The 71178-nt window shown below is 51.5% G+C and overlaps 2 non-coding genes across 2 annotated transcripts; both read right to left on the bottom strand.

Annotated features, from left to right (window-relative positions):
- Positions 1–18701: 18701 nt before the first annotated feature.
- TRNAC-ACA lies at positions 18702–18773 on the bottom strand. Its single transcript has one exon. It is a non-coding gene; the product is annotated as a tRNA-Cys (tRNA).
- A 35121-nt stretch (positions 18774–53894) lies between these two features.
- On the bottom strand, positions 53895–53966 carry TRNAC-GCA. The gene has a single exon. It is a non-coding gene; the product is annotated as a tRNA-Cys (tRNA).
- Between the last annotated feature and the right edge of the window lie 17212 nt (positions 53967–71178).

The raw sequence follows: 71178 nt of genomic DNA, 5'->3' as shown, positions 1-71178 counted from the left end.
TCCTAGAGGCCTGTCCCTGCTGTTGTAGGAACAGCAGTGATTTCTATGCTCAAAATGTCTGTTATACTTCCTCTCCCTCTCTGAATGCCTGTGAAGTGGCTTTCCCCCTCCTCCTCCCGCTCTCTCCTGCAATGCTTGGGGGATGAATGGGCTGGTTGAAGATCAGAAGAGCTTCCAGGTAGATAAGGTGTCTGGGACTCTCATTAGGCAGCACTCGCACACCCAGAGCAGGAACCCTGCATGGACACTGGCTGAGGTGGAGTGTGACCCACCAGATGCAGCCAAGTCATCTCTAGTCGCAGGCCATGAGGTTCAGGTCCTTAAAAGGGGAAGGGGCCCTGTGCTCAGCTGTGCTTTCACAATGCTGCCTAATGAGAGCCCCAGACACCTTGTCTATCTAGGAGCTCTTCTGATCTTCCAGTTGTTCAACCAGCCCCTTCATCCCACAAGCATTGCAGGAGGGAGGGAGGAAAGCCACTTCACAGGCATTCAGAGAGGGAGAGGAGATGGGGCGGGGCGGCGGGGGGAGTGTAACCGACCTTTTGGGCATACAGGTTATATGCAGCACACAGATCACTGCTGCTCCTACAACAGGGTAAGTTCTCAAGCAGCATGTTTCTTACTTTGCCCATCTGCCAATTTTGATGATTATCGATGGAAATATTTTGCCATTGGGTTGTGTGTTTACACAGAAGTTGACATTTACCAACAAATATGTAATTCTTCCAGTCCTGCCTAGTCTGCAGTTGATGGGTTTAGAGGGACACATTCACTCTTCCAGGTCCCCAGGCCAGGCCTGTGCTCTCAACTTCCCACACTGCTGGGATCCTTCCCTGGTCTCCCCTCAGACCTCTGCCCCCGACCCCACTTCTGGGATCCCCTCCCCACACTGTCTAACTCCCCTGCTGGCAGGATCCCTTCCTGTTCCTTTCATTTCCTGTCTCCACTCTGGGCAAAAGCTCTGCACGGTTCCCACACCAGAAGTTGAACCCAGGCCCCATGGATGAAAACCAGGAATCCTGACCACTAGCCCATATGGGACTATTGGTGCATCTGATGAAGTGGGGATTCACCCACGAAAGCTCCTGCTCCAATACGTCTGTTAGTCTATAAGGTGCCACAGGACTCTTTGCTGCTGTTATTACTACAACTCTCTAAGCCAACCCCTCATCAGAGCAGTAGGGACTAGCGTGACCAGATGTCCCGATATTTGGGCCTTTTTCTTATATAGGTTCCTATTACCCCCACTCCCTGTCCCGATTGTTCACATTTGCTGTCTGGTCACCCTAGCAGGGGCTGCACACAGGGCTGCATTAACCCTTCAGGTGCTGAGGTTTCCCTCACTCCATCCCCAGTGCCTGTGATCAGGAAACAGACATTAGGGCTCCCAGGTGCTGCACAGACCATGATTGAGATCGGGACTCCATATTGCGCTAGGTGCTGTACAATCCCTGGCCAACACTGGGACACCCAGGGGGTTCCCCTCAATTTATCTGAGCCTCTGCTGCCCAACTTCTTCTGACTCCATCTGGATCACCCAGGAGCGGTGACAGGGTTTCCTTTCCACCTTTCCAAACAGTCCTTCTTTCCATGCCCCCTAATTCTGCTTTCACACCCTGGGCTCATCTCCTCCCTTCGTTCCCTCTACCCCCGCCCCAGGTGATTAGAGATGGAGGCAATTTCAGCCACTGGAGACAGCCCCAGCGAGCGCTGCAGCCCGCCCCGGGTGCGGGGGGGGCGTGTTTGCAGACACAGGAAGGGAGCAGCTGGGAGCAGTGGGTGCTGGGAAGAAGGAGGCGGGAGAACAAATCCCAGCGGTGGGGGGCAGCTCCTGGGGGCGGGGCTCTGGCACAACCCAGGGGCGGGGCAGCTCCTGGGGGCGGGGCTCTGGCACAGGCCGGGGTGGGGCAGCTGCTGGGGCGGGGCTCTGGCACAGGCCAGGGGTGGGGCAGCTCCTGGGGGCAGGGCTCTGGCACAGGCCAGGGGTGGGGCAGCTCCTGGGGGCGGGGCTCTGGCACAGGCCGGGGGTGGGGCAGCTCCTGGGGGCGGGGCTCTGGCACAGCCCGGGGCGGGGCAGCTCCTGGGGCGGGGCTCTGGCACAGCCAGGGGCAGGGCAGCTCCTGGGGCGGGGCTCTGGCACATTGTGACGCAGGAGCCCGGGCCCAGCAGCTGCTCCCTGGTGGCCACGTGCTGCCAGCAGCGCTGGAGCCGCCCGGGCCGGAGAGCCGCTGTTCTCAGCTGCAGCAGGAGCTGCCCCCGGCCCGCTGGGCTCCAGGTGGGGACAGAGCCTGGGGCCCGGGGCTCCCTGGGTGCGGCTGGCGGGGCGGGAGGGGAGAGGCCGGAGCTGCAGGCGGGGAAGGGCGGGGGGGGCAGGCGGCGGGTTGATCGGTCTCTGGGCACCAGGGGAGCCCCGGGGCAGAGTGTGTGTGTGAGTGTCCCGGGCCCAGGCGTGCGCAGGGGGGGAGCCCCGGCACCCCAATGCCCTGAGCCCCGGCTGGGGAGGCTGCTCCCCCCCTCTCGTGGGGGCTCCGGGGGGGGAGGAGGCTGCGGCGGCTGCAGGCGGGTGCTCGGCCCCCCGGGACTGACCCGCTGCCGGCAGCTTGTGGCGCCGCCTCCGCGGAGCTTTTCCCCGGGGGCGGCCTGGGCGCGGCTGCGATCAGCTCTTTGCTGGGCAGGCTCCGCTCCGCTGCTTCCCCCCCCCCCGCTCCTGGGGGGCTGAGTGAGCCCCCCAAACAGCCCCAGGGGTCGGTGGGGGGGCGGGGCCAGCAGCAGCAGAGCCCCCCCGGTCCCCTGGGGCTGCCCCGCCCCGCTCGGGCTGGGGGCTCTGCCAGGGCCCCCACGTGAATCGCTGCTCCCTGCCCGCCAGGCTCGGCTCCGGCCACAGCAGCGGCGGGTGCCCCGGGGAGCCCAGCTGGGCTGGGGCGGGGGCAGGAGGAGGTTGGGGGGAGGAGAAGCTCCAGATACCGGTAGGGGTGGGAAGGAGCCGAGCTGGGGCAGGGAGGAGAAGCACCAAGCTGGGTTGGGAGGTGGGGGAGAGGAAGCCCAGACCCCAGCAGGAGCTGCAGTGGGGGGGAGGAGGGGGAGAGGAGCCGCCCTGGGGCAGGGAGGAGAACCCCGGACCCTGGCAGAAGATGTGGGGCTGAAGTCCCGGGCTCCCACCAGCCACCTTAGTGGCAGAAGTTGAAAGGCTGAATCCCTGACCCCCACTCTGTGTGGAGCTGGCCTAAGCCCCTCTCGCTCCCATCCCCCCTGTGGAGCTGGCTCCCGCTCTCCGGCTGTGGAGAAATTCAGCCCAAATCTCCCCATGTTGGTATCTCTATTCCCCCCCCCCCCATCACCCAGCCATGGATGGATTTAGCCCAGGAGGCAGGGTCAGTGTTGGCCCCATTGGGCAGGTGGGATCTAGGGCAGAAAGAGGTGAAGTGAGTTTCCCAAGGCTAAACAGGGAGTCTGTGGCAGAGCAGAGACTCAAACCCAGAACACCTGAGCCTGAGTCCTGTGCCTTAACCACTAGGCAACCTTCCCACCGAAGGAGAGGGAGCCTCCTCCGCCACTTTGAGTGTGTGGGTGGGAGCAGGCACTAGACAGAGCTGCCAGGAGGTGGGGAGGGGGGTTGGATAGTTGGGGGTGATTAGAGGGTGGGGGTCTCTGGAGGGCGGTTAGGACAAGGAGCGGGGTTGCATGGTTTGAGGGTTTGGGGGGTGCCTGTTGCGGGGTGGAGCGGGCTCAGGGCAGGCAGGGAGCAGAGGGAGCTGGATGGGTCGGGAGTTCTGGGGGTCCTGTCAGGGGGCGGTGTTACCAGATTTGCCCATTACTTGGGGGTATGCTCATTTATTTGGGTTACTTTTCTGGGGAGGGGATTCTGTGATTCTATCAATGTGCTGTTTGTCTCACGTGTGTTTTCATACGGAGCTCTGCTCCTCCCTTCTGCACGTCCCCTCCCAATGGAGCTCTGCTCCTCCCTTCTGCACGTCCCCTCCCAATGGAGCTCTCCTGCAGGACCTCGGTTCCCTAGGGCTGGGTTTTTCCAGCCCCAAAACCGGATCAGCCCCCACCCACCCACCCACCCCTACAGTAACAGAGCAAGTCTGAGCGGACCGGGTCAATCAGCACTGCCACGCTGACCCCGTATCTGCCCCTGGACTCACTGGGCTGGATGAAGCAGCACTTTCAAGCTGTTACCCATATGTGTCCCAGATTCAGCACGGCCCTGTCCCCACTCTCACATCACAATTGTACTGGCAGGAACCTCCTTGATGAGCAAACCCACAGGATTCTGGGCGCTGCAGGATCTTTAGCTTAGGTAAGAGACGTGTTGCTGCAGAGTGACTGGGGAAGCTAAAACACAAAGAGTGAGGTTCAGCAAGAGAGAGAGAAGCAGCCAGCTGAACCATGCAGGTTATGTATTGAATACTGGTGATCACTGCACAAGGAGCCTAAACCAACCTAACATCCACTATTAAAGGTTAATAGCTACGGTAGAAAGGAAAACAGAGCAAGAGAGAGAAAGTGGGGGGGTCTCAGCCACTCCATGAGGCTTGAACTGGTCAGGGTTCCCAGGTGATGCTGGTAGCTCAGGGTCCTGAGGGCTGGAGACAGGCAGAGCCCCCAGCACGATCAGTCAGGAGAAGATGGAGTCCCAGTGGAACTGATGCCTAGTTTGAATCTAAGCATCAGCACCCTGACTGGAGGGTGAGTGGGGATTTTTGTAGAGAAAATACAATGGTTCAAGGGAAAAGAATGCATTTGTTTATAGGTAAGGCTGATAACTCAAGGGTTTTCTGTAGACTAGACAATAGGAGCTGATCACTCTTGGCTATGGGTGGTATTTTCTTCCAGGGAGCTCACAATGCAACTAGGCAGCTTCACTATTTGGACATCAATTAAGGATCCATTGCTACAATTGGTCTGATAATTGCTGAGCTGGGTGTGGGCAGGCGTAGGTTCATTAGCATCTGGAGCAGAGATTCCCATGATGCAGTGCTTCCCTGCTTTTTCTGGTCCCAGAATTCAGTGTGGTTCTCTGCTCTCCATTCTGTATGTAAATTGAGATGGCTTCCTGTCCCATCTCTCATGCAGATGAGGCTAGGGGAGTTGTCTCCGCTCTCCATTCTGTATGCTAATGGAGATGTCTTAATCTTGTCACCCTTGTCAGGAGGGGTCTAGGTGTGTCTCCCAACGCCCTTCACTGCTCTCTGCAAGTGTTTTTCTCTGATGGGTTTTGGTTTAAGCAGAGGATGGGGGGTGTGTTTCATGAGTCAGGCTGGATACTGCACCCTGCTTCCCCAAGAACACAGAGGTGTCTGGGATCAGCGGGGAGCGGTTGGATGGGGCGTGGGAGTCCCCAGGGTCTGTCTGGGGGCGGGGGTGGATAAGGGTCAGGGGACAGGTAGGGGTTGGGTCCTAGGGAGGCAGTTACAGTGGGGTCTCAGGAGGGGGCAGTCAGGGGACATGGAGCAGGGGGGGTTGGGGGTTCTGAGGGGGGCAGCCAGGGGGCAGGAAGTGGGAGGCAGTGGATGGGGTGGGGCTAGGGCGGGGGCTCCCTGGGTGCACACCCTAATGAAATGTGCTGCACATGCCTATGGTCACGGGGGTGAGCCACTCGCATCCTTTTCCTGTTTGTGCCGTTTCTTTCCGTCTCAAAACCTGAGAACAATTCTCTCTAGTTCTTCCCCTTCTCTCTCCCCTCCCCACATGTGGCTAGAAAATCCAAGGAGATTACCTCGTTTTCCCTAAAATTATTGACTGTCTAGTCTCTCATTTTACCCTATTTTCTCTGTAATTCTTCAGTTCTCCTCAGCTTTGGGATGTGAACCCAGCCCGTTTATCTGCAGCAATTTGTCCTTGGGTAGGTGGAATTTGCTGTCCTGTGTTACTCCCCCAGCGTGGGTGGGGGTTAGTGGGTGCTGGCTGGGGGAACCCGCAGACACGGCTGCCTCTGGGGGAGGATGGGGGGGCCGATCTCTGCCAGCGACAGGACATGGCCGCACAGGAGGGGAAGGGAGGAGCCAGTGTCCCTATGGAGCCTGCCCAGCCCCTTTGGTTCTGCTCCTTTCCAGCATTTTGTTCAGAGACTTTATTACTGGGGAGGCTGAAAAATCTCCCTGTGGGCTTAGCCTGGCAGGAGGGGCCAGGTCTCCCCTGCAATAAAGAGATGGAGCATGTTCCCAGCATGGCAGAGCCTAGGCTGTGTCTCTGCAGGGAAAGATCCTGGGGGAATCGTGATGTGACATGAATTAAAGCCTGTTCTGAAACCTCCGCAACTGCCCTTCTCACCCTGCCAGGCTGCAGGATGTCGTCCATGTTTCGCTCCAGCTCATCCCATCCTCCCATGGGACAGGGAAGGGAAATGGCTGCAGAGGAGCCAGCTCAGGTAGGGGTTATGGGGGGGTTGTTGGTGGGTTCCTGCTGGAGGGAAGGGACAGCAAATGCACCGGAGGAGGGAGGCTTGGGCAGTCTGGTTTGGAGGTTGGAATAAGCCGAAAACTTCCCAGGGTGGAGAATGGGAGGAGGCCAGGGTGTAGCAAACCTGTTGGGACTTGTTCAAAATGTGGCTTCCATTCTAGGAACAGACCCACGGGGTTGGAAGGTGGAAATGCTCTAATTTGTGGGACAGGAAACAACCCCCCCTAGGTGGGGCTAGGAAAACGGACCAGACTCCCAGGGCTGGAGCCCGACCTGATTAACCAGCGGCTGCTGTGAGATGTGAGGGGGAACCCACCAGGGAGGCTGGGGGTGGTTCTTAACCTTTTTCTTTCTAAGGCCCCCAACGTGCTATAAAAACTCCACGGCCCTGCATGTGCCTGGTTCTCTGCATATCACTATCATGTATGTGACTCACTAAGATTTGACTCCATCATTGCTATTAGTATCATACTTGGAGCTGCGTTTATTTTCATAGAAATTTTAAGTTACTTTACAGACAGATTTAAAAATACAGTTTGAAGATAAATGATCTTCATCTGCACAGTGTCTAAAGTTTTGAGTTTAGCTATTTTTTTTTCAAACGAGCCCTGCGAAGGTAAGTACAAGCAAAATGTACAGTCTGTTATTTGATTGTAAATATTGTAAATAGCAAATGACAAAGCACAATACGGCAATAACAGTAATAATGATAATTACTCCAGCCAGGCCAGGTGAGGCATTTTAGAACTTGTTACTCAAAGAACTGAATTTAAGCATAAGACAGAAATAAAATGATGAAATTCAGAGATCAGTTAAAAAGCTAAACTACCAGCACTGTCATCCTGACCGAATGTGAAAGAATAAAATTACAGAGACTATATGTACTTTGTGCATTTTGACAGGAGGTAAAAGGAAGTAACAACAGTAACTGAAGTGTGTGTGGTGGGGGAGTGTGAGACACACCCGCTGTCACTCCCAGCCCAGCGGCACTCACTAGTCCGAAGGCTCGTTCACACGGCAGCAGGGGCCAGCAGCTCCCACTCCTGACCCAGAGGCAGCAGCACAGAATCTTGTCCCCCCACCTCAGCTCAGCAGAGACTGGGCACAGAGGCAGGAGGGTGGGGCCACCCCGACATCAGCAACCCCCGCCCCTGCACAGCACAGGAGGCTCCTGGGAGCAGCTTGGTCGGGGCAGCTCCAAGTGGGGGGGGGCAGGGCTGCAGGAAGAGCTGCAGGGGCAGACAGCTGAAGAGAAGTGGGGGGAGGAGAGACAGGACACCCCTGCTGGAGGAACCCCCTCAGCAAGGCCCCCCTGGACCGTCATGTCGTCTGCCCCCCACTGAGTCTGGCCCCGTCCAGCTCTTCACAATGAGAACAGCGCTGGGCTCCCTGCCAGCGAGCTCTCCCTGCACCTGCCAGGGCCTCCATCTCCTGTGTCCGTTTGTGGCTAGTGGGGGGGGATGGATCTGCTGGGAGAGGCAAGGGGCTCTCGCTTCGTCCCCTCCCCTTGGCGTTTCCTGGCTGCTCTGAGCGGGGTGGGGTGGGACTCTGTTGACTATCATCCACCAGAGCTTCCATTTGATTGAAAGTGTGAGTGATGCAGTAGGTCCTGAGTGCTGGACTCTTGCTCTTTCAGGGGCCGGTGACCTTTGAGGAGGTGGCTGTGTATTTCACCAGGGAAGAGGGGGCTCTGCTGGACCCCACTCAGAGAGTCCTCTACAGGGATGTCATGCAGGAGAACTGTGAGACGGTGACCTCGCTGGGTAAGGAGTCCTGTCCCCTGGGGTATTAGAAGCTGTGGGGTCTCTGAAGAACCTGAGTAGTAATAACTTTATACCTTTATTCGTCATACAAGTTTTGACAAGTTTCCTTGCCCCCCCCCCCCACTTTTTGCCTGGTCTCCCACCCACTAGAATAATTTTTAGACATTTGTCATCAGTCATTTTGAAATTGCATTTAATGTGTCCTTATTGGCTACATTAGTAACTACATTAATAAATGTTTTTTTTAAATTAATTAATAAAATTATAAAAAAATAAAAAAATAAAATATTTTAAAAATTATTAAAAAATAAATAATTTAATTAATAAAAATAGGTGTGTGACTGATGCATGGCTTGTGTGACAGTCAGATGAGCTCATCTTTTGATAGAAGTGAGTATAATGTTTCTATTCAGGAGCCCACGGGTGAAGGGAGACCAGAGCTGTGGGAGGAGAAGGGGGGAGTAGCTAATTCTGGGGTGCCAGGACATGGGGTGTGTGTGTGCAGGGTTAGAGCTAAGAATCAGCAGAGAGGGAGGAGGTTGTGAGAGACGAGGAGGGAACACAAGAAGCTCCCAAGGCGCCGGGAGGTGGTGCCGGCTGAGAGTAATGGGAAGAAGGGGAGGGGAGTGTGCAGGAAGGGCACCCAGGAAGTGGGCTGGGTGGGTCAGTGGGAGGGAGGAGAGGTTTGGGGATCTAGAGCTGTGGGGGATCCCAGACCTTTAACCCTGAATCCCTGCCCAAGCCTTGTTGTTCTAGAGCCTACACTCCAGTTTCCTTTCTGTTCTGTTTCACTTCATTATACATTTCCTCCCCCAAATATTATTATTTTAACTCTTGACCTCCCTCTCTCACTCATTACCCCCCTCCCCATATAACCTCCCCATCTCTGTGCACAGCGACCCCGGCCACCAATCCTGAGTCCTTGCTGCATCCTCCCTCCCGTAGCAGGGCCCCTACCCAGGCACAAATGGGCACTTTGTTGATGATGTCACAGGGTTGTAGTGTAGCCTGTACAGTTTTTACACCTATAAGATTACGTGTTGGGGGTACAGCTTGCCCTTGTACATGGCTACTCACAGTTAATTGAGAAGATGGAATTTGGTGAAACACACAGAAACTTGATTAAATACAGACAGTTATAACTGAAATCACAGGCAAGGATCAATCCACGTAACAGTTAGACTAAGATCAGTATAGTAAAGAGGGGCTTGCACGGTGCGGACGTACAAGTTATGACACCAATGGAAACAAAGATCGAGGGGCAAGGGAGCCCGTCAGAAGGGAGGCCCTGCTTCAGTTTACACTGTCTCGGGGACCTGACAAAATGAAAAAATGGTCACTAGGAGAGGTAATTTATCCACTTCCTTATGGTAATAGGATGGCGATATACCACATCTGCTGCTTTGCTCTGATTACAATAATGTCAATAGCTGCCCCAAACCATACCTGGCCTTTGGGAAGTCCATAATTTAGCATCAAGCCTTAATACTCATGATTTACATCACTTAGTTATTAATAATCCCAATATATAAATGTGTCCAACTGCTGAGATCCTGCATAGCAACCTAATTGCTAAAGCCCACCCCAAACTTCCTCCTTTCAGAATCCTGTGGTGTATTCCACCTGTTTGTAGTTACTCCTTAGTCTGTCAAAATGAGGGTGCAAAATATATGACCTGGGATTCTCTCCTTAGGCCTGGTCAGGTAAATCCCAGACTTCAGCAGAACTTCTCCCACAAATCCTCCACCTAATATAAGGCCCTTAACTGTAGCAAGCTGAATAACCCATTTATCTATGTTCACCTCCTTGCCCCTCCACTCATGGTCCAAGCTAATAAGCAATACTCTGATCATGACATCTTACCTCTAGCGAGTATGAAATTGCCCACAAGACGTGAGACTGGGTCATAGATCGTAAAATCAGGTCGGGGTCAAGAAGAGTGAGAGTTTGGAGAGAGTCTTGTCCCCCCTCTCCCCATCTGCAGCAGCCACAAGCTGTCTTCCCTCCCGGCTCCTTGGATCTCTGAGCCTGGCCCTCCTGAGGCTGCGTGGCCCAGTTCTTGTTTCTGACCTTCTCCTTTTCCGGAAGAATTAGAGGCTGTTGCTCCTGAATGTTAGTGTATAATTCCCCAGCCTTCTCCTCCCACTGGGGGAGTTTAATTCTCCCTCCCATTACCCCTGAGTCACTAGATTTCCTAATTCCCCAAAATGTGCTTTTGCGATGTCACAGTTCTGGGGTAGCGAAGCCTTTGACCTGCCTCCATGGTCTGCTCACGGAATGGCCCCTCAGGTATCAGGCCTCCAGCCAGCCCCTCTCTATGGGTAGGGACCCACCTGCCTCTCCTTTTTGACCAGGGTGTGAGGATTGCAGCTTGTCCTCCACTGTGCTTGCTGGACTAACGGCCAGTTCCTGTGCTTTGCTTTCTCTCCGGGGGCTGTGAGCAGTGTGTGTGTGTGTGAGAGAGGTGGGACTTTTGGTGATACTTGTATGAAGCCAATACACACCTCGGTTTCCCGCTGTGATTGGTATTGCTATGATTATAAATAGCAGGAGACGTGAGGTGTTTTCTCACGTAGCTGTCATGGGGTGATATGAATGGGTCATTAAGGATTGGCTGGGGCCAACTTAGATCAATGGAATACCCGACAGAGACAAGGGAATAATTGTCACCTGTCCATGGGAGGATCTCAGCTTGGCTGAGTGAAGCACACATGGACTCGTTATGTTTTTGGGAGCAGGAAGAACTGGGCTCGCAGACACAGGGAGCTTTGCCGGAGTGAAGACAAATGGACAGAGACAGTGAAAAGAAACCAACTGTTTTCTACAGCAGCCTGGCTCAAGGGCATTGGCCAGTGTGGACTATATTGTCTTCATTGCTTCTCTGTGCTAATGAAAAGACTTTCCAGTGCTGCGTTTCGGTTGACTAATAAACCCTGCTATGTTTTAAAAGTCTGCCCAGCGTCACAGCAAAAACTTGCTGAGGTGCATTGAAGCATGACTGAGGAACAGTCTCTGAACAGGAGTGTTGTTCAGCTGGACCTGCTGGCAGAGCTCACAGGTTGAAGTAGGAGTGTTGAAGCCAGAGGCTCAGTCTCAGGTGTTGAAGCTACATGTGGAAGAGTGGGAGCCCTTAGGGGTCTAGTGCACTCAAGGGGCACCTCCCAAGGACGGTTTAAAAGCCAGGGCATTGCACAGATCCTATGGATCCATGACAGTGCCAGAGGTTCAGCCTTATGGGGAAAAGATACACAACAAGAAAAGGATCTAAATGCGTGTTTACCATCAGCCCCTCATCAGTCCTCATGGGAATCCCTGATCTGTTCCAAAGTGAATTAAAACCTTCCTCTAAGGCACACCTCTTGGTTATCAGGTCATGTCCGTTTTGTTAGAGGTTTTCCCTTCACCCTCCCGCTTCCCTGGTCCTTGTGACGCAGACAGGAAGCAGCAAAAGACCAGAAGTCCAAAGCGCAGACAATGCCATGTTTATTGGGGTTAGTTTCCAAGGAAGCATATTCTGAAGCCCTTCACACCAGTCGGGCTTATCTCGATAGACTGATACAGTCTGTTCCCCAGTGTTCCCTCCCCAGCTCTGATGCTGCAGAGCATTTATCCCGTGTCTCCCTTCCCAGCTCTGATGCAGCTGAGCCTTGCCTGTGTTCCCGTTTCCCCCCCACACCTTAACAAACATGACTCCAATTTCCCTTCCCCCTCCTGTTTGACCCTGTTTATATAGTAATATTCTCAGCTATACCTTAACCAATCATTTTACTGAAATGTAACGAACCAATTCTAACATATTGTAACATAATTATCTAACCAATTATATCCCACCACCCTAATTAACTTACACCTAGCAAAATTAATTATACAGCATAATGTGTGTTTACCATCAGCCCCTCATCAGTCCTCATGAGAATCCCTGATCCATTCCAAAGTGTATTAAAACCTTCCTTAAAGGCTCACCTCTTGGTTATCAGGTCATGTCCATTTGTTAGAGGTTTTCCTTCACCCTCCCACTTCCTGGTTCTTGTCACGCAGACAGCAAGCAGCGAAAGACCAGAAGTCCAAAGCACAGATAATGCGATGTTTATTGGGGTTATTTCCAAGCAAGCATATTCCACTGCCCTAATGAACTTACACCTAGAAAAATTAATTATGCAGCAGACAGAAACAATTAGAGAACCAGACTGATTAACAAGGTAAAAGTGGTGGCCATAAAGATAGAACAATACAGAAATGAGGGTTTCACAACCACAAGCATTGATAAGGGATTTCTTGCCAGACAGGCTGCTGTCAAACTAAGTTTTCTTTAACCATCTTAAGATCTGTTTCTTTATCTGGTGGAGATGGGCACTATCAGGACAGGATCGTCTTCCTAACAGCCCAATAGCACCTTATTTCAGTGTGACTGGTTTGGGGTGTGAGGATGTGACCCTGCGCTTCCCAGCTTATGGCTGCCCCTGCTGCTTAGCCAAAGGCCTTATTTAGACTGTAAATTCTTCAGGGCATGGGCCATCTACTGTTCTGGGTTTGTACTTGTCCTAGCACAATGGGGACCCACTGTTAGTTGCTCCTTAGGCACTAAGGTAATGAATATGATTTATAATCATAATAACTCTCCTGCCACTTTGAGCCAAGGAAGTTGGTCTTGGGATGTTACTGCTTAAAAATGAGCTGGGGCTAAAACCATAGACTATTCCTTGTGACAAGTATCCCACAAATTCCACTGACCTCCCTTGTTTTCTTTGCCTTGAGTAGGGTTTCCAGTTTCCAAACCTGGTGTGATCTCGCAGCTGGAACTAGGGTAGAGCCGTGGGTCCCAGACCTCCAGGGCTCTGAGAAAGAAGTGCTTCCAAGAGCTGCCTGCACAGGTGAGTACTTGGTTAATCCAACTCAACAAGTGTGTGGGAATGCAGGAAACATTCGGGATGCCCTACAAAGACCCTGTGAGCTCTCAAGTTCAGGATTGTTCCTGCAGATGTGGAATCATTATGGCAGATGTCAGTCAGAATAGCAGGGAAGCCATGAGTGACAACTGGCAGCAGTCGCTCCCCGATCTCTCTTTCCCCTGAGTGTTCTCGTGAGATGCAGACCAAAACTGATCCCTTCCTCTCTCCTCTGGGGAAGGTTTTGGGGAAAATCAGCTCCTGATAGGTTTGATCTCTCCCACACATATTTTGGATTGTTCATCCCTTTTTCCATTTCTCTCTCTGAGATTTTCTTTCTTTCCGGTGCAGGTAGTGATCTATGTCTGGATTCTCTCTGTCTCCCATCAGGTGATGGGCTGGTGAGTGAGAATGAGGAGGAGAAACCCCAGCAGGAAGATGCTGAGCAAGGAGAACCACATGGAACTTTATCAGGAAGATCCAAAGGGAATGTTTCCGGGAGTTATGCACTCCCAGAAAAAACAAAAGCCTGTGAGACTCGGGAGGCCAGAGGGAAACTTTAGTAGCCTCTCAGACCTTATAACAAGTGACAGAATCAACTTGGAAGAGACACGCTACACATGCCATGAATGTGGGAAAAGCTTCAATCGGAGCTCTGCCCTTATCACACATCAGACAATCCACACTGGAGAGAAACCTTATGAATGCTCTGAGTGTGGGAAATGCTTCATCGATAGTTCAGCCCTCATCTCACATCAGCGAATCCACACAGGAGAAGCGCCCCACACATGCTCTGAGTGCGGGAAAAGCTTCAGTAGGAGCTCAAACCTTATCAAACATAGGAAAATCCACACAGGTGAGAAACCTTATGGATGCTCTGAGTGTGGGAAATGTTTCCTTAATCGTTCAGGCCTCATCTTACATCAGAGAATCCACACAAGGGAGACGCCTTACACGGGCACTGAGTGTGGGAAAAGCTTTAGTCAGATCTCAGACCTTATCAGACATCGTAGAGTCCACACAGGAGAGAAGCCCTACACATGCCATGAATGTGGGAAAAGCTTCAGTCGGAGCTCTGCCCTTATCACACATCAGACAATCCACACAGGTGAGAAACCTTATGAATGCTCTGAGTGTGGGAAATGCTTCATCGATAGTTCAGCCCTCATCTCACATCAGCGAATCCACACAGGAGAAGCGCCCCACACATGCGCTGAGTGCGGGAAAATCTTCAATCAGCGCTCACACCTTATCGTACATCAGAGAATCCACACAGGAGAGATGGCCTACGTGTGCTCTGAGTGTGGGAAAAGCTTTAGTCAGAGCTCTGCCCTTATCAAACATAGGAAAATCCACATGGGTGAGAAATCTTATGGATGCTCTGAGTGTGGGAAAAGCTTCAATCAGCACTCAAGCCTCATTAGACATCAGAAAATCCACATGAGAGAGAACTGTAATAAATCCCTTGACTAGGGTTAGCCAAAAATTTTTTTTAAAAAAAATCATATTTGCTCATTTCCCACATAGTGATTTTTGCACCATCTTCACCGTGGTCTCTCAGCTCCACCAGATCAGTTGCCTGCTTCTGCTTTTTGCAGCTCACCCTTCTTTGGGGTCAGTCCTGTGATCTTTTCTATCAGCTCCTTTCCTTTTGAGTCACAGGAGTGTGTGTCCCTCCTGCCAGGAATGTTCATCAGCTCCAGGTGGGGGGAGAGGTTTGATCCCAACAAGCTACACTGAGGCAAAAACTACCTGTGCCTGACATCCACTAGGACTGTTCATGGCATTGGCTGCTCAAGTTAGTGAACTTAATGTAAAAAATTGTAGTGCAGATGCTGCCCAGGTGCAGGGGTTGGCATTAGCTTTCCCCTTGACCTGACCTAAACTCGATCACTTTCCCTAGTCTAAACAAACCCTGAGCATCACGGTTATACTGTTCCCCCATTTCAAAGCAATTGTTAGTCATCGAGTTCTCCCTTGGGGAACAAATTGTTTCATTCCCAGTTGCTCTGATGTTGCTGCAGGTTGTGCTGGGGAGCAGATATTTTTATGATCATTTTCCACACTTAAACTATATTGAACTATAACAAAGAGCAGAAACAGGGCAGGGATAGGGAACAATGTCATTTCACCCATTGTAACAACAGATGTAGTTAGGATAAGTCAGAGGGATTCCCTTATTCCCCATCATCCTCCTCCTTCAATCCATGCTAGAACCTAAGAATCCTTTTCCTTTCCCCAATTGTGGGATGGGAGACTCCCAAAAGTGCTCCCTGTGCTATAGCACATGGCTCAGCTCAGAGAATAAACCCCAAATATCCCCTGAGCTTTGCTTTTTGAATTCTGTGTTTCCGATTACTTCAAGCCTGGGCATTGTGATTATTTACCAGTTTCTCTAGCACTGTTCCTACCACTGTTTCTGTAACATATTTTGTTCTTTGTGGGACAGGGTTGTTATTCCTTTGCCTAACCCCAACCTGGAGGGGCAGGGTGTCTGTTTTCTCTGGCCCCTCCCCACAGACATATCTGACATGGTTACACCTGCCAGGAGCAAACAAAAAGCCCCACCGGTCACACACACAAAGCAGATAGACACACACAAGACACAGAAGAAACTGCATTATTTCAGCTATCAACATTTCCACTTTCCCACAGCATGTTAGTTCTGAAGGTTGTTTTAATTTATTTTCTTGGAACCAGAAATGGGGAAAGAGACACTGGAGTCAGTGGAATTACAGCATGGAGGGATAAGTCTCATGATTCGTCACTAACCAAAGGCTTTGTAAATAGAGCGATAATGTTACTGAATGGTCTGGCTAACCCTGCAGTTAGAAACAATCAGCTCTATGGGTGATAAATTGACAGAGGCTCTGCTGCTGATCATGAAATAGCAGCTGTTTAAAGGTAATGTGCTTCTATTTCAGTGCCTTTGGAAGTACAGAAAACAATGATCTGTGTTAAAGGAAAGTTGCCATTTCTAGAGCCCCAGTTTCTGTTGTGTGTGTACAGGAAGGTTTGAATGTGTAGCAGGTAGTTTGGTCAAGGTTTCAATCTCATAGACTTTAAGGTCAGAAGGGACCATTATGATCATCTAGTCTGACCTCCTGCACAATGCAGGCCACAGAATCCTACCCATCCACTTCTATAACAAACCCCTAACCTATGTCTGAGTTACTGAAGTCTTCAAATTGTGGTTTGAAGACCTCAAGCTGCAGAGAATCCTCCAGCAAATGACTCATGCCCCATGCTGCAGAGGAAGGCGAAAAACCTCCAGGGCCTCTGCCAATCTGTCCCGGAGGAAAATTCCTTCCCAACCCCAAATATGGTGATCAGCTAAACCCTGAGCAAGCACCCAGGAAAGAATTCTCTGCCGTTACTCAGATCCCATCCCATCTAACATCCCATCACAGACCACTGGGCATACTTGCCTGCTGATAATCAAATAACAATTGCCAAAATGAATTGCCAAAATTAGGCTATCCCATCATGCCATCCCCTCCATAAACTTATCAAGCTTAGTCTTAAAGCCAGATATGTCTTTTGTCCCCACTACTCCCCTTGGAAGGCTGTTCCAGAACTTCAGTCCTCTAATGGTTAGAAACCTTTGTCTGATTTCAAGTCTAAACTTCCTAGTGTCCAGTTTATACCCATTTGTTCTTGTGTCCACATTGGTACTAAGCTTAAATAATTCCTCTCCCTCCCTGATATTAATCCCTGATATATTTATAAAGAGCAATCATATCCCCCCTCAACCTTCTTTTGGTTAGGCTAAACAAGCCAAGCTCTTTGAGTCTCCTTTCATATGACAGGTTTTCCATTCCTCGGATCATCCTAGTAGCCCGTCTCTGAACCTGTTCCAGTTTGAATTCGTCCTTCTTAAACATGGGAGACCAGAACTGCACACAGTATTCCAGATGAGGTCTCACCAGTGCCTTATATAACGGTACTAACACCTCCTTATCTTTGCTGGAAATACCTCGCCTGATGCATCCTAAAACTGCATTAGCTTTTTTAATGGCCATATCACATTGGTGGCTCATAATCATCCTATGATCAACCAATACTCCGATGTCCTTCTCCTCCTCTGTTACTTCCAACTGATGCGTCCCCAATTTATAACTAAAATTCTTATTATTAATCCCTAAATGCAAGACCTTGCACTTTTCACTATTAAATTTCATCCTGTTACTATTACTCCAGTTTACAAGGTCATCCAGATCTTCCTGTATGAGATTCCGGTCCTTCTCTGTGTTAGTGATACCTCCCAGCTTTGTGTCATCCGCAAACTTTGTTGGCATAAAAAGCGGGAATGTGCTAAGGTCAGTAATAAAAAGGTTAAATAAGATTGGCCCCAAAACAGATCCCTGAGGAACTCCACTAGTAACCTCCTTCCAGCCTGACAGTTCACCCTTCAATACCACCCATTGTAGTCTCCCCTTTAACCAGTTCCTTATCCACCTTTCAATTTTCATATTGATCCCCATCTTTTCCAATTTAACTAACAATTCCCCATGTGGAACCATGTCAAATGCCTTACTGAAATCGAGGCAACTTACCGAATGTCACACAAATTAGTCCATCCCTCCCCATATTCAGTCTCTGACGGGAATGTTAGAATGAGGCAGAAAACTGGGAAAGTATCACAGTAGGAATACATTAAAAAGTGGGATTAATCAGAGCTGGGCTGCAGACAGAGCCTGTTCTACAGCTGGTGAAGTGACAGGGACACACTCCCGCTAGTGCCGGCTCTGAAATAACAGCAGAAGCAGATAGAAGAGAATGAGCTCATGGGCAGCTGCCCTGTCAGTGCATCACTCACCTGGCACGTGTTACACAAAACACAGCACTTCCCCCACCCACCACCACTTCATTATACTGTCCATGGGGCTGTTTGTCCTGCAGGACTTTGATCTCCCCGGGTGGTCCATGGTGATTCATAACAGAGCCATTGGGGAGCAGGAGTCATCCCAATGGAAATCTCTGCACTTCTTTCTCAGTGTTACCTTCTTAGCCCTGGCTTTGGAGATGACATTAGCCTTACTCCTGTCTTGATTTTAGGTAGGATTGTGATCACCTTCTGGGGCTTGGCAGCTTACAACTTTTGAGGGCTTTTCTCTGCCTTTTTGGTCCCTGCTGCAGTCAGTACATTCTAGACATGGGCATGGTGACCTCCCTGGGGATCTTGACAGCTTTAGCCAGCTTCTTGGTGGCTATTTTCCTGCTCACAGCCACTGTCTTCTTCTCATGCCTTGTCCTGGGGGCCCAGCTGCTGGTTGAATGGGAAGGAGCCAAAGTGCTGGTGACTTTAGCCCGCACCAAGTGGCCTTTGCTCATCAGACTCCTGAACCCCAACTGGATGTGGTTCTTGTTCTTCTGCACAGCACAGCCCTGGAAAAGAGGGATCTGCAAATGTACATTCATATGATCCCTTTGTTTAATTGATGAAAACATAAACTAGACACTTAGAGGATTGGAACTGATTTCAGCTGATGGGCAGGTGTGCTAGGTTTTTATGCATTTGGACAGTGAAATGTTGAGTGTTACATTCATTTCAAGCATCCCCGTATTGTGGAGCTCCTGAACATAATGGACAATGGAAATAAAAATGTTTTCCCTTTTTTTAAAAATAAAAAATAAGAGGCTTATTAGAGAGAACTTGGATTTGAAGCAAGGACCACTTGATCTGTAGTCAAACACTCTACCACTGAGCTATACCCCCATGAGAGCAGATGCTTTCCCCATTGTAGCTGAAGCACATCAGTGATTCCAATAGCAGGGGCAGGTTCTCTCTGAGGCACAGAGATTTTTCGGGGAGTTGGTGGCTCCTTTCTTTCCTCACTCTGGAGTAAACTGAGCTTTTTATTCCATGGTACATGTTTTATGGACTAACAGCAGCAGCTTGAAGAAAGAGGAGAGTGAATATCTCACTCTCAGGGCTGAAGGTGGCCACGTCCCCTCTGTCTGACCGTTGCCATTGCAGGAGAGAAGGTTTCAATGGAGTTGAATGCCCTGGCTCAGACTAGAGACACAGAAAGGTTTTGCTGTTCATTGAACAGCAAAGGAAATTGTGTCTGTATGTGAAACTGAGGAGGGACATGAAATGCCCACAGGGTGGCGCAATGCCCTAAGCTAAGGCAGGAGGGGGAAGGAAGGGGGCTGAGGAATGACTGAGGTGGACTCACCTGGGATTGAAATGACATTTGTTTGTGTCGGGCAGTGAGAAATGTGACATTAATTCAGATGCAGGGTTGAGGCTTCTTTAGCTCCTTGTAGAACTTGAACTTGATTTCCCTGAAGGGAAAAGGGGAAAGTCTGGGGCGGCCTTTAGTCCCTGGCTGGAGCAGTGTGTGAAAAAGGCTCCAGCTGGCAATTACAGGCCACTGAGGCTAACGTCAGTACCAGGCACATTGGGTGGAATTGTAGAGCCCAATTATTAGACCCATCGGTGGAGGGAATTTGCTGGGTGTAGCGGGTGGTTCCCTGCTCCTGCCCTGCGGGGCTTGAAGCGCCCAGGAGAGGGCTGGGGTTGGGGCAAGGAGCCTGGGCTGACTGGGGGAAGCAGGCTCAGCTGTGGCCATGCCCCAGTCAGGCCCAACTGGCCCCTATAAGAGGCTGTGAGCCAGGAGCCCAGTCAGTCTCCCTCTGCTTGTAGTGAGAGAAGGGCCTGGCTGCAGGGACCTAAGCAAGACACCTAGATTGGGAGCAGGGCTGGGGAAGGGCCAGAGAAGCTGGGGGCTCTGGCCTGGAAAGCCCCAGGCTGCAGGCCTGACTATAGGCTGAATAGGTGCAGGGCTGCAATGGGGCAGCCCAGGGGGAAGCAGAGGCGGCAGGTCCAAACCCCTTTGCCTGTGATGAGTGGCTCATACTGCAGTCTGCCCCAGTGAACGGGGGCTGGATGGAGACTGGGCAGTAGCCGAGACTGAGGTGAAGTGGGGATAGTGGGTGGAGGTTCTCCTGGGAGGGGGAGACCCAGAACTGGGGGGGTACTGCCAGGGTAAAAGGGGAACCAGGGTCCTGGGAGGGACAGGGGGCCAGCTGCAGTAAGGCAGATCACCAGCCTGCAGAGGGCGCTCTGACAGCTGGAGAGCTAATTCCCAGGACTACCAGCAGGAGGTGTCGCCGGGTGAGTCTGCCCCCGCTTACAGTGGGGAAGAATGAACATGGTTTTTGTAAAGGAAAACCATGCCTCACAAATCTACTATAATTCTACGAGGGAGTCAACAAGCATGTGGATAAAGGTGATCCCGTGGATATAGTATACTTAGATTTTCAGAAAACCTTTGAGAAGGTCTCTCCCCAAAGGCTCTGAAGCAAAATGGGATAAGATGGAAGGTCCTCTCTGGGATAGGTAACTGGTTCAAAGGCAAGAAAGAAAGGGTCTGATTTTCAGAATGGAGAGAGGTAAATAGTGGTGTCCTCCTGGGGTCTGTACTGGGACCAGCACTGTTAAACATACTCCTGAGTGATCTGGAAAAAGGGGTAGACAGTGAGGGGAAACATTTGCAGATGATACAAAGCAACTCAAGTTAGTTACGTCCAAAAGAGAGTGCAAAGTGTGACAAAGGGATCTCAACAAACGGAGTGACTGGGCAGCAAAAAGGCAGATGAAATTCAATGTGGATCAATGCAAAGTAATGCACATGGGAAAGCATCCCAATTCTACATCTAAACTGATGGGGTCTAAATTAGCTCTTACAACTTAAGAAAGAGATCTTGGAGTCACTGTGGATACTTCTCTGAAAACATCTACTCAATGTGCATTGGCAGTCAAAAAAGCCAACAAAATGTCGGGAAGTCCTTAGGAAAGGGATGGCTAGCAAGACAGAAATATATTGCCTGTCTATAAATCTGTGGTATGCCCACATCTTGAATACTGGAGCTGGTCCCCCATCTCAAAAAGATATATCGGAATTGGGAAAGGTACAGAAAAGGGCAACCAAAATGATTGGGGTATGGAACTGCTTCCATGTGAGGTGAGATTAATAAGACTGAGGGGAGTTTTCAGCTTGGAAAAGAGATGACTAAGTGGGGGCTAGGATAGAGGTCTATAAAATGATGACGGGTTTGGAGAAAGTAAATAAGGAAGTATCAGAGGGGTAGCCGTGTTAGTCTGGATCTGTAAGGAAGTGCTATTTACTCCTCATGACACAAGAACTGGGGTCACCCGATGAAATGAATAGACAGCAGGTTTAAAACAAACCAAAGGAAGTATTTCTTCACCCAACACGCAGTCAACCTGGGGAAACTTTGCCAGAGGATGTTGTGAGGGCCAAGACTATAACAGGGTCCACCAAAGAACTAGATAAGTTGATGGAGGACAGGTCCATCATTGGTTATTAGCCAGGATGGGCAGGGATACAAAACCATGCTCTTGAAGTGTCCCCAGCCTCTGTTTGCCGGAAGCTGGGAATGGGCGACGGGATGGATCACTTGATGATTCCCTGTTCTGTCAATTCCCTCGTGGGCACCTGGCATTGGCCACTGTGGGAGGACAGGATTCTGGGCTGGCTGGACCATTGGTCTGATCCAGTATGGCCGTTCTTATGACCAATAGAGGGCAGTCCCCACCAGCAATATTTATATTTGGTGCACTGAAAGGACTAACTTTCCAAAGCTTACCAAAATGATTAGTGAAAGTGTTTTGGAGAAAAACATTAAACAGAACAATGCAAATGAAAACTGGGAGCTATTGTTTAAGGAGCTTGTTAGATGGGGCATAAGCCACATTGCCTAATTAGCTGAGCTTGCAATGGCCTTCCACTCAACTCCCTGACATTTCTCCGTCTGCAAATGTGGTACCCATTTTAAAACCTAGATCCAATCAATTACAACATGTCAGGGAAGATTCTAGGCATCAATGATCTGATCATTGCGTTGATGGCGGTAAACAAGAGCTTCCTAAGAGCCACCCTCATCCTCTCTCCCCTTTCTGGTCCCGCATCCTCTGCAAACTTTCGAAGACAGATGCCTCGTGATGGCCTTTGATTGTGGGGATGTTGCCTCTTGGTCAGGGTTTCGGCCCTTTTGGGGGGAAGGATGCAGCAGATGGCGGGGGAGCCCTGGGCCTCCCATGGGCTCTGACCCAGGGCACTCTGAGGGCAACACTTCTTACCACCCCGCTATTGTCCTAAGTTCACAGTTTATCACAGGAAGCTCTGACGGGTGTCAACTCACTGATACTTCTTCTCAGCCGGGCGTGGCGTGGCAGCTCTCTCCTTGGGTTGGCAGCTGCCTCTGTTATGCTGACAGATCCAGGCTGGTGACGCGGTGGTGGGTGGGATTGAACCAGGGACCTCTGGAGCTTAGTGTGAGGGCCTCTACAGCATGAACTAAAAGCCACCCGGCTGTTAGCGAAGGCTGTATAGAAGACATGTTTTACTGCTCCCTCTAAGTGATCTCGGTCCCACTAGCTGGGACACCCCACCACCCCCTGGAGGTGTGTGGGTTACGTAGTTCCCCTAGCTGAGGAAGCGCATCCTGAGCTTCGGAGAGTTCCCAGCTGTAATCCTGGACGACCCCTGTAACAATGCGACCACTGGCAGAATGCTACTGAGAGTATCAATTCAGGACAAATTGCTTGGAGCAGGGCAGTCACAGCCCGAGGCTGGGTGCCCTTTACTATTAAAGCACGTCACAGCAGCCATGCAGAGAGGACTTCGGTTTTACCCCACTGGCCAATCGGACGTCAGACAAGCAATTCCCTCACCTATTCCAGTTCCCTTGTATCACCACCAGCACCACTCCTTATGGGGATGAATGGTTATGAAAACCAATACCCCAGTAAAAGAAAATGGGTTCTCTCAAAGGACCCCAAAGGACCAAGCCCCAGATGCAGGTCAATAGATGAGTCAGATCTTACCCACAAATCACGCTTTTGCAAATCCTTTAGCATTGTTATGGAAAAATTGATCCATGTGTTGTGTTTTCAATCAGATCAGCCTGAGGCCTTTTATTGATTAGAAGCATGCAGGGGAGAACTGTTATGGAAATGGCCTCCCCGAAGCTGGTTACAGATAGCCTTATAAAGCTTGAAACCACAATTGTAATATACAAATTACATAAATAATTTCCTTATTATTTTGCTAAAAAAATATTGCAAAGTTAATGCTGATTGGAGCAGGAGTAAATTTATTCCATATTAGGCTTTTCCTATTCTTACTTATCTGTTCTATGCGGTTACGTGTTGACAGTAGGGATATTACAAAATTGTTTTTCAGTCGGGACTGTTAGGACTTTCCACTGTCTCCTCTGTGCCCCCCTACTTGGCTTGTCTGGCCAGCCCTGGCAGCTTGACATGAGGCCTGGGCCTACAAGGCCTTGGATAACACTGGATTTTCCCTTACAACATCTAAAATATAAAGGTTTATTCATAAAAAGAAAAAATATAGATGAGAGTTAAAATTTTTAAAGAAATTAATTACACACAGTAATGGGAAAGTTCTTGGTTCAGGCTTGTAGCAGTGATGGAATAAACTGCAGGTTCAAATCAAGTCTCTGGAGTCCATCCACAGCTGGGATGGGTCATTCAGTCCTTTGTCTAGAGCTTCAGTTTGTAGCAAAGTCCCTCCGGAGTCATGAAGCAGGACTGAAAATAAGATGGAGACGAGGCATCAGCCTTTTATAGTCTCTTGCCATGTGGTCTTTGCTTTCTTTGTCCCAAGGACACTCTGTCCAGCACGTGGCACAGAAAAACCTTAGAGTTCTGTCCATAGGCAGGTCCCTGCAGACCTTGCTGAGTCACAAGGCATATCTGCCTTCTCTCAATGGGTCGATTGTGTAGCCGATGGTCCTTAATGGGCCATTAAGCAGGCTAGGCAGAACTGACACCAACTTGTCTGGGGTGTTCCCCAGAAGCAGAGCACAAGTTTGAAACACGGACAGCATAGAGCCAATATTCATAACATCAACTACAAAAATGATACACAGTTAGAGATTGGCTGATTATAATGATACTATCAGAACCTCTCCATAGACCTCTTACACGACAACCTTTCTACAATATTGGCTGCAAATATAGAACAGTGGTCGCAACAGTGATCTATACAGTTACAGATTATGTCAATAACATCACAGGAGGTGACATGGCATCAGTGAGACTGATACTGGAATACTGTCTCCAATTTTGGTGTCTTCATTTGAAAAAGATGTTGTGAAATTGGAGCTGGGGCAGCAAAGAGCCACCAAAGGTTCTGAGGGCTGGAGAAAAATGCCTTCTAGTGAGCTATTGAAAGAGCTCAATCTGTTTAGCTTATCAAAAGAAGATTGAAAGGTGACTTCATTGAAGTGTTGAAGTGCCTTAATGGAGAGAAAAGATTGGGTATTAAAGGGCTCTTTAATCTAGCAGAGAAAGGCATAAGAAGACCCAATGGCGGGAAGGTGAAGAGAGACAAATTCATATTACAACTAAGGCACAAATATTCAACAGCGAGGATGATTCATCACAGGAACAAGCTACCAAGGAAAGTGGTGGATTCTCCATCTCTTGATGTCATTTCATGAAGACTAGATGCCTTTCTGGAATGTGTTTGCCTCAAAAGTAGCTCTTGTGTCATACAGGAGGCCTGTGATTTGCAGGGGGTCAGATTAGATGCTCTAATGGTCTCTTCTGGCCATAAAGTCGACTAATTACTGAAAAACTGAGTGTAGCATTGGGAGCAGCGTCTGATGTTTTCCTGTCTAGCCGGCTTGCTGCCCAGAACGAACGCTCCTTGAGTGGGGTGATCCACAGGGAGCAGCTCAAACCTGCAAAGTGCCTGGCCAGGGGCAAGACATTGGCACAGCAAGGGAGGGGTGTGGCAGTGACATCACAAAGGCCTTTTGCAGGACCTCAGCCTATTGGTCCAAGGTGGTGGGGAGGTGGTGACGTCACAGAGAGATGCTGACATCAGGCAGGCAGGACAGGGGCGAGGGGCCAGGGAAACCTCAGAGACCCCTGTGGCTTTGCTCCAGCAAGTCTCCTTCTCCAGGTCTCTCTTTGAGGCCTGAGAGAGTATTCGGGTTCATGGACGTGAGCGCCAGGAGGAACCTCTTTCGAGTTTTCTCCTTCCCTTTTAGTGATTTTACTAGAAAACAGCCGTCCCTGTTTAGAAGGTAAGAGCCTCCTGGAGGTGTGAAACCTGTTCAGTCTGATCCATCTGTTGCAGGGCAGTGCTCTGCAGTTCCCACTGTGGGAGGTCCACCCAAAAATGGGGGGCTGAACTAGTGCTCGGGCAGTGATCCCCACCAGTGACCTGGGCCATCCTTTGGGCTCTCTGGTGAGAACCCTCAGCCTCCCGTCCTCTACCCTGATTGGCTGAGCAGGGGGTTATTGACAGGGAGGAGACTCAGATCCTTGTTGGTCTCTTTTAAGACCAAGGAAATAAGTCAGAACCAGTTCTGTGTTTGATGAATTTTGCTGCTTCTCTGCATTAATGGTCTCTGAGCAGTTCATGATTCTCTCTAACATTGCAGGTTTCAGAGTAGCAGCCGTGTTAGTCTGTATCTGCAAAAAAAACAGGAGTACTTGTGGCACCACACGATCCATTGTCTACAGCCAAGCTCTAAGATACAACCGTATTTGCTCCAATCCCTCGGACAGAGATAAACACCTACAAGATCTCTATCAAGCATTCTTAAACCTACAATACCCACCTGCTGAAGTGAAAAAACAGATTGACAGAGCCAGAAGAGTACCCAGAAGCCACCTACTACAGGACAGGCCTAAAAAAGAAAATAACAGAACACCACTAGCCATCACCTACAGCCCCCAACTAAAACCTCTCCAGCGCATCATCAAAGATTTACAACCTATCCTTAAAGATGATCCCTCACTCTCACAGATCTTGGGAGACAGGCCAGTCCTCGCTTATAGACAGCCTCCCAACCTGAAGCAAATACTCACCAGCAACCGCACACCATACAACATAAACACTAACCCAGGAACCTATCCTTGCAATAAAGCCCGATGCCAGCTCTGTCCACATATCCATTCAAGTGACACCATCACAGGACCTAATCACATCAGACACACCATCAGGGGCTCGTACACCTGCACATCTACCAACGTGATATATGCCATCATGTGCCAGCAATGCCCCTCTGCCATGTACATTGGCCAAACCGGACAGTCTCTACGCAAAAGAATAAATGGACACAAATCTGACATCAGGAATCATAACATTCAAAAACCAGTGGGAGAACACTTCAACCTTTCTAACCACTCAGTGACAGACTTGAAGGTGGCAATTTTGCAACAAAAAAACTTCAAAAACAGACTCCAAAGAGAGACTGCTGAACTTGAATTAATATGCAAACTAGATACAATTAACTGTGGTTTAAACAAAGACTGGGAATGGTTGGGTCATTACACCAATTGAATCTATTTCCCTATGTTAAGTTCTCCTCACACCTTCTATGGGCCATCTTAATTATCACTTCAAAAAGTTTTTTTTCCTCCTGCTAACGATAGCTCATCTCAATTGATTAGACTCTGCCTGTTGGTATGCATACTTCCACCTTTTCATGTTCTCTGTATGTATAAATATCTCCTGTCTGTGTGTTCCATTCTATGCATCCGAAGAAGTGAGCTTTAGCTCACGAAAGCTCATGCTCTAACATTGCAGTTCTCCTCAAATACTTGCTGAATAATTACTGTGCACTGTTGTTGATCTGGAGCTCATCACAGAGCTCTTTATTCAGGTCATTCAATGTCTGAAATTCAAGATCTGATGGTTAGTTTGTAAAAGCGGCAAAGAGTCCTGTGGCACCGTATAGACTAGCAGATGTTTTGGAGCATGAGCTTTTGTGGGTGAATACCCACTTCAGCGGATGCTTGTAGTGGAAATTTCCAGGGGCAGGTATATTGAAAATCAGGGCTCTTGGGTCCTATTCCAACTCTGCCACTGACTGGCTGTGTGACCTAAGAGAAGTTAATTCTCCTTTCTCAGCCTTAGCTTCTCCCTCTTTCGAGTAGGGATAATAATGATCCGCTCCTACCTACTTCACGGTGGGTGGAGGCAGGGTAGGCTCTAAGTTTTTTGCCGCCCAAAGGAAAAAAAAATTGGCTGCCCCCACCCCAGCCCTGGGCTCCCCCCATAACCCTTTCTGCCCGAGCCCTGGGCTCTGCCCCCCCCCGCACCCCCTGCTGCCCCAGCTTTGGGCCTCCCCCCCCCCAGCAGCCCCCTGCCGCCCCAGCCCTGGGCTGCCCCTTCCCCACCAGTGCTCCCCCACACACACCCTCTGCTGCCCCAGCCCTGGGCTCCCCCCACACACCTGCACCCTCCTTTCGCCCCAGCCCTGGGTCACTGGTAACTTGCTCCCAGGGTGGGTCATTCAGCAGGAATTTTGGATGTGCACAGAACACAGACAGGACTGGTTCCCGCATGGTTACAGAGCTGCAGGAAAGTGGAACAATTTTCAGCTTGTGTGATTGGAGGATACCTGGATGCATATTATAAGACTGTCCTCCATATATGAGGAAAAGTTGAGGTGCCTTTATTATTCTTTGTTTCTATGGGGAATTTGCCAGTGCAATATTACTGTCTTCCTTTTAAACAAACAAAACTAGAAAAAAAATGGCAATGGCTGTTGAAAATAGCAATTCCAGTCTTAAAAACCACTGGGAAGCATTTCTTGCTCAATTTTATCTAGTAGGATGCCCCTGGAACAATGGGATCGAGAAACCTGCATCACTGAAAGTGCAGCCATGGAGTCACCACACAGCAGCCTTGCCTAGCAGGGGCAGGGGGGCGAGAAGCGACATCATCCGAGCTCCCTGCATCCAGGTCACTTTCCTCAGCCGGGCTGCATCAGGGGAGGGCAGAGAGCAGCAGCTTCTGATGCTCCCCTCACAGCCCAGCCCAGGTGGGGAAAGTGACCAGGACGCAGGGAGCACATAGTGTTGCTCCTCGCTCCCCCCAGCCTCTGTGGGGCCACGGAGGAGCATTGGGGCAGGGGAGAGCAGTGAGCACCTTTGCACGGCCACACGGTGCCCTTTGACCCCCTGGAGCCCTGGGCAGCTGCCGTGGGCCCCACCCCTAAGGCCGGCCGGGCTCCCAGCACGAACAGCAGAGACACAGGAGACTGGCCACCCACTGAGCAGAGGTAGCCTGGGCGGCTCGTAATGGAGGCTTGGGGGCTCAGCCTCCCAAACCTTGCGTCGCCAAGGGGACAGTGGGGCCCATGACTAGGGGCCCTGGCCAAATTGGGCCCCTGGAAAAGTCTCCCCATGTCAGCCCCAGGGCTGGAGGAGCTCCCACTCCCTGCTACGGCCTGGGGCTGCAGCAGGGCACAGAGCTTCTCTGGTCTCGGGGCCGCAGCGGGGCCGGGTAAATGAGTGACAGGGTGGGGCCAGTGGGGAAGGGATGGAACAGAGGTGACAGTGGGCGGGGCTGTGGGTGGAAGGGGTGGACGGGGCGGAGCCACACACAGAAGTGGGGCAGGGTTCGGTGCTGGGGCCCCTGCACTTGTTCTCCCTTTCCCTGGGCTTTGGCATCACCAGCCCCTGCTTAGCGAGTAGGGGTCAGTGGTCCCCAAAATGTGGGGCAGGACTCCTAGGGGGACACAGGAAGATTGATGGGGCACCTCAAGGCCTGAGCCAGACCCCATGGAGGGCAGGGAGGGAGCCCCACTCAGCCCCACTCTGCCCCAGCTCTTCCCCAACCCCACCCTCAGCCTGGGCCCTGGCTCCCAGCCCGGCCTCGACCCCCTTACCCCTGTCCGCACCCCTCTCCCCAGCAAGCAACGGCCCCACTCCCAGCCCGGTTCTCGACCGCGGCTTCCGAGGCCACAGCCATGGATACGAGGGCGCAGTGTGAAATGTTTGGGGACCACTGGGTTAGGGTGACGTCCTCAATCGCTTCTCTGCAGTCCAATGAAAGCGATTCCTCCCCACCCTCCGTCAGGACGGCCTAGGTACGTTCTGCTGCCCTTCACTCGTACAGGAAGGAGAATAACATTTCATTCCACTCAATCCTAAAGTGATGTGTAACCCACCACCATCCCAAACTGGTCATTTTGTGGAAGCGGCCCCACCATGCTGCATAGCTAGGCAGAGTAGGGGTGTCTGTGCAAACACGGCCTGTTCCTGAAGTCTTCCCCCAGCTCCTCACTAGATGTGAGGGGGGAGCTCATTCAGCCCCTGCTTATGCTTAGTATTTAAAAACTCCTTAGTGGCCCTATCTCTGCCGGCCTTAGATTTCTCCTCCTGTCCACTTCTTGACAGCTCGGATGAGGTGGCCGAGTCGTAAAGGTGATGCTGCTAATCCATTGTGCTCTGCATGCATGGGTTCGAATCCTATCCTCATGGGATGCATTTAGTCTTCACCCTCCTTTATAGACAACCATCTCCCCCTTTGGTACAATGACAGACCCAGCAATGTTGCTTCTGTTACCCAAAATTGGGCCAGCTAGTAAGTGTAGGGAGGACTAATGACCCCCCAGAGTTTGGCAGAAAGCAGCACATTTATTATATTGATAGCTAAGCTCAAAAGAAGGGATGGGGGGGTCACACTCACACTTGCATACTCACGCTCCCAGGACAGGCCTGGCACTGGAGATGTCAGGATCCTTTAGGGTAAGTGTCCCCCAGTGCCGCAATGGACGGTGCGATGGAGGTAAGTCTTCCCGAGGCGCGATGGAATGTAACGCAGCGAACCACTGGCCAGGCGGTCGGGGTGAAGGGCATTCACTGGAGGTACAAGCTTGTGAGTGACTCCTGAGCACAGGGCCCCTTCCCCTTTTACGGACCTGCTCCTCATGGCCTGCGACTGGAGATAACTTGGCTGCATCTGGTGGGTCACACTCCAGCTCAGCCAGTGTCCATGCAGTGTCCCTGCTCTGGGTGTGCGAGTGCTGCCTAATGAGAGTCCCAGACACCTTGTCTATCTAGGAGCTCTTCTGATCTTCCAGCTGTTCAACCAGCCCCTTCATCCCACAAGCATTGCAGGAGGGAGGGGAGGGGAGGGGGAAAGCCACTTCACAGGCATTCAGAGAGGGAGAGGAGACAAGCAGGGGAGGGGGGAGTGTAACAGACCTTTTGGGCATACAGGTGATACAGAGCACACAGATCACTGCTGCTCCTACAACAGGGTAAGTTCTCAAGCAGCATGTTTCTTACTCTGCTCATCTGTCAGTTTTGATGATTATCGATGGAAATATTTTGCCATTGGGTTGTGTGTTTCCACAGAAATTGACATTTACCAACAAATACGTAATTCTTCCAGTCCTGCCTAGTCTGCAGTTGGTGGGTTTAGAGGGACACATTCACTCTCCCCACCCCCCATGCCAGGCCTGTGCTCTCAACTTCCCACACTGCTGGGATCCTTCCCTGGTCTCCCCCCAGACCTCTGCCCCACCCCCACTTCTGGGATCCCCTCCCCACACTGTCCAACCCCCCTGCTGGCAGGATCCCTCCCTGTTCCTTTCATTTCCTGTCTCCACTCTGGGCAAAAGTTCTGTACGGTTCCCACAGTGGAAGTTGAACCCAGGTCACCTGGGTGAAAACCAGGAATCCTGACCACTAGCCCATATGGGACTATTGGTGCATCTGATGAAGTGGGGATTCACCCACTAAAGCTCCTGCTCCAATACGTCCGTTAGTCTATAAGGTGCCACAGGACTCTTTGCTGCTGTTATTACTACAACTCTCTAAGCCAACCCCTCATGAGCGCAGCAGAAACTAGTGTGACCGGAAGTCCCGATTTTGGGGTCTTTTCCTTATATAGGCTCCTATTACCCCCACTCCCTGTCCCGATTGTTCACATTTGCTGTCGGGTCACCCTAGCAGGGGCTGCACACAGGGCTGCATTAACCCTTCAGGTGCTGAGGTTTCCCTCTCTCCATCCCCACTGCCTGTGATCAGGAAACAGACGTCAGGGCTCCCAGGTGCTGCACAGACCATGACTGAGATCGGGACCCCATATTGCGCTAGGTGCTGTACAATCCCTGGCCAACACTGGGACACCCAGGGGGTTCCCCTCAATTTCCCTGAGCCTCTGCTGCCCAACTGCTTCTGACTCCATCTGGATCACCCAGGAGCGGTGACAGGGTTTCTGGCGCCCTAGGCAAAATTTGGGGGCAGCATTTTGTGCGCTACCCATGGAGCACACAGGAGCTTCCGGTTCCACTCTGCCGAAGAAGGACTCTCTGCCGAAATGCTGCAGGCAACAGCGGCAATCATTGAGCTGCTCAATTGCCTGCTGCTGTTTTCGACGGCATGTTGGCAGAGGGTCCATCTTTGGTGGCGCAACGGGAGCGGAACCGGAAGCTCCCGGGCACCCCGTGGGGAGTGCACAAAATGCCACCCCCCGAATCCTGGCACCCTAGGCGACTGCCTAGGGTCGCCTAATGGAAGCGTCGACCCTGGGATCACCCCCCTCCTGCAAAAACCCACCTTTCCAAACAGTCCTCCTTTCTCCACCCCCTAATTCTGCTTTCACACCCTGGGCCCATCCTCTCCCTTCGTCCCTCTCCCCTCCCCCAGGTGAGCAGAGATGGAGGGAACTTCAGTGGCTGGAGACAGCCCCAGCGAGCGCTGCAGCCCGCCCCGGGGGGTGTTTGCAGACACAGGAAGGGAGCAGCTGGGAGCGGGGAGTGCTGGGAAGAAGGAGGCAGGAGAACAAATCCTGGGTGGGGGCAGCTCCTGGGGGCGGGGCTCTGGCACAGCCCGGGGGCGGGGCAGCTCCTGGGGGCGGGGCTCTGGCACAGCCCGGGGGCGGGGCAGCTCCTGGGGGCGGGGCTCTGGCACAGCCCGGGGGCGGGGCAGCTCCTGGGGGCGGGGCTCTGGCACATTGTGACGCAGGAGCCCGGGCTCAGCAGCTGCTCCCTGGTGGCCACGTGCTGCCGGCAGCGCTGGAGCCGCCCGAGTTGCTGCTGTTCTCAGCTGCAGCCAGGATCTGCCACAGGTGTGACGACACATTGTGCAACCCTCCTGTTTTGCAACTTGGTGCAGTTTATGCCACGCAACGTAACCATCTGGGCCCCTGCTCAGGACTTGCTGCCGCCTGGTCCATGGGGTGCGAATCAGGAGGGACAGGGTTTGTGGTCGAAATAGTTGCAAAACGGGAGGGTTTAGAAATATGTCGGTACACCGGCCGGAGCAGGGGCCGCCCCGCAGCGCTGGCACAGACCGAGCGGCGCTGCGGGTCGGGGCTCGGACAGGCGGGGCGGTGCCTGGAGCCCCGGGAACCCGCCCCGCCCCCCCGGGCTGACACGCGGCAGAACCGAGACAGCCGGTGCCCCCCCGCCCGGCCCCCCCGGATCTGCACGCGCAGCGGGGGGCTCGGCCCGAGGGGCCCCTGTTCCCCAAACGGGGTTTGTCCCACACAGGGTCTGGCAGCGGCTCCCCATTTCCCCCGGCCCCTCCCGCGCCGCCCCCTGCAGCAGCTCGACCCCCCCGCCCGGCCAGTGAATTTCTGCCCCGCTCGGCCCCTGGCAGCCCCTCCCCCCCCGCTGCGATTCGCCCCCCGGGGCTTTTCACCCCCCCGCGGAGCGGGCAGCGAAGCGCCGGGAAAGGTGAGGGCAGAGAGCGGGCAGCGGCGACAGCGGCGGTTACTGCGCATGCTCCGTGTGGCTGCGCATGCTCAGTGCAGCCCAAGCAGCGAATCCGGAGCGGGAGCTGTTTCTGTCGTTACACCTGACCCGTCACGTGACTTCTCCCCCCCCCCCGGCCCCCGCGGGGTGCGTCACTTCCGGCCGCTGCGAGGGGAGGCTCCGGGCGCGCGGCAGAACCGGTAAGAGCCGAGCGGGGGGCGGGGAACAGACACCTGGGCCCGAGACCCCCCCCGCCCTGGGCCGGGCCGGGAGCTGGGGCGGGGCGGGGGGTCCCGGTGCGGCCCCCGGAGCGGTGGGGGGGGAAGGGAAGGTGAGTGTGTGTCCGTGTCTCGCCCCTGCCCCTCCCCCACTGCCGCCCCTCCCCCGGGCTCCTGCGGCCCGTGTGAGGGGGAACCGTCACTGCTCGCGTGCGCTGGAGCGTCCCGTAAATCTCCCCCGGGCCCCGCACACCGCCCCCGGGGCCCCTCACACCGCCCCGCGCTGGGGTTTGTCTCCCCGCTGCCGGGGACGGAGTCTGTGACCCGTTTTCCCCCAACGCTCAGACCCCCGCCCCGTTCTCCCCTCTCGCTGCTGCCGCCGGACCGGGCCGCGCGCGGGGCCCCGCCCGGATCGACCTTGTGCCCGGCTCCCGCCGGCGGCACACCTCCCCGTCAGACCCTGGTGGGAACCGCTCAGATCTTATCCCTGATCGACACCTGCCCCGTGTGTGTGTGTGTGGGGGGGGGGGTTGGTTTTTTCCCTGAATTGCCTGACGTGACGTTATGTTGTGGTGGGTTTTATTCTGTGTGATTTGAGGAAATCAGTAACTTTTTATTCATGCAAATGACACTCAGCAATAAGAGAACTTTTCTTCTGAAGTATTGTGAGCATCACACACCAGTAACACTCAGAGAGAGGTCAGGAATCAAAGCACCGTAGCCCTGTAGGAAAAAGAATTCTGGAACAGGCACCTTTTATAAGCAAGATATTTTACTTACAACTGGGCTTTAATTTGTGTGGAAAGAAATACTTTATGCAGCACAAAGGAGAGTTACAGAAATGTATTACTCTTCATTGGCTCGACACACAATATCCTCCCCAAAATTCACCTCAGGAGTGTTGATTGGAACTCGTGTAGATGAATTAATTTTCTTGTTATCAGTTGCTTACCTTGTGACATGTATTCTCTGCAAATCTCAAAGATTCATATAAAATACCCTAAAAATTTGCCCCACTTTCTCTCTTTGTCTATTTCTAAGTGACTATGCCCTGAGCTTTTCCTTGTCTCTATTTATAAATTACTAAAAAAAATAAATCTCAGATTTACACCTTTTCTCAGGTTCTTGACTATGGATATAAAATGTGTCCTTATGTTGTCCATTTCCTCTTTATTCGTTTATCAAATATTGATGTGAACTACACTCAGATTTTACCTCATATCAACAACTGATATAAAATCCCTCTGATGTTCCACTTTCCTTTCACTAATTTACAAAAATGGATCCAAAAATCCCTCTGATTTCCACCCTTTCTTTTTCATTTCTGAACACTGATCTCAAATCTCAGGTTTTCCCTCTTTCTATGTCATCATCAAATGTCAATTAAAAATCCTCTCCGGTTTGGGGCTGTTCCCCATGTCTCTAAATCCCAGCAACTTCTTCATTGGAGGGAACCTGTTGCCCTGAGTCATTCTCCATCCTGGTTGTTGCAGGGGGTTAAATTGCCCAGAGATCATCTTTCCCGTCTCCTTTGAGAATCATTTCTTCCTCCTTTATCTCTGTTAAAATGTTTGCCGAAGAAAGAGACCAGACACACGTTTAATACCCATCAAATTCAGAGGCCACCCCCTGTTTGGGGATCAGTGTTTCCCAGCTGATAACAGGAGACTTGGCTGAATCCTTTTCTCCAGCTGGCACGGGATGAGGAGGTCTCTCTGAGTGCAGTGTGGGTCCAGAAGTTTCCCAAATCCCATGACAAATGCGCTTCAGGAGGGGTTGCTTCCCGCAGTGCTAAGATGCAGCCACTTCTGGGGTGGATCCATGGTGGCCATTATTTGGTAGTGACAGGCCATGGACATTTCTTATCTATTTTGTCCCTCCAGGCCTTCCATTCTCCTGTTCAAGAGACATCCCCCAGGGCTCCCTCTGCCTGTGTGACTGGCCAGCAGGGGGCGGTGGTCACTTTCTATCCACTTCTCAGGCACTGTGAGGTAACAGTGTTGCTGGGTGGGGCTGGGGCTGGGGGGGGAGATAGCAGCTGAAGGGGAATTGGGGGGGGGGCGGCCTCGGGGGGGCGGGGCAGGGGGTACCCTAGTGAGGTTGGTGGGTTCTGGAGATTTGGGGTTTCAGGGGGTGGGTGTGATGTGCCCAGCCCTGAGGCTGTGGGTCCTGGAGGTGGGTATCGCTGGGGCCTGGTGGCTGCAGCACCGCAAGGGGGGGGGTCTCTGGGGGAGGCGGGACAGGGGGTTAGAGGGAGCCTGGTGCTGTGCCAGGGGCTCTGTCTGGGCTTCCCCAGCTGGCTCCTGGGATCGCTGCCATACCCAATGAACAGAACTGGGGGTCCCCAGTTCTAGGTCAGGGGATGCCAGGGAAGCAGAGTGAGGGGTCCCAGTGAAAAGCATCCGCGGGTCCTGCGGGGTGGAGGAGGGGGTCCCAGACAAACGGCAGGGCAGATCCTGGTGGTGGGGAGGGGGTCCTAGACAGGCAGTGAAGAACTGAGTTCCCAGTGGGGGTCCCTTTTGTGGGGGGTCCCTGGCTGCTGGGGGCTCTTGGTGGGGGGAACCCTTTGGGATTCCCAACCTGACAGTCATGGGCTGGTGGGGATTCCCTGGCCGGTGGGGCTTTGAGGAGTATCTGGAGTCCCTGGCTGGGGACTCTGGGGGCTGTGGGAACTTCTACTAACCATGATTCTTCTCTCTGATCAACTCGTGCCAGAGTCCTGGCTCCAAGCACTGCCGGGCATTCCCCAGTCACAGGCCCTGTCACTGTGGTAACTTTCTATCCACTTATCAGTCACTGTTCGTGTGAAATCACAGATTTTGCTTTTCTCCTCTTTTTGAAAACTGCAGGAACTGTTGGTTCAGTTTAGAAAATTTGTGCCCCCCAGTCCTGAGAGCAGCTAGGGGGCATCACGGTGAGAGAACAAAGAGCGACCCCTTGTCTCTCCCAGCAGATCCATCACACCCCTACTAGCCAGAGGCTGATACAACCCCATGGTGGGGAACCCAACACCCTCCCCACTGCCAGCAGCTGGATGTGAGGGGCCGGGACATCTTCCCTACACCTCCCTGGTGGGTGCCCCCTTTCCATGTCACACCAGCCTCTGACTAGCAGGCTGAGGGTTCAGCACTGGAAGTCTGGTCAGTTTTCCCAGCCCTGCCCAGGGGGTTGGTTTCTCTATTTCCTGTTTCACAAATTAGGGAATTTTCTCCCCCACCACCCAAGTGTTTATTCTGAGGATCTAGGCCCATGTTAACAAGTCCCAGCAGGTTTGTCACACTCTGTCCCCCTCCCCTTCCTCACCCAGGGTATTCCCTGCCCCCCTCCAGCCCTAACTCCCCAGAAGTTGCCACCTCTTCAGTATTTCCTGCCCCTCCCCCGCCAGCAGGAACCCACCAGCAAACCCCGGCTCCCAGCTGCTCCAGCCCCTTCCTGTGCCCTTCAACCCCCCCCCCACTCCCAGCTGCTCCAGCCCCTTCCTGTGCCCCGCAACACCCCCCGTTCCCTGCAACCCGCCCTCTCCCCCGTTCCCAGCCGCTCCAGCCCCTTCCCGTGCCCGCAACCCCGCCTCTCCCGGGCTGCAGCGCTCGCCGGGGCGGGCTGCAGCGGCTGGGATCCAGCTGACACCCAATGCAGGGGCTGGGGCGGGAGCTGCTGCACCAGCCCCGCCCCGCTTTTCTCCTGGGAGCCCCCCCCTCTCCTGCCCCTCCGGGCTGAGGCGGGTCCCGCGTGTCCCACCCCTGCGTGGGGCCCGGGCGAGGCCAGGCCCGGGAGGAGCCGCCTTCCCACCCTCCCGGCCCGGCAGCGGGGGCAGGGGGACCATGGCGGGGCCGGGAGCGCGGCGCGGGGGCTGCTCCAGCCCTGCAGCCCCCGGGGTAGCGCGGTGGGGCCGGGAACACGCGTGGGGCAGACACGCTGCTGCCGGGGCGGGGTCAGGGCTGGGGTTGGGCTGTGGGGCTGGTTGTACGTGGGGTCACAAGCCCCCCCAGCTCTGCCGTTCCCCGGGAAAGGGCGGGGGGGGGTCTAAGAGGCACCGGCTGGGAGACGGGGCGGGGCCGGAGGAAAGGATGAGCGGTGTGGGGAGGGTCTGGCTGGATCCGGGGACCTCCCTTACCTGGGCTGGAGAGGGCGGAAGCGCCCCGGGGCAGGCTGGGAGATGTAGTTCCTGACTCGCCCTGGACCGGAAGTGACGTTGGGGGGAGAGACCAAGCCGAGTTGCAAACGCGCGCGGGCCCCTGCGGCTCTGCCTGGCTCGCGCGGGGCCGTTGGAGCCTCTCCCGGCCGGAGAAGGGTTGGTGCCGTTGGAGCTCTGGGCATGCGCAGATCGCGGCGGGAGAGCCCTTCATTAACCCCCCCGTGCCCGGCCCGGGCCCTGCCCCGCTGGAGCCGCCCCGGGCTCCGCCCGCCCCGCTGCGGAGCTGCAGCCTCCAGGTCCGGGAGCGAGCCCGGGGGCGGGGCCGGGTGGTGACTCTGCCCCAGTGTCCGGGGGGGACCCGGCATCTCGCAGCGCCGGGATCTGCTCCCTGGGGGGGAGGCAGCGCCCACGGGGGGCTCGGAGCTGCTGCCCCCGCAGGAGCCCAGCACCCCCCAGGCCTGGCCAGGCTCTGCCCTGGGGCTCCGTGGGGGTGCCGGGAGGGCCCGGCCCCACTGGGGTCCCCTGCGTGGGGCTGGGGGGAGACGGGGCTGGGGCGGGAGGGCGGGCGGGAAATGTCTGTGCAGCCTGGACATGGCTGGGGGGGCAGGTGACCCACGAGGCGGGGAGAGAAAGGGGGCTGAGATCCTCGGATTTACCGCTGCCCCTCCCGTGGGGACCCCCTCCTCTCCCGTCCTGCCCCTTTCTCCCTCGAGAGCCACGAGCAGCGCCCAGGGTGACCCTCCCTCCCCCAACCCCTGAGAAGTTCCCTGGTCCCCGCCCGATTGTGCCCCATTTTCTCTCCCCTTCGCCAGTGGCCAGTTCAGGTCTCAGGTTTGGGGGGTTTCCCCCATTTCCACCTGTAGGGATTTGTCCTTGTGCGGGTGGGAAATGGTTCCCCCGAGTGATTTCTGAGCTGGGCAGAGGGTGAATGGGCAGAGGCTGGGGGGGCCCTGAGACACGGACACCTCTGGGCTGCGCTGGGGGGGCCACTGTCTGCTGGCAACGGGGCCTGGGAAGGGCCAGGAAGGGGAGGGAGGAGCAAGTGTCCCCCATGGAGACGGCCCAGCCCCAGGTTTCCCAGTCCAGCTACTTCCCCTCCCCCAACCTGCCCAACCCAGCAGCCCCCCCACCCCATCACCTGCTAGTCACATTCCCAGACCCCACTGCCAGCCCCTCCCCACTGATAGTGACTTTCTCACTCCAGCCCCACTCCTGTCCCTGTGAAAAGACATCACCCAGGGATCCCTGCCGGCCATGTGAGTGTGAGACGAGAAGAATCCGTCCCGCTCTGTTGTTGATTCAGTATCCTTGTATAATCCCCTCAAATTTCCCATCTTTTATCTCGAGCCTTTAAATGGTGACACACAATCTCCAAGATGTTGGTGCTTCTCTTTTATATTGGCAAATATTTAGTTTGTGCCCCATTTTCTCCTCAGTTCTGAAATACTGATATCTAATGTTCAAAAATCTCCCCCCTTTTCTCTCCAGGTGTGTGACTGAGATCAGGGCTCTTATTGTACTGCCAGGCGGTGCAGAGACCCCAACTGAGATCTGGGCCCTGTTCTGCCAGGCGCTGAAGAGACCCCAGGTGAGATCAGACCCCACTGTTGTGCCAGGTAAAACTGAGACCTGGACCGAGATCGCGCCCCCTCCTTGTGCCAGGCAGCGCACGACTGCGACCCAAACCACTGCCACTATTGTGCTGGGCACTTCAGAGACCTCGACTGAGATCTGTGTCCCCGTTGAGTCTGGCACTGCACTGACCCTAATGAAGATCCCGCCCCACCACTGTACTGGGCACTGCACAGACCCTGACAGAGATCCTGCTCCCACATTTTGCCAGTTGCTGCAGGGGCCCTAAACAAAATCTGGGATCCTGTAATGCCGGGAGTTGCAGAGCCCCCGACTGAGATAAGGCCCCTGTTGTGCAGGGCTCTGCACAGACACTGACCAAGATCAGGGTCCCCATTGTGACAGGTGCTGAACAGACACCAAGGGTATCTCTACCTGCCATTAAAACCCCCAGCTGGCCCATGCCAGGTGACTCAGGCTCACGGGCTCAGGCGAAGGGGCTGTTTAATTGCAGTGTAGATGTCTGGGCTCGGGCTGGGGCCAGGCTGTAGGACCCTGCGAGGTGGGAGGGTGCCAGACCTTGGGCTGCAGCCCCAGCCGGAACATGGACACCACAATTAAACTGCCCCACAGCCTGAGCCGTGTGAGCCCAAGTCAGCGGGCATGGGCCAGCCGCTGGTGTCTAACAAGTTTGCATGGAGAATTTGGGTCAAAACTGGGAACTGAACCCAGATTGTTTGAATTCTTGCCTCTCCCCTTAACCCCAGGCCCAGCGTGTGTGTGTGCAGCGTTGTTTTGGTCTGTGTTTGCCTTGCATTGGCTTCCAAGGGAGGCTGTGGAATTTCCTTCACTGGTGGTTTTTAAGACCAGGTTAGAGATACACCAGTCTGGGAATGTGTAGGGATACTTGGTCCTGACTCGTCACAGGAGGCTTGAGGAGACGACCTCTCAAGATCCCTTCCAGGCCTACACTGAAATAATTCTCTTTTGTGCTGTGTCCTGTTCTACGCTGAGCTGTTTTGCATGGTGCCATTTGGAACTGTGATCGCACCATGTTGTGTAGCAGTTTTATGGTGAATTGTTTAACCTCAGCTTGTTTGGTGCCTGTGCTGTGTCGGTTTGAGTTGAGCTATTTTCCATTGTGTACTTTTGTCCTAGGATGTCATCGTTTGCATCGTGTTGCTTTCTTCTCCTTTGTATTGTCATTCTATGCTGTGGAGTGTAGGTTGTGTTTTTTCTCCCCGAATTGCCTGACATCATGTTGTGGTGGGTTTTATTTTGTATGTTGTGTTTTTATATGTGTATATATTGCATCACATCGTAGAAATGCAGGGCTAGATAGGACCTCAAGATGTCATCAAGTCCAGCTCTCTCTGCTGAGGCAGGACCAAGTATCTGTAGATTATCTCTGACAGCTTTGTCCTACTTGTTCTTAAAAACTTCCAGGGAAAGAGATTCCCTAGCCCCCCTTGTAAGACTATTCCCGAGCTGACCTGCCTTAGCTCTGGGGACACCCACACAGACTGTAGTGGTGAGCAGCTCTGGAGAGAGAGGAAACCCCAGTGAGTGGCAGCTGGGTAAAGAGACTGAAGTTTGGAGGAGAAACATTGACGTGTCCAAGGTCACCCAGGCTGTCCATGACCGAGCTAGAAATAGGTTCTAGTGCCACCGTACTGCTGTTTCTGAAGGTCTCTGCCACCCTGGTGTTTTAGGCACTGGTGCAAACCCTTAGTGTAGGCAGAAGTTACACTAGTGCACTCTGATTGGCACTGGTGCGCCATGTCCCAGTTTGAAGGTTTGAGGTGGGGGGAAGTGACCTCACAGAGGCCTGGGGCTGGCTGACCAGTGCAGCTGGGAAGGGAGGGGCAGCAGTGAGTGCTGGAGGTATGAGCCAGGAGCACAGCCCCACAGGGCTGGACACTGACTTCTCCTGACCCAGGACACCCCCCAGCGAGGTGGTTTGTCCAGGGATGCACAGGCTGTCTTGGCAGGGCAGCTCACCTGCAGTCCCTGCACACCTCTTCCTGCAGCCTAATACAGTGTGCTCGGGGGCCTTCCCAAGCTGTGGGTGACGGGGCTCTGGAGCTAACAGGGTCTGTTCCTGGCTCTGTCACAGACCTGTTCAGTGACCGTGGGGAAGTCACAGCCCCTCTCTCTGTAACGCTGTCTTCAGTGACTCGAGAACACGAGCACCAGCCTCAGGCAGACTGGTAAGAAGCAGGGAACAAACCCCAAATTGGGCGTGAGGTCTGTATGGAGATTTCACCAACCAAGAATCCAGTGTAAACACAGACAGTCCCCTTGGGTGAGCGCATATATCTTTCTGAGCCGAGCCCCCCCCCCCCGCTATAAAAACTCCGCTGCCCATGTGGGCCACAATAACTGGTTTTCTGCATATAACAGCCAGGGCTGGCGTTAGGGGCAGCAAGCAGGGCAACTGCCTGCGGCCCCACGCCACAGGGGCCTTCACAAAGCTACATTGCTTAGGCTTTGGCTTCAGCCCTGGTGGTGGGGCTCAGGGCTGGCTTTAGGCCAATTCCACCGAATCGGGCCCAGCCCCTAAGAGGGCCCCGCATCCAGTGAGAATCTCTTCCCTGGCTAGAGACAACTTTTTAATTTTTACTCACCTGGCAGCACTTCAGGGGTGGGTCCTTCACTTGCTCTGGGTCTTCGGCGGCACTTCGGCGGCGGGTCCTTCAGTGCTGCCGAAGACCTGGAGCGAGTGAAGGACCCGCCCCCGAAGTGCCACCGAAGACTTGGAGCACCGCCCGGTGAGTACAAGCCCCACGTGTTTTTTTACATTTTTTTGGGGGGGGGCGGTCATCCCTGCCGGGGCCCTGTCAAAACTGTTTGAATTGGGCCCCGCACTTCCTAAAGCCGGCCCTGTCTGGACTTCAGCTCCATGCGCTGGGACTTCAGCTTTCTGCCCTGGGCCTCAGCGAGTCTAATGCCGGCCTTGCTTGGTAGCCCCCTGAAAGCTGCTCACGGCCCCCCCAGGGGGCCCCAGACCCCTGGTTGAGAACCCCTCCCTTACCCCACGAGTCACAGCGATGTTCAGGTTACTGCCAGGCCCATTGGGACTACTCATTGGGACTCGCTGGGGAGCCACAGAAAGGAACAAGATGTGCTGAGGCAAGAAGGCCCAGTCTCAGCAGCACTGGGGTCATGCTTCCCAAAAGCTAAAACTAGGCCCAGCCCAGGAAAGGGGCACTGCCAGGAGAGACTGGATAAAGGCTGGAGCATCAAACAACTTAGTTAAGCTGAGAGAGCTGCCTTGGGGACAGTGACAGGGAGAATCCCCAGAGTGACTCCTTGGATTCTGCTCGTCTCTGGCCTTTGGTTCATAGAATCACAGAACTGGAAGGGACCTCGAGAGGTAGCTAGTCCAGTCCCCTGCCCTCAAGGCAGGACGAAGTATTATCTAGACCAGGAGTGGCCAACCTGAGCTTGAGAAGGAGCCAGAGTTTACCAATGTACATTGCCAAAGAATCACAGTAATACGTCAGCAGCCCCGCATCAGCTCCCACCCCCTGCTCCCAGCGCCTCCCACCAATGGGAAGCCACAGTAATCAGAACCTCCCCCTCCCTCCTCGCACCTCCCGATCAACTCTTCACACTATGCAAGACACTCGGTGGGGGGGAATGGAGCAAGGGCATTGCAGGAATGGAGGCTCAGGAAAGGGAGTGGGAAGGGGTGGAGTGGAGGCAGGGCCTGTAGCTGAGTAGTGAGCACACCCAGCACACTGGAAAGTTGGTGCCTGTAGCTCCAACCCCGGAGTTGGTGCCTATACAAGGAGCCGCATATTAAATTCTAAAGAGCCACATGTTGGCCACCCCTGATCTAGCCCATCCCTGAGAGGTGTTTGTCCAGCCTGCTCTTAAAAATCCCCAACGATGGAGATTCCACAACCTCCCTAGGCAATTTATTCCAGTGCTTAACCACTCTGCCAGTTAGGGAGTTTTTCCTAATGTCCAGCCTAAACCTTCCTTGCTGCAATTTAAGCCCATTGATTTTTGTCCTGTCCTCAGAGGTTAAGAAGAACAATTTTTCTCCGGCATCTTTGTAACAACCTTTTATGTACTAGAAAACTGTGATCATCCCCTCTGAGTCTTCCCCAGTTTTCTTCCATCTCAGAGGTTAAGAAGAACAATGTTTCTCCCTCCTCCTTGAAACAAAATTTTATGTACTTGAAAGCTGATCATATCTTCTCCAGACTAAGCAAACACAGTTTTTTCAGTCTTCCTCATAGGTCATGTTCTCTAGACCTTTAATCATTTTTGTTGCTCTTCTCTGGACTTTCTCCAATTTGTTCACATCTTTCCTGAAATGTGGCACCCAGAACTGAACACAATACTCCAGTTGAGACCTAATCAGTGTGGAGTAGAGTGGAAGAATTACTTCTCATGTCTTGCTTACAATACTGCTGCTAAGACAGATCAGAATTATACTTGCTTTTTTTGCAACAGTGTAACACTGTTGACTCATATTTAGCTTGTGATCCACTGTGACTCCCAGATCCGTTTCTGCAGTGCTCCTTCCTGGGCAGTCATTTCCTGTCTTGTATGTGTGCAACTGATTGTTCCTTCCTAAGTGGAGTACTTTGGGTTTGTCCTTATTGAATTTCATCCTGTTTACTTCAGACCATTTCTCCTGTTTGTCCAGATAATTTTGAATTTTAATTCTATCCTCCAAAGCACTTGCAACCCCTCCCAGCTTGGTATCGCCCACAAACTTGATAAGTGTAACAGAGCTACTGGGAGGGTTTCACCATGTGTCAGAGGGTTACAGCCTGGTGGGAGGGGGCTAGGCCTGTACTGGAATAAGGTCACTCTGTGCTTCACAGTGTGGCAGAACCGGGAATGTCCATTACCAGGGGAAAATGCTGGGGGGAATCGACATGTGGAAAGGACAGAAACCCTGTCTGAATTCTCTCACATTGCCCTTCTCGCCCTGGCAGGCTACAGAATAACGTCCACGTTTTGCCCCAAATCATCCCCTCCTCCCAGGGGGAAGGAAATGGCTGCAGTGGAGCTGGCTCAGGTAAGGGATTCTCAGGGGCGGGTTCTGCTTGGAGGGAGAGGAGCAGTAAATGTATAGGAGGGTGGGAGGCAGGAACTATCTAGGGTGTGTAATGGGAGGGGACAGGATGTGACAAACCTGCTGAGACTTGTGTAATGTAGAGTGTGATGTGTTGTCACCCCGGGGTGCAGTCTGGGGAGCTTCTGGGAACCGCTGTGCCCTCTAACCCTCAAGCTGGGCTGCCCCTTCTCACGCTGCTTTGCTGGAGATTCAGCCAGCCTCTCCAGGGCCTGTTATCACCCAACACGACAGCAGGTGGCACCATGCATCTAACTAAGCTACCTGAGTGCTTTACCTAAGCCACTCAAGGACAGATAGAAGACAGAAGCCAATTTCCCAGCTGTAAGTGGTAGCAAACAGATCAAAGCAGATTACTTATATAACCAAAAACTCAAACTAAGCCTAACATACTATCTGGATAGAATTTGAATTAGCAAATTCTCACCCTGACTGATGATAGAAGCAGTCCACCAAGTTTCCATACACAAGCTAGAAATCCCTTTCCCCTGGGACCAGCATATCCCCCAGTTCAGTCTTTGTTCCTGAGGTGTTTCCAGGAGTTTTCTTGTGTGCGGAATGAGGCCAAGAGATGATGTCACACCCCACCATATGTAGCTTTTCCATATGGCAGGAACCATTTGTTCCAAACTCAGTTCCCAGTCCAGTTTGTGGAAAAATAGAGGTACCAAAATGGAGTTTAGTATCATGTGGTCTGGTCACAGGCCCTACCATGGCCTAGTGAGTCATAGTAGCCATGACTCATAGGCTGGCTGAAACATTCCCAGGAAGGCTAAGCTCTTCCACGGTACATTGTCTTTGTTGATGAGCCATGAACACTGTCTGGCTTCTTTGTTGTACCTGAAAGGCTCATTGTGGATGTTACCCAGAGTAAGCACATTTGAAAGACAGATACAGAGTCAATATCCATAACATCAGATACGAATATGATACATGCACAGAAATAGGACAATCATATTCAGCAAATACTAACTTTTCCAATGACACTGAACATATGATGCGTCTTGCACAAAATGCATCATAATTATGTCCTAATCATTTCATAATCATACCACTATGCTGAATGTGGGGTGTAGTGTCGGGGCCTAATTTCAAGGCACAGGTGTTGGGAATGGAACTTCCCCTCTTTGTGAAACAGGAAATAACCCTCTAGCCAGAACTGGGAAAACTTCCCAGACTCCCAGTGCTGAACCCTGAACTTACTGATACTTCATTAGTTACCACCAACCCCGATCTTTGTGGCAACTGGAAACGTTATCAGTGACGATTTTATATTCTCTTCCAGGTCATTGATAAGAATGTTAAATAGCACAGGGCCAAGATCCAATCCTTGTGGGAACCGCCTAGAAAGAAATCCACTCGACCATGGTTCCCCATTTACAATCATAGTTTTTAATCTATTTAATGTATGCTGTGTTTATTTTGTATCTTTCTAGTTTTCTAGTCAAAATGTTGTGCTGAACCAAGTCATACGCCTTACAGAAGTTTAGGTATATTACATCAATACTATTAGTTGCAACCAAACTTTTGATCTCATGCAATAAGGATATCCAGTTAGTTTGATTGGATTTGTTGTCTCTGAACCTTTGTTAATTGGTATTAATTATATTACCCTCCTTTAATTCTTTATTAATTAAATCCATATTCGCTGCTCCATTATCTTGCCCAGTATCAGACTAACACTCTCGTAATTAGCTGGGTCATTTCTTTTACCCTTTTTAAATATTGGCACAGCATTAGCTTTAGTCCAGTCTTCTGGAATTTCCCAAGTGTTCCAAGTCCTAATTGAAATCACCATTAACAGTCCACCACACTCCTCCACCAGGTCTTTCAAAACTCTTGGATACAAGTTATGTGGACCTGCTTATTTAAACATGTCTGACTGTAATAGCTGCTGTTTAACATCCTCGTGAGTTATTGTTGGGATGGAAAGACTGTCGTCGTCAACGTCTTATATGACTTACATCATCCGTTTTTCTCCAAATCCAGGAGAGAAATATTTATTGAACACACTTTTACCTCTTCTGTATTATTTTTGATAATTCTGCCATTTCTATCTAGTAAAGTACCATTGTTAGGATTAAGTTTGCACTTAATATACTTTTTAAAAACTTCCTTCTTATTGTCATTGATTGGTCATTGATTTCTGATAGCTTCCCTTGCCAACTTTCTACAATTCTGACTTTCTAACTTCTATTCTTTACTATTGACTTCCCCTTTCTTCCATATATTTTATTTGGAGAGTGTTGGGATTCCTACCAGGGAGCCACCAGCAGGGTCCAGAGACAGCCCCATCTCCTATATTAAGCTCTGGCTAGTGGGTATGTGATAAATGTGATGACCCTGCCTCCGTCTGTCAGCTGGGAGACACAAAGGTTCTCTCTTTCTATCCTCTGATGCCTCCTGGATGCTCTAGGCAAGGTGGGGTGGGACTCTGTTAACATGTGCCTCCCAGAGCTTCTATTTACCTGGTGCTGCAGTTCTGTGAATAGTGGGGTTGTGAGTGGGGCAGCAGGTACTGAGTGTTGGACTCTTGCTCTTTCAGGGGCCGGTGACCTTCGAGGAAGTGGCTGTCTATTTCACCAGGGAAGAGGGGACTCTGCTGGACCCTGTTCAGAGAGCCCTCTACAGGGATGTCATGCAGGAGAACTATGAGACGGTGACCTCGCTGGGTAAGGAGTCCTGTCCCCTGGGTTATTAGAAGCTGTGAGGTCTCTAAAGAACCTGAGTAGTTTATACCTTTATTTGTCATACAAGTTTTGACAAGTTTCCTTGCCCCCCCGTTTTTTGCCTTATCTCCCACCCACTAGTATCATTTTTGGACATGTGCCTTTTTCGTGCCGTCAGTCATTTAAAAATTGCACTTAATGTATCCTTATTGGCTACATTAATAACTGTAGCTTTCATGCGTATTCCTCATTTTAAGAGGAAAATATGCCACGTGTAGAATTCTAAATTGAGTAAATAGGTATGTGACTCTTGCCTGGCTTGTGTGACAGTCAGATGAGCTCCTCTTTTGATAGGAGAGCGTATAATGTTGCCATTCAGGACCCCACGGATGAAGGGAGAACAGAGCTGTGGGGGGGGGGGCGGAGAAGGGGGAATAGGTAATTCTGGGGTGCCCAGATATGGGGAGGGTGTGTGCAGGGTTAGAGCTAAGAAGCAGCAGGGAGGGATGAGGTAGTGAGAGACGTAGAGGGAACACAAGAAGCTCCCAAGGTGCCGGGAGGTGGTGCTGGCTGAGAGTAATGGGAAGAAGTGGAGGGGAGTGTGGAGGAAGGGCACCGAGGAAGTGGCTCATTCTCAGGTGCTGAAGCTAAGTGGCCTGTCCTTGTGGAAGAGTGGGACCCCTTGGGGGGTCTAGTGCACTCAAGGGGCACCTCCCAAGGATGGTTTAAAAGCCAGGGCATTGCACAGATCCTATGGATCCATGACAGTGCCAAAGGTTCAGCCTTATGGGGAAAAGATATAAAACAAGAAAAGGATCTAAATGCGTGTTTACCATCGCTCCCTCTCAGTCCTCATGGGAATCCCTGATCCGTTCCAAAGTGTATTAAAACCTTCCTTAAAGGCTTACCTCTTGGGTATCAGGTCACGTCCGTTTGTTAGAGGGTTTTCCCTTCACCCTCCCACTTCCCTGGTTCTTGTCACGCAGACAGCAAGCAGCAAAAGACCAGAAATCTGAAGCACAGATAATGCGATGTTTATTGGGGTTATTTCCAAGCAAGCATATTCCACTGCCCTAATGAACTTACACCTAGAAAAATTAATGATGCAGCAGACAGAAACAATTAGAGAACCAGACTGATTAACAAGGTAAAAGTGGTGGCCATAAAGATAAAACAATACAGAAATGAGGGTTTCACAACCACAACCATTGATAAGGGATTTATTGCCAGACCAGCTGCTGTCAAAGTAAGTTTTCTTTAACCATCTTAAGATCTGTTTCTTTATCTGGTGGTGATGGGCACTGTCAGGACAGGATTGACTTCCTAACAGCCCAATAGCACCTTATCCCAAACCAGTCACACTGAAATGTGAGGATGTGACGCTATATTTCCCAGCTTATGGCAGCCCCTGCTGCTTAACCAAAGGCCTTAGCCTAAGAACAAGGCCTCAGCCTAGCCTAGTGAGAGAAGGCCCAGACACAGGCAGACTGAGATTTTGATTCTTAGCTAGTTACAGGGGTATAAAGACAAAGTGATAAAAATACCCCTAAGTTCTTAAACTATAGGCTTTACAGGCAGGCCTGAATATCTCTATTCTAACAGTGGGTTCTAGCCCTTCCCCCGTTCTGTGTCTGTCTTGTCTATTTAGATCAGGGGTCGGCAACCTTTCAGCAGTGCTGTGCCGAGTCTTCATTTATTCACTCTAATTTAAGGTTCCGTGTGCCAGTAACACATTTTAACGTTTTTAGAAGGTCTCTTTCTATAAGTCTATAATATAGAACTAAACTATTGTTGTATGTAAAGTAAATAAGGTTTTTAAAATGTTTAAGAAGCTTAATTTAAAATTAAATTAAAATGCAGAGCCCCCCCTCGGACCAGGGGCCAGGACCCAGGCAGTGTGAGTGCCACTGAAAATCAGCTCGCTACCGCAGGTTTCCCACTCCTCATTTAGATTGTAAATTCTTCAGGGCACGGGCCATCTACTGTTCTCTGTTTGCACTTTGCCTAGCACAATGGGGACCCACTGTTAGTTGGTCCTTAGGCACTAAGGTAGTGAATATGATTTGTTATAATAGTAACTCTCCTGCCACTTTGAGCCAAAGAAGATGGCCTTGGGATGCGTAGCCTTATTTGGGGTGTGAGAGTAATGTTGATTTGATTTATCAACTTAATTTAATGTGTATTGTAATTATTTTAATTAATTAATAATAATACTTAATCATTTATATTAATTAATATGGGTTTAGGCTCGCCAATTTGTTTGATCAGAAGATAAAAGTTCGTGTTTCGAATCAGGTTCCACAGAATTGATAAAGGGACCTTCGGGGGTATGACAGGAAGCTCACAGTGAGACAGATATAGTCATAACGACTTTTTATTATACTCAATGAAATAGTAAGTAAATTGTAAAACAGGTAGAATTACAGAGTTACAATTGTATTACTGTTATTCAGGAGATGCATATGATGATACAATATTATGTGCTGCAAACTTTTGGTTAATATTCACACCCTGTTTTGATAAACTGGTGTTGGCCTCACCTCTGGCGGTTCTGGTTTCACAGCTCTTGCAAGGGAAACTAATGCAAAGAGCTGTCAAAGCTACTTTGGAATTTACTTTTTAGCTCAACTAAATAATCTAATACACAAATTAAAATAAAGTTTAGAGAGACCAAGCTTAGCCGAGACCCTTTTGAACTTAAAGTTTGAAAAGAAAATAAGTGTGGCCTATTACTGGTTAATAGCTGTCGTAGATGGATAGCATGAATACGTAGTTGAAGATGGTGAAGCGTAGAGAAGGAGGAGGAGGTCGAGGTGCGGGTAAAAAGAGATATGTTACCTCTTTTTATAGCGAGGTAGGTTACCTCTTTTTGGAAATAAATGCCGAAATCCTTCCTTTTATGCCAAAATTTCAGTCTTCCCCCATAGAAATGATAGGGTACACTTACTCCTTAGGCTAGTATGTATGTGCGTATGGATGGCAGGTATCTGCGCACTTGTGGGGTACTTGTTAAGCCTGTGAGTACAACTTGAAAAATCCCTTTGCTATTCTTCATTGTCTGTTGGTCTAGGTAAAGAGTCTTAGACCTAAGCGTAGGCACTTTATTTGGGTATAGGAAAAACAGTTCCTTTTCTGGATGAAAGGGCACAGGATATAGCTATGCTAACTTTGCTTTAACTTAAAATGCAGGTTTTTGGCGTGTAGGTTTCTTGAATTACAGCCAAATATATTTTTAATATGAATTAATAAACCTATCACAATACTGTACTTATAAGAAAAGAGATATTGATGCAGGCAAGCAGATGAATCCTGAGGGCTACAGATGTTACTGCCTAAAAATGAGATGGGGTTAAAACTACGGAATATTCTTTGTGACAAGTATCCCACAAATTCCACTGACCTCCCTTGTTTTCTTTGCCTGCAGTAGGGTTTCCAATTTCCAAACCTGCTGTGATCTCGCAGCTGGAACGAGGGGAAGAACCGTGGGTCCTGGACCTCCAGGGCTCTGAAAAGAAGTGGTCCCGAGCTGCCGTCACAGGTGAGGACTTGGTTAAACAACTCAACAACTGCTTAGGAATGCAGGAAACATTTGGGATGCCCTACAAAGATCCTGTGAGCTCTCCAAGTTCAGGATTGTCCCCTGCAGATGTGGAATCATTATGGCAGATGTCACTCATGGCTTCCCTCCTATTCTGACTGACAACTGGCAGCAGGTCCCTCCCCGATCTCACTTTCCCCTGAGAGTTATGGTGCAATGAGGACCCAGAACTGATGCCTTCCTCTCTTCTCTGTGGAAGGGTTTGGGGAAAATCAGCACCTGATAGGTTTGATCTCTCCCACATATATTTTGGTTTGTTCATCCCTTTTTCCATTCCTCTCTCTGACATTTCCTTTTTCTCAGGCACAGGGAGTGACCTATGTCTGGATTCTCTCTGTCTCCCATCCGGCGATGGGATGGTGAGTGAAAACAAGGAGGAGAAACCCCAGCAGGAAGACACTGTGCAAGTAGATCCACATTGGCTGTTATCAGGAAGATCCAAAGGGAATGTTTCCAGGAGTTGTGCACTCCCAGAAGACACAAAAGCCTGTGAGACTCAGCAGAGGCCAGAAGAAAACTACAGTCGCCACTCAGACCTTATTCCACACAACAGAGTCAACTTGGAAGAGAGACGCTACATGTGCCATGAGTGCAGGAAAAGCTTCAATCGGCGCTCAAACCTTATCACACATCAGATAATCCACACAGGGGAGACGCCCTACACGTGCTCTGAGTGCGGGAAAAGCTTCGGGCAGAGCTCTCACCTTATCACACATCAGAGAATCCACACAGGGGAGACGCCCTACACGTGCTCTGGGTGCGGGAAAAGCTTCAGTCGGAGCTCACACCTTATCACACATCAGAGAATCCACACTGGGGAGACGCCCTACACGTGCTCTGAGTGCGGGAAAAGCTTCAATCAGAGCTTTGACCTGAGCGCACACAGGAGAATCCACACTGGGGAGACGCCCTACACGTGCTCTGAGTGCGGGAAAAGCTTCAGGCGGAGCCCTGACCTTATCATACATCAGAGAATCCACACAGGGGAGAAGCCCTACACGTGCTCTGAGTGCGGGAAAAGTTTCAGGCAGAGCGCTCACCTTATCACACATCAGCGAATCCACACAGGGGAGATGCCCTACACGTGCTCTGAGTGTGGGAAAAGCTTCAATCAGAGCTCACACCTTATTAGACATCACAAAATCCACATGAGAGAGAACTGTAACAAATCCCTTGACTAGGGCTGGCCAAAGTTTTGTTTTTTTAATTACATTTGCTAATTCCCACATAGTGATTTTTGCACCATCTTCACCAAGGTCTCTCAGCTCCACCAGATCAGTTGCCTTCTTCTGCCTTTTGCAGCTCACTCTTCTTTGGGGTCAGTCCTGTGATCTTTTCTATCACCTCCTTTCCTTTGAGTCGAAGGAGTGTGTGTCCCTCCTGCCAGGAATGTTCATCCCTCCAGGTGGGGGAGAGGTTTGATCCCAACAAGCTACACTGAGGCAAAAACTACCTGTGCCTGACAGCCACTAGGGCTGTACATGGCGTTGGCTGCTCAAGTTAGTGATCGTAATGTAAACATTTGTAGTGCAGATGCAGCCCAGGTGCAGGGGTTGGCATTAGCTTCCCCCTTGACCTGACCTAAACTCCATCACTTTCCCTAGTCTAAACAAACCCTGAGCACCACGGTTATACTGTTCCCCCATTTCACAGCAACTGTTAGTCATCGAGTTCTCCCTTGGGGAACCAATTGTTTCATTCCCAGTTGCTCTGATGTTGCTTCAGGTTGTGCTGGGGAGCAGATATTTTTATCATCATTTTCCACACTTAAAATATATTGAACTATAACAAAGAGCAGGAACAGGGCAGGGATAGGGAAAAATGTCATGTCACCCATTGTAACAACAGACGTAGTTAGGGTAAGACAGAGGGATTCCCTTATTCCCTATCACCATCCTCCTTCAATCCGTGCTAGAGCCTAAGAATCCTTTTCCTTTCCCCCGTTGTGGGATGGGAGACGTCCCAAAGTGCTCCCTGTGCTATAGCACATGGCTAAGCTCAGAGAATAAACCCCCAATAACCCCTGAGCTTTGCTTTTTGAATTCTGTGTTTCCGATTACTTCAAGCCTGGGCATTGTGATTATTTACCAGTTTCTCTAGCACTGTTCCTACCACTTTTTCTGTAACATTTTTTGTTTTTTTATGGGACAGGGTTGTTATTCCTTTGCCTAACCCCAAGCTGGAAGGCCAGGGTGTCTGTTTTCTCTGGCCCCTCCCCAGAGACAAATCTGACAGGGTTGCACCTGCCAGGAGCAAACAAAAAGCCCCATCGGTCACACACACAAAGCAGATAGACACACACAAGACACAGAAGAAACTGAATTATTTGAGCTATCAACATTTCCACTTTCCCACAGCCATGTTAGTTCTGAAGGTTGTTTTAATTTGTTTATTTTCTTGGAACCAGAACTGGGGAAAGAGACACTGGAGTTAGTGGAATAACAGCGGGAAGGGATAAGTCTCATGATTTGTCACTAACCAAAGGCTTTTTAAACAGAGCGATAATGTTACTGAATGGTCTGGCTAACCCTGCAGTTAGAAACAATCAGCTCTACGGGTGGTAAATTTACAGAGGCTCTGCTGCTGATCATGAAATAGAAGCACATTGCCTTTAAACAGCTGCTATTTCAATGCCTCTGAAAGTACAGAAAACAATGATCTATGTTAAAGGAACGTTGCCATTTCTCAGAGCCCCAATTTCTGTTGTGTGTGTACAGGAAGGTTTGAATGTGTAGCAGGTAGTTTAGTAAAGCTTAGCTATTTTATGTGTGTAACAGGCTCCTGCCCACCTCCAGCAGAGGTTTCAATCACATACGATGGCAACTTACCGAATGTCACACAAATTAGTCCATCCCTCCCCATATTCAGTCTCTGACCGGAATGTTCGAATGAGAGAACTGGGAAAGTATCGCAGTAGGAATACATTAACAAGTGGGATTAATCAGAGCTGGGCTGCAGACAGAGCCTGGTCTAGAGCTGGTGAAGTGACAGGGACACGCTCCCGCTAGTGCCGGCTCTGAAATAACAGCAGAAGCAGATCGAAGAGAATGAGCTCATGGGCAGCTGCCCTGTCAGTGATCTCTCCGGGTGGTCCATGGTGATTCATAACAGAGCCATTAGGTATCAGAGGGGTAGCCGTGTTAGTCTGGATCTGTAAAAGCAACAAAGAATCCTGTGGCACCTTATAGACTAACAGACGTTCTGCAGCATGAGCTTTCGTGGGTGAATACCCACTTGACTTGCATCTGAAGAAGTGGGTATTCACCCACGAAAGCTCATGCTGCAGAACGTCTGTTAGTCTATAAGGTGCCACAGGATTCTTTGTTGCTTTTACAGAGCCATTAGGGGAGCAGGAGTCATCCCAATGGAAATCTCTCCACTTCTTTCTCAGTGTTACCTTCTTAGCCCTGGCTTTGGAGATGATATTAGCCTTATCCTGTCTTGATTTTAGGTAGGATTTTGATCACCTGCTTGGGCTTGGCAGCTTAGAACTTTTGAGGGCTTTTCTCTGCCTTTTTGGTCCCTGCTGCAGTCAGTACATTCTAGACATGGGCATGGTGACCTCCCTGGGGATCTTGACGGCTTTAGCCAGCTTCTTGGTGGCTATTTTCCTGCTCACAGCCACTGTCTTCTTCTCATGCCTTGTCCTGGGGCCCAGCTGCTGGTTGAATGGGAAGGAGCCAAAGTGCTGGTGACTTTAGCCCGCACCAAGTGGCCTTTGCTCGTCAGACTCCTGAACCCCAACTGGATGTGGTTCTTGTTCTTCTGCACAGCACAGCCCTGGAGAGGAGGGATCTGCAAATGTACATTCATGTGATCCCTTTGTTTAATTGATGAAAACATAAACTAGACACTTAGAGGCTTGGAACTGATTTCAGCTGATGGGCAGGTGTGCTAGGTTTTTATGCATTTGGACAGTGAAATGTTGAGTGTTTACATTCATTTCAAGCATCCCCGTATAGTGGAGCTCCTGAACATAATGGAGAATGGTAATCAAAATGTTTTCCCTATTTTTTAAAAAATAAAAATGAGAGGCTTATTAGAGGGCACTTGGATTTGAAGCAAGGACCACTTGATCTGCAGTCAAACACTCTACCACTGAGCTATACCCCCATGAGAGTAGATACTTTCCCCATTGTAGCTGAAGCACATCAGTGATTCCAATAGCAGGGGCAGGTTCTCTCTGGGGCACAGAGATTTTTTGGAGAGTTGGTGGCTCCTTTCTTTCCTCACCCTGGAGTAAACTCAGCTTTTTATTCCATGGTACATGTTTTATGGACTACAGCAGCAGCTTGAAGAAAGAGCAGAGTGAATATCTCACTCTCAGGGCTGAAGGTGGCCACGTCCCCTCTGTCTGACCGTTGCCATTGCAGGAGAGAAGGTTTCAATGGAGTTGAATGCCCTGACTCAGACTAGAGACACAGAAAGGTTTTGCTGTTCATTGAACAGCAAGGGAAATTGTGTCTGTATGTGAAACTGAGGAGGGACATGAAATGCCCACAGGGTGGCGCAATGCCCTAAGCTAAGGCAGGAGGGTGAAGGAATGGGGCTGAGGAATGACTGAAGTGGACTCACCTGGGATTGAAATGACATTTGTTTGTGCCGGGTAGTGAGAAATGTGACATTAATTCAGATGCAGGGTTGAGGCTTCTTTAGCTCCTTGTAGAATGTGAACTTGATTTCCCTGAAGGGAGAAAGGGAAAGTCTGGGGCGGCCTTTAGTCCCTGGCTGGAGCAGTGTATAAAAAAGGCTCCAGAGACGCAGCTGGCAATTACAGGCCACTAAGGCTAACGTCAGTACCAGGCACATTGGGTGGAATTGTAGAGCCCAATGATTAGACTCATAGCTAACCAGGATTTGCTGGGTAAATCTATTGGGTTTCCAGGAAACGGGGCGGAAGCCCGCCCAATGCTAATGGATCCCCCCCTCAGCCTAAGGGGAGGATCCACAGGGCCTCAGAAACCCACTAATTCCGGGGGACAACTAATAAAAGAACAGGGACAGGAGTGCGGTCAAAGGGTCATAAGAAGGGAGCCTGACGGGGACACCGAGCAGAGAACCCCGGACAGCGCCCACTGCTCCTCGAAGGCTTCAAGGGAGCCAGTGGACGCCGCCCAGAGGAACTCTGCCCGGAGACGTGAACGGACTAAGGACCGGAAACAATCCCCACAGTTGCAGGAGTCTCTGTTGGCCAACCGCCTCTCCCTGGTCACGTAGATGGCCATTTTAGCCAGGGCGAGGAGCAGGTTGATCAGGAGGTTCCGCGACTTTGTGGAGCCACGGATAGGGAGTGCATGGAGAAGGAGGTAGGGGGAAAAGTGCAGCCAGAAACGCAATAGGATATTGGTGAGGAGCCGGTATAGGGGCTGCAGCCTGGCGCACGCTAAATAAACGTGCGCCAGGGTCTCCACTTTGTTGGGTGTAGCGGGGTGGTCCCCTGCTCCTGCCCTGCGGGGCTTGAAGCAGCCCAGGACAGGGCTGGGGCAAGGAGCCTGGGCTGATTGGGGGAAGCAGGCTCAGCTGTGGCCATGCTCCAGTCAGGCCCAGCTGGCCCCTAAAAGAGGCTGTGAGCCAGGAGCCCAGTCAGTCTCCCTCTGTTTGTAGCGAGAGAAGGGCCTGGCTGCAGGGACCTATGCAAGACACCTAGATTGGGAGCAGGGCTGGGGAAGGGCCAGAGGAGCTGGGAGCTCTGGCCTGGAAAGCCCCAGGCTGCAGGCCTGACTATAGGCTGAATGGGTGCAGGGCTGCAATGGGGCAGCCCAGGGGGAAGCAGAGGCAGCAGGTCCAAACCCCTTTGCCTGTGATGAGTGGCTCATACTGCAGTCTGCCCCAGTGAACGGGGGCTGGATGGAGACTGGGCAGTAGCCAAGACTGAGGTGAAGTGGGGATAGTGGGTGGGGGTTCCCCTGGGAGGGGGAGACCCAGAACTCGGGGGGTACTGCCAGGGTAAAAGAGGCACTGGGGTCCTGGGAGGGACAGGGGGCCAGCTGCGGTAAGGCAGATCACCGGCCTGCAGAGTGTGCTCTGACGGCTGGAGAGCTAATTCCCAAGACGACCAGCAGGAGGTGCCGCTGGGTGAGTCTGCCCCTCCTTACATTGGGGAAGAATGAACATGGTTTTTGTAAAGGAAAATCATGCCTCACGAATCTACTATAATTCTTTGAGGGAGTCAACGAGCATGTGGATAAAGGTGATCCTGTGGATATAGTATACTTAGATTTTCAGAAAACCTTTGACAAGGTCTCTCCCCAAAGGCTCTGAAGCAAAATGGGATAAGATGGAAGGTCCTCTCTGGGTTAGGTAACTGGTTCAAAGGCAAGAAACAAAGAGTTTGACTAAGTGGTCAGTTTTCAGAATGGAGAGAGGTAAATAGTGGTGTCCCCCTGGGGTCTGTACTGGGACCAGCACTGTTCAACATAGTCCTAAGTGATCTGGAAAAAGGGGTAAACAGTGAGGTGGCAACATTTGCAGATGATACAAACCAACTCAATTTAGTTACGTCCAAAAGAGAGTGCAAAGTGTGACAAAGGGATCTCACCAAACTGAGTGACTGGGCAGCAAAAAGGCAGATGAAATTCAATGTGGATCAATGCAAAGTAATGCACATGGGAAAACATGATCCCAATTCTACATCTAAACTGATGGGGTCTAAATTAGCTCTTACAACTTAAGAAAGAGATCTTGGAGTCACTGTGGATACTTCTCTGAAAACATCTACTCAATGTGCATTGGCAGTCAAAAAAGCCAACACAATGTTGGGAAGTCATTAGGAAAGGGATGGCTAGCGAGACAGAAATATAATATTGCCTGTCTATAAATCTGTGGTCTGCCCACATCTTGAATACTGGAGCTGGTCCCCCATCTCAAAAAGATATATCGGAATTGGGAAAGGCACAGAAAAGGGCAACCAAAATGATTGGGGTATGGAACAGCTTCCATGTGAGGTGAGATTAGTAAGACTGAAGGGAGTTTTCAGCTTGGAAAAGAGATGACTAAGGGGGGGCTAGGATAGAGGTCTATAAAATTACGACGGGTTTGGAGAAAGTAAATAAGGAAGTATCAGAGGGGTAGCCGTGTTAGTCTGGATCTGTAAGGAAGTGCTATTTACTCCTCATAACCCAAGAACTGGGGTCACCTGATGAAAGGAATAGACAGCAGGTTTAAAATAAACCAAAGGAAGTATTTTTTCACCCAACACACAGTCAACCTGGGGAAACTTTGCCAGAGGATGCTGTGAGGGCCAAGACTATAACAGGGTCCACCAAAGAACTAGATAAGTTGATGGAGGATGGGTCCATCATTGGCTATTAGCCAGGATGGGCAGAGATACAAAACCATGCTCTTGAAGTGTCCCCAGCCTCTGTTTGCCGGAAGCTGGGAATGGGCGACGGGATGGATTGCTTGATGATTCCCTGTTCTGTCGATTCCCTCGCGGGCACCTGGCATTGGCCACTGTGGGAGGATAGGATTCTGGGCTGGCTGGACCATTGGTCTGATCCAGTATGGCTGTTCTTATGACCAATAGAGGGCAGTCCCGAACAGCAATATTTATATTTGGTGCACTGAAAGGGCTAACTTTCCAAAGCTTACCAAAATGATTAGTGAAAGTGTTTTGGAGAAAAACACTAAACAGAAGAATGTAAATGAAAATTGGGAGCTATTGTTTAAGGAGCTTGTTAGATGGGGCATAAGCCACATTGCCTAATTACCTGAGCTTGCAATGGCCTTCCACTCAACTCGCTGACATTTCTCCATCTGCAAATGTGGTAACTTTTTAAAAACCTAGATCCAATCAATTACAACATGTCAGGGAAGATTCTAAGCATCAATGATCTGATCATTGGGTTGATGGTGGTAAACAAGAGATTCCCATAAGGCTCCCTCCCTCCCTCTTCCCAAGAGCCATATTCATCCTCTCTCCCCCCACATCCTCTGCAAATTTTCAAAGACAGATGCCTCGTGATGGCCTTTGCTCTTGGGGAAGTTGCCTAGTGGTCAGGATTTCGGTCCTTTGGGGTGGAAGGACGCAGCAGATGGCAGGGGAGCCCAGGGCCTCCCATGGGCTCTGACCCAGGCCACTCTGAGGACCACACTTCCTGCCACCTCACTATTGTCCAAAGTTTGCAGTTTGTCACAGGAAGCTCTGAACGGTGTCAGCTCACTGCTTGGCACCTCTTTGCAGCCAGGTACGGCAAGGCAACTCTCTTCTTCTTGGGATGGCAGCTGTGTCTGTTACGCTGACAGATCTGGGTCAGTGACTTGTCAGTGGGTGGGATTGAACTGGGAACAGGAGCTTAGTGTGTGGGCCTCCACAGCATGAACTGAAAGCCACCTGGCTGTTAGCTAAGACTGTAGAAAAGACTCATTTTCTCTCTCCCTCTAAGTGATCCCGGTGCCACTAGCTGGGACGCCCCACCACACCCTGGAGGTGTGTGGGTTACGTACTTCCCCTAGCTGAGGAAGCGCATCCTGAGATTCGGAGAGTTCCCAGCTGTAATCCCGGACGACCCCTGTAACGATGCAGCCTCTGGCAGGATGCTGCTGAGAGTATCAATTCAGGACAAATTGCTTGGAGCAGGGCAGTCACAGCCCGAGGCTGGGTGCCCTTTACTATTCAAGCACGTCACAGCAGCCATGCAGAGAGGACTTTGGTTTTACCCCACTGGCCAATTGGACGTCATACAAGCAATTCCCTCAGCTATTCCAGTTCCCTTCTATCACCACTAGCACCGCTCCTTATGGGGATGAATGGTTATGAAAACCAATACCCCAGTAAAAGAAAACGGGTTCTCTCAAAGGATCCCAAAGGACCAAAGCCCAGATGCTGGTCAATAGACAAGTCAGATCTTACCCACAAATCACGCTCTTGCAAATCCTTTAGCATTGTTATGGAAAAATCGATCCACCTGTTGTGTTTTCAATCAGATCAGTCTGAGGTGGGAAGGATAGCTCAATGGTTTGAGCATTGGCCTGCTTAAACCCAGGGTTGTAAGTTCAATCCTTGAGGAGGCCACTTAGGGATCTGGGGCAAAAACTGGTCCTGCTAGTGAAGGCAGGGGGCTGGACTCAATGACCTTTTGAGGTCCCTTCCAGTTCTAGGAGATGGGAGGCCTTTTATTGATTAGAAGCACGCAGGGGAGAACCGTTATGGAAACGGCCTCCCGAAAGCTGGTTACAGACAGCCTTATAAAGCTTAAAACCACAATCAGAATATGCAAGTTACATCATTTCCTTATTATTTTCCTAAAAAAATATTGCAAAGTTAATGCTGATTGGAGCAGGAGTAAATTTCCTCCATGTTAGGCTTTTCCTGTTGTTACTTATCTGTTCTATGCGGTTACGTGTTGACAGTAGGGGATATTACAAAATTGTTTTTCAGTCGGGGACTGTTAGGACTTTCCACTGTCTCCTCTGTGCCCCCCTACTTGGCTTGTCTGGCCGGCCCTGGCAGCCTGACATGAGGCCTGGGCCTACAAGGCCTTGGATAACACTGGATTTTCCCTTACATCTAAAATATAAAGGTTTATTCATAAAAAGAAAGAAATATAGATGAGAGTTAAAATTTTTAAAGGAATCAATTACACACAGTAATGGCAAAGTTCTTGGTTCAGGCTTGTAGCAGTGATGGAATAAAGGTTCAAATCAAGTCTCTGGCTTTGGCTACACTTACACTTCAAAGCGCTGCCGCGGTAGCGCTGCTGCGGCAGCGCTTTGAAGCGCTAAGTGTAGTCAAAGCGCCAGCGCTGGGAGAAAGCTCTCCCAGCGCTGTCCGTACTCCACCTCCGTGTGGGGAATAACGGACAGCGCTGGGAGCCGCGCTCCCAGCGCTGGGGCTTTGACCACACTGGCGCTTTGCAGCGCCGCAATTTGCAGCGCTGGAGAGGGTGTGTTTTCACACCCTGCTGCAGCGCTGCAAATTTGCAAGTGTAGCCAAGCCCTCTGGAGTCCATCCACAGCTGGGATGGGTCATTCAGTCTTTTGTATAGAGCTTCAGTTTGTAGCAAAGTCCCTCCAGAGACATGAAGCAGGATTGAAAACAAGATGGAGACGAGGCATCAGCCTTTTCTAGCCTCTTGCCATGTGGTCTTTGCTTTCTTTGTCCCAAGGACACTCTGTCCAGCACGTGGCACAGAAACACCTTAGAGTTCTGTCCATAGGCAGGTCCCTGCAGACCTTGTTGAGTCACAAGGCGTATCTGCCTTCTCTCAATGGGTCAATTGTATAGCTGATGATCCTTAATGGGCCATTAAGCAGGCTAGGCAGAACTGACACCAACTTACCTCAGGTGTTCCCCAGAAGCAGAACACAAGTTTGAAATACAGGCAGCATAGAGCCAATATTCATAACGTCAACTACAAAAATGATACACATCTGGAGATAGCATCGTTATAATCAGCCAATCAGAACCTCTCCATAGACCCCCTTACACGACAACCTTTCTACAATATTGGCTGCAAATACAGAACAGTGGTTGCAACGGTGATCTATACAGTTACAGATTATGTCAATAATGTCACAGGAGGTGACACGGCATCAGTGAGACTGATACTGGAATACTGCCTCCAGTTTTGGTGTCCTCATTTGAAAAAGATGGTGTGAAATTGGAGCTGGGGCAGCAAAGAGCCACCAAAGGTTCTGAGGGCTGGAGAAAAATGCCTTCTAGTGAGCTACTGAAAGAGCTCAACCTGTTTAGCTTATCAAAAGAAGATTGAAAGGTGACTTCATTGAAGTGCTGAAGTGCCTTAATGGAGAGAAAGGATTGGGTATTAAAGGTCTCTTTAATTGAGCAGACAAAGGCATAACAAGACCCAATGGCTGGAAGATGAAAAGAGACAAATTCATATTACAAATAAGGCACAAATATTCAACAGCGAGGATGATTCATCACGGGAACAAGCTACCAAGGAAAGTGGTGGATTCTCCATCTCCTGATGTCATTTAATGAAGACAAGATGCCTTTCTGGAATGTGTTTGCCCCAAAAGTAGCTCTTCTGTCATACAGGAAGCCTGTGATATGCGGGGGGTCAGATTAGATGCTCTAATGGTCTCTTCTGGCCATAAAGTCGACTAATTTCTGACAAACTGAGTTTAACATTGGGAGCAGCGTCTGATGTTTCCCTGTCCAGCCGGCTTGCTGTCTAGAACGAACGCTCCTTGAGTGGGGTGATCCACAGGGAGTAGCTCAAACCTCCAAAGTGCCTGGCCAGGGGCAGGACATTGGCACAGCAAGGGAGGGGTGTGGCAGTGACATCACAAAGGCCTTTTGCAGGACCTCAGCCTATTGGTCCAAGGTGGTGGGGAGGTGGTGACCTCACAGAGAGATGCTGACATCAGCCAGGCAGGACAGGGGCGAGGGGCCAGGGAAACCTCAGAGACCCCTGTGGCTTTGCTGCAGCAAGTCTCCTTCTCCAGGTCTCTCTTTGAGGACTGAGAGAGTATTTGGGTTCATGGACGTGAGCGCCAGGAGGAACCTCTTTCGAGTTTTCTCCTTCCCTTTGAGTGATTTTACTAGAAAACAGCCGTCCCTGTTTAGAAGGTAAGAGCCTCCTTTCTCAGCCTTAGCTTCTCCCTCTTTCAAGTAGGGATAATAATGATCCGCTCCTACCTACCTCACGGTGCATGGAGGCAGGGCCGGCTCTAGGTTTTGCCGTCCCAAGCAAAAAAATTTTGGCTGCCCCACCCCAGCCCTGGGCTCCCCTGACCTCCCTGCCTCCCCAGACCTGGGCTCTGCTCCCTCCACCCACACCCCTGCCATCCCAGCCTTGGGCTCTCCACTCCCAACCCGCACCCCTCTGCCCTCCCAGCCCTGGGGTCTCCCACCCCTGCCATCCCAGCCCTGGACTCTCCCCCACCCCTGCACTCTCCTTCCACCCCAGCCTTGGGCTCTTCCCCTGCACTCTCCTGCCACCCCAGCCCTGGGTCACTGGTAACTTGCTCCCAGGGTGGGTCATTCAGCAGGGATTTTGGATGTGCACAGAACACAGACAGGATTGGTTCCCATATGGTTACAGAGCTGCAGTAAAGTGGAACAATTTTCAGCTTGTGTGATTGGAGGAGATCTGGATGCATATTATAAGACTGTCTTACCTAAAAGAGGAAAAGTTGAGGTGCCTTTATTATTCTTTTGTTACATTCTTTCTTTCTCTGGGGAATTTGCCAATGCAATATCACTGTCTTCCTTAAACAAATAAAACAAAAACAAACAAAAAGTCAATGGCTGTTGAAAATTGCAATTCCAGTCCTAATAACCCCTGGGAAGCATTTCTTGCTCAATTTTATCCTACTTTTTCTACAGCAAATGACAGTGGATCAGCATATTTGATTTGGGAGAAATGAAGTAACAGCTGCCCAAACTGAGCTGGAGCCCTCCTGAATGTTGAGGTATTCAAATCTGGAAGGCAGGTGCTAGATTCCCTTTCTGAACATTAGCTAAATATGGAAAGGAAAAGTCAATTTCTGTTTCCATGGCTCAGGAGTGGAAATCCTCCTACGTGCCTGGTGCTGTATCTAGAGCTGCCCAGGTCCAGCAGAGCCTCCCCGCCCTCACTTTTCATTTTAAATTCTAGTGGGATCCACGTACCTCCCTTGCCGGCTTCAGCTAGAGAGGGGGCCTGTCCATTTAGTCCCCCCAATTCCTTCTTTGGGGGCTGCCAGGTGAGGTCACACCAGTATCCCTCAGCCCGTCTGGGGATGTCTTCTGAAGGGGATGTCTGGGGCAAAGCTTTCTAGTCCAAAAAGTTGGTGGCTGGAGGGGGGCGCCATTTTCAGCAGTTTAATGTTTGGTGCTGCAGTGAGTGACTGCGGGGTGCAGTGATATAGTGACCCCCCCCGGGTCTCTGAATGAGGCTTTATATGGGGGGGGTGAGGGGGCAAGTGGAGAGCAGGTGGGCGAGCGGGTGGGCAAGTGGCAGGTGGGCACAGAGGTGAGCAGTGAGCCAGCAGGGGCTCTAGGGGCCGGCACGGGGTTTCTGGCAGGAGGGAGGAGGTGAAAGGAGGTGAGTGGTGGGCGCGGCACTGACTCGCAGGAGCTGCCGCCGGCCAGCGGGGGGTGAAGAGGGGTGTGATGGTGTGAGCTGGTCACCCTATGGGGGCCGTTTCTTCTCCCTCCCCCAAACTTTCCTTTTCGGCCCACAGCTGTTTCGGGGGGGCAGCGCTGGGGACGGAGGGTTTGTTTCTGCGGGGCGGGCAGCGCTGGGGGGGTGTTTCAAGGGGGCTGGGTGGCACAGCCCAGGGGCGGCAGCTCCTGGGGTGGGGCTCTGGCATAACCCAGGGGCGGGCAGCTCCTGGGAGGGGCTCTGGCACAGCCCGGGGCGGGGCAGCTCCTGGGGCGGGGCTCTGGCACAGCCCGGGGCAGGGCAGCTCCTGGGGCGGGGCTCTGGCACAGCCCGGGGCGGGGCAGCTCCTGGGGCGGGGCTCTGGCACAGCCCAGGGGCGGGGCAGCTCCTGGGGGCGGGGCTCTGGCACAGCCCGGGGGCGGGGCTCTGGCACATTGTGACGCAGGAGCCCGGGCTCAGCAGCTGCTCCCTGGTGGCCACGTGCTGCCAGCAGCGCTGGAGCCGCCCAGGCGGAGCGGAGCCGCTGTTCTCAGCTGCAGCAGGAGCTGCCCCCGGCCCCGCTGGGCTCCAGGTGGGGACAGAGCCTGGGCCCGGGGCTCCCCTGGGTGCGGCTGGCGGGGAGGGGAGGGGAGAGGCCGGAGCTGCAGGCGGGGAAGGGCGGGGGGCAGGCGGGGGGTTGATCGGTCTCTGGGCACCAGGGGAGCCCCGGGGCAGAGTGTGTGTGTGAGTGTCCCGGGCCCAGGCGTGCGCAGGGGGGGAGCCCCGGCACCCCAATGCCCTGAGTCCCGGATGGGGAGGCTGCTCCCCCCCTCCCGTGGGGGCTCCGGGCGGGGGGGAGGCTGCGGCGGCTGCAGGCGGGTGCTCGGCCCCCCCGGACTGACCCGCTGCCGGCAGCTTGTGGCGCCTCCTCCGCGGAGCTTTTCCCCGGGGGCGGCCTGGGCGCAGCTGCGATCAGCTGTTTGCGGGGCAGGCTCCGCTCCGCTGCTCCCCCCCCCCCCCCGCTCCTGGGGGGCTGAGTGAGCCCCCCCAAAACAGTCCCAGGGGTCGGTGTGGGGGGCGGGGCCAGCAGCAGCAGAGCCCCCCCCGCTCCCCTGGGGCTGCCCCGCCCCGCTCGGGCTGGGGGCTCTGCCAGGGCCCCCGCGTGAATCGCTGCTCCCTGCCCGCCAGGATCGGCTCCGGCCACAGCAGCGGCGGGTGCCCCGGAAAGCCCGGCTGGGCTGAGGAGAAGCTCCAGGTACCGGGGGGGGAGCCGAGTTGGGGCGGTGTGGGGGAAGCCCTGGACCCTGGCAGATGTGGGGCTGAAGTCCCCGGCTCCGGAGCCCCAGCCACCTTAGTGCCAAAAGTTGCAGGGCTGAAGCCCTGACCCCCCCTCTGTGTGGAGCTGGCCTGAGCCCCTCTCGCTCCCATCCCCCTTGTGGAGCTGGCTCTCACTCTCCGGCTGTGGAGAAATTCAGCCCCAATCTCCCCATGTTGGTATCTCCATCCCCCCCCCCCCCCGAATCACCCAGCCATGAAGGGATTTAGCCCAGGAGGCAGGGTCACTGTTGGCCCCATTGGGCAGGCGGGATCTAGGGCACAATGAGGTGAAGTGACTTTCCCAAGGCTAAGCAGGGAGTCTGTGGCAGAGCAGAGACTCGAACCCAGAACACCTGAGCCTGAGTCCTGTGCCTTAACCACTAGGCAACCTTCCCCCCCGAAGGAGAGGGAACCTTCTCTGCCACTTTGAGTGTGTGGGTGGGAGCAGCCACTAGACAGAGCTGCCAGGAGGTGGGGAGGGGGGTTGGATAGTTGGGGGTGATTAGGGGTGGGGGTCTCTGGAGGGGTTGGTCATGGGACAAGGAGCAGGGGATTGGATGGGTTGAGGGGTCGGGGCAGGCAGGAGCAGAGGGAGTTGGATGGGTCAGGAGTTCTGGGGGTCCTGTCAGGTGGGGAGCGGTTGGATGGGGCGTGGGAGTCCCGGGGGTCTGTCTCAGGGTGGGGGGGGGGTGGATAAGGGTCAGGGGGACAGGTAGGGGGTAGGGTCCTAGGGAGGCAGTTACAGTGGGGGGGGTCCCAGGAGTGGGAAGTCAGGGGACAAGGAGCAGGGAGGCTCAGATAGGGGTTGGGTCCTGGAGGGCAGTTACGGGGTGTCTCAGGAGGGGGCAGTCAGGGGACAAGGAGCAGGGGGGGTTGGAGGTTCTGAGGGGGGCAGCCAGGGGGCAGGAATTGGGAGGCAGTGGATGGGATGGGGCTAGGGCGGGGCTCCCTGGGTGCACACCCTAATGAAATGTGCTGCACACGCCTATGGTCACAGGGGTGAGCTACTCGCATCCTTTTCCTGTTTGTGCCATTTCTTTCCGTCTCAAAACCTGAGAACAATGCTCTCTCGTTCTTCCCCTTCTCTCTCCCTCCACATGTGGCCAAAAAACCCCAGGAGATTCCCTCATTTTCCCTAAAATTATTGACTCTCTAGTCTCTCATTTTGCCCTATTTTCTCTGTAATTCTCCAGTTGCTGTTTCAATTCTCCTCAGCTTTGGGATGTGAACCCAGCCCGTTTATCTGCAGCAATTTGTCCTTGGGTAGGTGGAATTTGCTGTCCTGTGTCACTCCCCCAGCGTGGGTGGTGGTTAGTAGGTGCTGGCTCGGGGAGCCCGCAGACGCGGCTGCCTCTGGGTGGGGGGGAGATCGGGGGGGCGATCTCTGCCAGTGACAGGACATGGCCGCACAGGAGGGGAAGGGAGGAGCCAGTGTCCCTATGGAGCCGGCCCAGCCCCTTTGGTTCTGCTCCTTTCCAGCATTTTGTTCAGAGACTTTATTACTGGGGAGGCTGAAAAATCTCCCTGTGGGCTTAGCCTGGCAGGAGGGGCCAGGTCTCCCCGGCAATAAAGAGATGGAGCATGTTCCCAGCATGGCAGAGCCTAGGCTGTGTCTCTGCAGGGAAAGATCCTGGGGGAATCGTGATGTGACATGAACTAAAGCCTGTTCTGAAACCCCCACAACTGCCCTTCTCGCCCTGCCAGGCTGCAGGATGTCATCCATGTTTCGCTCCAGTTCATCCCATCCTCCCATGGGACAGGGAAGGGAAATGGCTGCAGTGGAGCCAGCTCAGGTAGGGGTTATTGGGGGGGGGGGGGGTTCCTGCTGGAGGGAAGGGACCGCAAATACACCGGAGGAGGGAGGTTTGGGCAGTCTGGTTTGGAGGTTGGAGTAGCCAAAACATTCACGGGGGGGGGGAGAATGGGAAGAGGCCAGGGTGTAGCAAACCTGCTGGGACTTGTTTAATATGTGGCTTCCATTCTAGGAACAGACCCACGAGGTAAGCGGGTGGAAATGCTCTAATTTGTGGAACAGGAAACAACCCCCCTAGGTGGGGCTAGGAAAATGGGCCAGACTCCCAGGGCTGGAGCCCGACCTGACTAACCAGCGGCTGCTGTGAGATGTGAGGGGCACCCACCAGGGAGGCTGGGGGGGGGGGAGGTTCTTAACCTTTTTCTTTCTAAGGCCCCCAACGTGCTATAAAAACTCCATGGCCCTGCATGTGCCTGGTTCTCTGCATATAAAAGCCAGGGCTGGCGTTGGAGGGCGGCAACCAGGGCAGTTGCCTGGGGCCCCATGTGACAGGCCCCCCCGCAAAGCTAATTGCTCAAGCTTTGGCTTCAGCCCCTGGTGGCAGGGCTCATGGCCGCAGGCTTCAGCCCCAGGCAGGGAGGTTTGGGCTTTCTGCCCTGGGCCCAAGCGAGTCTGACACGGGCCCTGCTTGGAGGCCCCCCTGAAACCTGCTCGCAGCCCCCCAGAGGCCCAGGGACCCCTAGCTGAGAACCACGGCCTTAGGGGATGTGCCCCTCCCCCATACCCAGCTCCAGGGCTGGCCTTAGAGAAAATGGGGCCCTGGGTGAACTTGTATTTTGGTGCCCCCCATCCCCCCTGGCCCTCACGGGCTCCCCACCATCACGTTGTGGGTGTTACCCAGAGTAAGCACATTTGAAATACAGATACAAAGTCAATATCCATAACTTCAGATACGAACATGATGCATGCACACAAATAGGACAATCATATTCAGCAAATCATAACTTTTCCAGTGACACCACACATGATGCATCTTGTACAAAATACATCATAATTATGTCCTAATCATATTATAACCGTACCACTATGATGAATATGGGGGTGTAGTGTCAGGTAGGGCCTAATTTCAAGGCACAGGAGTTGGGAATGGAACTTCCCCTCTTTGTGGAACAGGAAATAACCCTCCAGCCAGGGCTGGGACAACTTCCCAGACTCCCAGTGATGGAGCCTGAATCTACTGGCACTTCATTAGTTACCACCACCCGCAATCTTTGTGATACTGCAAACTTTATCAGTGATGATTTTATACTCTCTTCTAGTTCATGGATAAGAATGTTAAATAGCACAGGGCCAAGAACCAGTCCCTGCGGGAACCTGCTAGAAAGAAATCCACTCGACCCTGGTTCCCCATTTACTATCACAGTTTTTAATCTATTTAATGCATGCCGTGTTTATTTTGTATCAGTCTAGTTTTTTTAGTAAAAATATTGTGCTGATCAAGTCATATCCCTTACAGAAGTTTAGGTAAATTACATCAATACTATTAGCTGCAACCAAACTTTTGATCTCCTCCAGTAAGGATATCCCGTTAGTTTGATAGGCTCTATTTTCTCTAAACCTTTGTTAGTGGGCACTAATCATATTACCCTTCTTTGATTCTTTATTAATGAATGAAATCCAGTATTGGCTGCTCCATTATCTTCACGAGTATAGATGTCAGACTTCAGGTCTTTTAGAAAGTCTTGGATACAAGTTATCCAGACCCGCTGATTTAAACATGTCTGACTTTTAATAGCTGCTGTTTAATGTCCTCATGACTTCTTGTCGGAATGGAAAGAGTGTCGTCAACATCTTATGATAGGAGTACATGATCTGTTTTTCTCCAAATCCAGGAGAGAAATATTTATTGAGGACTTTTACCTCTTCTGCATTATTTTTGATAATTCTGCCATTTCTATCTAGTAAAGTTTGCACTTAATATACTTTTAAAAACTTCCTTCTTATTGTCATTGATTGGTCATTGATTTCTGATAGCTTTCTTTACCAGTTCTCTACAATTCTAACTTTCTAACTTCTGTTCTTTACTATTGACTTCTCCTTTCTTCCATATATTTTATTTGGAGAGTGTTGGGATTCCTACCAGGGAGACACCAGTAGGGTCCAGAGACAGACCCATCTCCTATATCAAACTCTGGCTAGTAGGTATGTGATAAATGTGAAGACCCTGCCTCTGTCTGTCAGCTGGGAGACACAAAGGTTCTCTCTTTCTACCCTCCGATGCCGCCTGGCTGCTCTAAGCTAGGTGAGGTGGGACTCTGTTAACATGTGCCTCACGGAGCTTCCCTTTACCTGGTGCTGCTGTTCCGTGAATAGTGGGGCTGTGAGTGGGGCAGCAGGTACTGAGTGTTGGACTCTTGCTCTTTCAGGGGCTGGTGACCTTCGAGGAAGTGGCTGTGTATTTCACCAGGGAAGAGTGGGCTCTGCTGGACCCCACTCAGAGAGCCCTCTACTGGGATGTCATGCAGCAGAACTATGAGAATGTGACCTCGCTGGGTAAGCAGTCTGTCCCCTCTGTTCTTGGAAGGGGAAATGAAGAGTGAAGTTCATGCCACCCCCACAATGCCATCTGTACTCTATCCTGTTGCAGCATCACCCCAATATGCCAGTGACACACACACACTACCAGAGACCCTCCCCTGCTGCAGAACACTTTGGGAACAGAGCACAGGAGCAGTATCACACAGTCTCAAATATCTCCTCTTTACTCAAGTAAAACTGGGGGTTAGGTCCAGCATAACAAACAGAAGCTTCCTACCCCCGGCCTTCTCTCAAACCCTGAGCCTTCTCTACCCAAACCAGAATGTGCTTGGGGTTTAACAAGCAGGCGGCTGGAGTCAGAGCTGCCAGTCCAGGGTTACTTATCACACAGACACTCGGTGCGTCCTTGAATGCTGGCTGGGGGTATCCAGACAGGGGAGCTCCAGCAGCAGAACACTGAATCTCACCCAGGATTACAGATGACACAACTCCTCACTGCTCTGGATTGCACCCCAGCATGTGAAAATGGCCTAGGTTGGTAGTGACATTTCTTGAGACATGCAGAGTCTTGCTCCCATGTCACCAGGTGTAATAACAATAAGAGGAAAGGCCTAATATGGAAAACTGATTGTTCAGCTCGCTTTTGACCTGCATCACATCTTGCAATATATTCCAAATAAGGAAATTAATGTGTGACGTATGTGTGGTTGTTTGGGGTTTTAAGCTTTAAAAGGCTTGTGTGATTTTTAGCTCAGGGGGACAGTATTCCAATAGCTGTCGCCCCCTGTGCACTTTTAACCAAGAAAAGAGCCTCAGGCTGAGCTGGTTCAAAATCAATCGTGTGGTCGTTTTCCACAACAGCTTCAAGAGGTCCCTGTGATGGAATGTAAATGTCTTCTTCACACCTTCCCCCTACAGGAGAATGGCTGTTTGACCAGCTGTTTGCCTTGCTGTCTCTGAGGAACTGCTCTGTGGGTGTTCCCCAGAATTGTAACTTTTTCAGTAATCTCATACAGTAAAATCTCATAACTTTACATACAGTGTTACTACACATTTTAACAGGAGGATAATATTCAGAAGATTATGCGTTTTCAAATGATACCTCACAAGCCATACTGCGTACAAAATTGATCATAATTTTCTAGAAGAGTGAACACAGGGGTATAGACTGACAGTGTCTGTGTGTGTGTTCCCAGCAGATATGTTGGTATTTCAATCCTTCATAAGCACAGTGTTTGGCGTCTTCAAGGACCTGGGGAACTGGTCCTGGGAATTCACTGGTTTACCAAGTGTGACACTGTATGGAATTGTGAGACACTTTGGTATTAATAATAAAATAATATAATCTGATAAATTTGCAATGAATCATGCTAGATATGCCATACCAAGTGTCAGTGAAAATGTTATGATTTGCCAAGTATGATGATATTGTTTCTATGTTTGTATCACCTTTGTATTGTGAGTTATAGGTGTGTAGAGTATATCTGTATTTCCAGACTTGTGCAGTATTTCTGGGTGACACCCCCAGACATATTGGCATCAACACTGCCTAGCCTGTTTGATGGCCCATTCAGGGTCATCAGCTATACAATGAGCCCATGGAAAGGACCAAGGGGATACACCTATTGAGTCAGCAAGACATGCCGTGGTATGCCTGTGTAATGAGAACTCCAAGGCTTTTCCTTGCCACGTGCTGTGAAGCTTGTGTTTGGGACACAGGAAGTACAGGCCACATGGCAAAAGGAATGTAAAGGGCAGCTGCATCATCTCCATTTTGTCTTCCATCTCCCCTTCCTACCTCTGGAGCAACTTCTCTACAAACTGAACCCTGGAACAAAGGACTGAATGACCCATCCAAGCTATGGGTGTGTTCCAGACGGACTTTCAAGCCAGCAACTCACCAATACTGCTAAGAACCTGATATATCCATTTTGGAATGTATCTGACTGCGTTCCCATTTAACTTCTTTCTGTCTTTCTTTCGTTTAAACCTTTAGTTTAGATGCTAAAGGATTGTCTGGAAGGATGGAATTTTGGGTACTATCCAAACCTATACTGACCTGGTGATGTGGCTGAGCCTTTGGGGTCAGAGGAACACTTTGTTTATGTGAGCAGAGTTTTTAAATAACCTCTCACTGTGCTGGACCTAGTTGCTGATTGGGAGTCAGAGAACAGGGATGCAATAAAGGGGGCCGTGTGATTTCTTTTTTCAGCTTCTCGATAACCCGTGTGGGGGATCAGAAGCACAGTTGGTGACTGGTCGGTGAGTTTAACTTCAGTGTTAACCAGCAGTTTTGGGAGCATCTGCTCTCCCTTTTTCAGCCTGCCCTGATCTTGGCATTTTCAGTGAGAACTGCCCCTGGCCCACCAGGTCACACTAAGCACTGAAGTTAAATGAATAGAATGTTTTTTTATGACCAAGTCGTATGAAATCAACTGAACTCCTTTGTTTTCTTTCATCTGAGCAGGGTTTCTAGTTTTCCAATGTGATGTGATCTCCCAGCTGGAACAAGGGGAAGAGCCATGGGTCCCAGACCTCCAGGGTTCAGAGGAAAGAGAGATCCTGAGATCTCCCTGCACAGGTGAGGAAACATTAAACCACCTCAGAATCTGTAAGTGCCTGAAGGAAACATCTGGGATACCCAACAAAGCCCTTGGGGAGGTCTCTCAGTTCATTATTATCC

Source organism: Mauremys reevesii, linkage group 14, assembly GCF_016161935.1.
Source record: "Mauremys reevesii isolate NIE-2019 linkage group 14, ASM1616193v1, whole genome shotgun sequence".
Classification (NCBI taxonomy): domain Eukaryota; kingdom Metazoa; phylum Chordata; order Testudines; family Geoemydidae; genus Mauremys; species Mauremys reevesii.
This window is presented reverse-complemented; position numbering and strand designations above follow the sequence as displayed.